The 53,958-nt window shown below is 38.5% G+C and overlaps 4 protein-coding genes, 1 long non-coding RNA gene and 1 pseudogene across 6 annotated transcripts; 3 read left to right on the forward strand and 3 right to left on the reverse strand.

Moving 5' to 3' along the window:
• The first annotated feature begins 527 nt into the window (after nt 1-527).
• On the forward strand, nt 528-3,393 carry LOC100376464 (hydroxysteroid dehydrogenase-like protein 2). The gene is made up of 3 exons (XM_002732957.4): nt 528-1,126; nt 2,755-2,896; nt 3,022-3,393. The coding sequence occupies exons 1-3, from the start codon at nt 592-594 to the stop codon at nt 3,206-3,208; spliced, it is 864 nt and encodes a 287-aa protein (XP_002733003.1). The 5' UTR covers nt 528-591; the 3' UTR covers nt 3,209-3,393.
• Nucleotides 3,394-10,347: 6,954 nt separating this feature from the next.
• On the forward strand, nt 10,348-11,390 carry LOC144344499 (uncharacterized; annotated as a pseudogene).
• A 3,453-nt stretch (nt 11,391-14,843) lies between these two features.
• Nucleotides 14,844-28,197, reverse strand: LOC146742161 (uncharacterized). Its single transcript, XR_014929695.1, has 2 exons — nt 28,145-28,197; nt 14,844-14,982 (listed from the first exon to the last, which is right to left on the reverse strand). It is a non-coding gene; the product is annotated as an uncharacterized LOC146742161 (long non-coding RNA).
• Nucleotides 27,574-30,543, forward strand: LOC100377966 (UDP-glucuronosyltransferase 2B15-like). Its single transcript, XM_002732967.4, has 4 exons — nt 27,574-28,468; nt 28,610-28,832; nt 29,377-29,596; nt 29,842-30,543. Exons 1-4 carry the CDS (start codon nt 27,623-27,625, stop codon nt 30,119-30,121), a joined length of 1,569 nt encoding a protein of 522 aa, XP_002733013.2. The 5' UTR covers nt 27,574-27,622; the 3' UTR covers nt 30,122-30,543.
• Nucleotides 30,544-30,614: 71 nt separating this feature from the next.
• LOC100377819 (uncharacterized) lies at nt 30,615-44,535 on the reverse strand. Of its 2 annotated transcripts, XM_085500205.1 has the most exons (11): nt 44,205-44,535; nt 40,058-40,234; nt 39,169-39,360; nt 38,102-38,269; nt 36,174-36,584; nt 35,630-35,797; nt 35,136-35,546; nt 34,275-34,625; nt 33,635-33,898; nt 33,247-33,501; nt 30,615-33,037 (listed from the first exon to the last, which is right to left on the reverse strand). In XM_085500205.1, the coding sequence occupies exons 1-11, from the start codon at nt 44,284-44,286 to the stop codon at nt 32,760-32,762; spliced, it is 2,757 nt and encodes a 918-aa protein (XP_085356331.1). In that variant the 5' UTR covers nt 44,287-44,535; the 3' UTR covers nt 30,615-32,759. The 2 variants fall into 2 exon arrangements, with proteins under 2 accessions (XP_085356331.1, XP_085356332.1); XM_085500206.1 differs by lacking the exon at nt 36,174-36,584.
• A 3,531-nt stretch (nt 44,536-48,066) lies between these two features.
• On the reverse strand, nt 48,067-53,758 carry LOC144348365 (uncharacterized). Its single transcript, XM_085500208.1, has 3 exons — nt 53,139-53,758; nt 49,834-50,653; nt 48,067-49,556 (listed from the first exon to the last, which is right to left on the reverse strand). The coding sequence occupies exons 1-3, from the start codon at nt 53,239-53,241 to the stop codon at nt 49,280-49,282; spliced, it is 1,200 nt and encodes a 399-aa protein (XP_085356334.1). The 5' UTR covers nt 53,242-53,758; the 3' UTR covers nt 48,067-49,279.
• Nucleotides 53,759-53,958: the final 200 nt, after the last annotated feature.

Here is a 53,958-nt window from a genome sequence, read left to right on the forward strand (position 1 = left end):
TTTGAAATTATGAGTAGGCTTCTACCTTAAGAATGTGTCATATCATGTTTTTTCCAAAAAAAGTGGACGATTGACTTACTTGCCCACTGCACTATATACGTACATAGTGTCAGTGCGTTTTTATATAAAACCACGTCCTCTAAAGAGGGTTCGTGACGTCAAAATAGAGCAGATTGCTGAAAGTGGCGTGTTTAGTTAGTACAATTAAAACCATATTTTTTTATAATCATAGAAATAAAATTTCAGCCTGGAGGGAGTGTTAAATATTGTGGTCTATGAACCATTGAAATGATGAACTGTTCTATTAGTCTAGCAAGGCAATTCCGAGTTGTATTGAAACAAGTAGACAATTATTTGCCCACATTTCGCACTTTTGAAAATTGATACATATATTGACAATAATAATTATTGAAACTAGCATACTGGACTTTTCACAAATAAACTTTATTAACCAACTAAACCCTTACAATCCGTAATCTTTGATCCCGGAAATAATTGTTCTCTGTACTACAGCGTTTGTATGTCTGTTTACATGTATGAGCACTCACTTGTGTATGTTTCACTCAGGTCAGGTTAGTTTAGGCGGAAGTCATGTTGAACGCGCTTGTAGTAGGGGCAAGTCGTGGAATTGGCCGACAGATCGCCATCACACTAGCAAAGAATGGCTATCAAGTCGGGGTGGCCGCAAAAACAACAGAAGAGTCTGCCAAACTGCCGGGAACAATACACAGCGTCGTGAATGAGATCCAGGCAACTGGTGGGCATGCAATACCGATAGTTTGCAATGTAAGACACGAGCAAGACATCAAAGAGGCCGTCGACACGTGTATCAAACAATTCGGCAAACTGGATTACGTCATTTACAATGCCGGTGCCATAACATGGAAGAAAGTGATGGACACACCGTTGAAGAAATTCGATCTGATGCACCAGGTCAACCCAAGGGGAGCGTACTGTTTAGTGCAAGAGTTACTGCCGTTATTTTTAAAGCAGGGGTCCGGCAAAATCCTATTGGTGGCCCCTCCAATATATTCTAGATTTTTCAAAGGAAAAACTCCTTATTCCATGGGTAAAGTGGGTATGACTGTGTTGGTACATGGGTTAGCAAACGAACTTAAAGGCACAGGTATGTTCAACCCCTTATTACTCTGTTGGTACATGGGTTAACAAAAAAACTCAAACGCACAGGTGCGTCAAAATCCATATTCCAGGGATAAAGTTGGCAATGCAATGTGAATACATGGGTTGGAAAACAAAGTGAAAGGCACAGGGGCGTCAAATCTCTTATTTCATGGGTACAGTGGGCATAACTGTGTTGGTATAAATGTAATAGAAAACAACTCGAAAGACATAGAAGCGCCAAGCCCCTTATTCCACGGATAAAGAGTGGGTATGACTTAGCCCTGCGTACAGTGCTGTGTGTATGGGGACGCGTTCGGTTGATAGATGTCCCCACCACAGCCCTGCGAACTTCCATAGACAAAGTCCGGGACTTTGAAAAATATAACTTTTTTTAATGAAATAATATGCCCAGGTACCAAAAATGATGATCGATTACCAGATATATTCAGAACTCCCAGTTCGGAGTCCAATTGTGGATGAAATCGGCTACTTTGCCCTAAAAACAAACGCATTCTCTCGCGTGAATGAAATTAAAAATGGCGGCGTTTGGTGGATAATTCCTCCGGTACCTACGCGTTTACAATTTGTCCGTCTTTACTAGTCGTTTTTTTTAAAGACATTTCAGTTTCAGATAACTTTATAATGGTTGTTACGGATAACTATCGTCATTTCAACCTGTCTATGGAGGTACGCAGGGCTGTGGTGGGGACATCTATCAACCGAACGCGTCCCCTTACACACAGCACTGTACGCAGGGCTAGGTATGACTATGCTGGTGTTAGAAAAGATGGGCAGGGCAATATAAGGTCATGGATTATCAAACAAACTGAAAGGCACAAACCCCTTATTTCATGAGTAAAGTGGGTACTGAACTGTTGGTGCATGAGTTAGAAAACGAGCCGAAAGGCGTAGGTGCATCAAACCCCTCATTTCATGGGTAAAAGTGCATATGATTGTGTTGGTAAGTTGGTTAGAAAACAAAATGAAAAGCACAGTAGCGTCAAACCCATTATTCCATGGATAAAATGAGCATGAATGTTTGTACATGGGCTAAATGAACGAAAGACACAGGTGCCTCAAGCCCCTTACTACATTTTCATATTATCGCAGGTAGATGATGTTACTGTTTTAATTAAATTATGATGACCACGCTTAGAAGCTGTTTGAAGGCCTTTTCGGTATGGTGATGTAGAGATTGATTCCAACTAATGGCGTTGTTTGTAGTACCATAGCACTAGTATTGCATGTAAACATGATAACAATCATGACTTGTATCTGGATGGCTCGGCGGAAAACAATATCCAGATAATGTCCCACTCTGGGACAATTTGTCAGAGAATATCCCACAAGAACAAAATGTTATATAACCCTATGACCCCGCTTGTTTGCACTCATGATTTAAGTTGATTGTGTTTCTACGGTCGTCCAAATTCGCAACTTGAATTAGTTTGTCATGAATTCACTAGTTTAAAATAATTACCGTCACCATGGCAATGTTTATAGCCCAACTCCAAGCAGAATGCTGAATTTCTCCGTCATTGGAGGCATTGAAGAAGACCTCTGACATTATGTCATGATATTGTATGATGTAGACACATTTCCGAAGCCCAATAATTTCTGTTTTCTCGTCAGGTGTGTCGATCACGGCACTATGGCCGGCAACAGTGATAGAAAGCCAAGTCACAGTCATGCAAGGCGTGCCTAGCAGTGTTATGAGAAAGGCTGATATATTTGCCGACGCGTGCCTTCATATCGGCAATGAAAAGACCGACAGGTGACAGGTTCTTTGATTATTAGATGGATAGAACGATTGATTGATTGATTGATTGAAATATGAACTAAAACTGAACCACCGTACCTAAGCTTGTAGCGACATTGAGCCCATCTTCTTATCCACAGGTTGAATGGCCAGGCGCTTATAGATGAAGATTACTTACGAAGTATAGGTGTTACTGACTTCACTCCGTATAGATGCGATCTCGCCGTTGAACCGCCGCGCATGATGCCACGAGCATTCCCCTCACTCAAGGTGACAGAAGAAAACGAACAATTGCATATAATACATGATCCTAAATCCAAGCTGTGATCACGCCCTTCTCGCTCATCGGCTTATGATGAATGTGGTGATTCAATTACAACTGTTGAGTTATTACTGGTGTTCGAGTCAATCGCGGTGCACGCATTCTGAAAGTTATATACATTTCTTGTCGGATTAACAACGTAGCGTTACCTATATAACCATGTCCGATGGGAATAATATCAATTTAATACATACCAAAATCGAACTTGATCTAGATCCCAAGCTGGTTAATAATATTTAGTTATTGCAACAACAAGAAACTGATTTCACCACGGAGACAGACATTTTTCCAACGAATACCTCTCTTGTCTTATGTTTTTATTGCACAAAGTTGTTTTCGGATAAAGGACTTGTTTAATACCGGTCTTATAATGTGCCATTATTTTTCAGTTTTCAATGCAAACAATACTAGCAGTGGCGGATCCAGCAAAATTTATTGGGGGGGGGGGGTCCAAGCTACGCTTAAGATATACGGACCGTAAATCGCAGAGAAGCTATGCGTAATCCAGATGATACGAATCGTCATGCGTTTTGGGGGGGGCCCTGCCCCCCCTCTGGATCCGCCACTGAATACTAGTAACATAGAAGCTGAAATGATTGTTGTGCAGGTTATGACGTCATATCGTATGATGTACGCTATGAGAACACCTACAATTGCATGTCATAATTTTTGGAATAAGTAAACTGTATACAGTTCAATCTTTCGCCAAAAACTTAAATGTTGTTTAACATTTTAATAACAATCTCTTGTCCGTTTCATTTCTGCACCAGACTTTTTATTTGTCCATTTTTTTTGCTTACTTATGAATATTTCTGGAAAATGAACTCTGAATTTGGAGTCAACAGACAAAATTTATACTAAAAAAATTGGTTATTTTTGTCTCAATCTTCTGAAGGAAAGTGCAGACTATAAACGGAACTATTTTGTGAATTTGTGATAAAAGAGGGAACTTGTGATATTAATTTGTCCGTTCAGCTTTCTAATTGGTTGAAACAATTTAACACTACCACCTTGCAGTTCCCAATAATATCGACATTCTCCCTCCCAATCTCCGAAATATTTTGATATATCTCTTCACAATTCACACAACCCCGTTACAAAAGTGTTTAAGATTCCAATCTCGGTAACCATGGAACGTACATCAATCTAGCATGGACTTGTTTTATCATCGGTGGCATAATTCAAAAAATCTTATCTTCGTTTTATAGATATCACTTCTTTGTGGGATGAGAGACTAAATGGTTTGTGATTAGTCAAGTGATAAGAGATAAAATAACCACTAATTAAACCAATTGTATATCGGAAAAACAAAGGATAATATACTATGTTAAAGGGCGGTGGTCGTCGCGCAACGCATGCGCAAGATAAAGATCTCGTATGAACAAAGATGGCGATTTTGATTGTTGCCCAGACCTAGGAGCACAAATTGAGACGTTACCATCTCGTTGGCTAACTTAAATGGCGGTGGTCGTCGCGCAGCGCATGTTCATTATTTCATTTTAACAAACAATGTATTTTACACGTGTTGCTGTATACGTCGCCATGAGTCCCATATCTAAAAAGACGTGGCGCGACAACCACCGCCCTTTAAGAACGGTGTAGTTGAATAAGTGAGAAAAAGGAAAACTAGTGTCGACTTTATACTTATAATCCCTTATTGTGACGTGTCTTTGATTGTATTGAAGAACACAGAAACTCTAAATTTATTATAATATTACTTATGCACACATCTCAGAACTTGGAGCAATTAAATGGTTTATTTGCTACGATTTAGCAATTTAGTCAGAAGGTTACTTATTCCCGGTACGGTGATATAACTTAGAATTGTAATAACGTTTTTATTTTAGTGGGTTTATGCAGTCATACACGGGAATGAACGTTTCGTTTTCGACAATGATAAATACTGCCAAGCCTGTATTGTACTGATTTCAACATGATGACCTCTAGCATTAACGACCCCGTGACTTACGTGTAAGTGTTATTCTTGTCAGGGTGTTAAAGCGAGAGGGTCGTCACCTGCGCATGCGTCAGATACCTATGAGCGTTTTTAGCGCGTGTTGTTGTCGTCGCTTGGGACTCAATTCCCGCGCGTGCGTAGGTGATGACCCTCCCGCTTTAATGTTGTAGCTTTTCAGTAAATATGTGTCGTTTAGAATAGCATTAATTTTGCATCAGTCATGATTGAAACACACGTAGAACGTGTATTTGTTTAAAATTATTTGTCTGCTCATTTCCACAGTATAGGCAACTATACTATCAACCCACTGTTCATTCTGAACGCACGGTAGTCGGTACGCATTCAAACTACCCACCTGTTATGCAAAAGTTTACACGACAGTGGGTCAAATTGGGTCACACCTTACCTCCATTTTGAAATAAATCACACACACCCGGCCATTTTTCTCCATTTTCCTCCATTGCTGTCAGCTAAGATACACGGTAGTAGAACGAATATAGGGTATAGTGTCGATCGTGTCAGTCACTGTTTCGTTTCGTTTTGTTTCGTTTCTTCGAATACAGTTAAATATGCCTTTTGTAATCAACCCGGGGTGGATTGCTGACCCTTCTTGGCTATGCCAATGCGTCTTGTGCGTACCATATAATTAAAATGTTAACACATATACTTCTTGACAACTTTGCAATTGTCCTTTGCCTGATTAGAAAGTTTGGCAACTTAATTCAACAATAACTTAGTCATAATATGTTCAAGGTAGTATAAATGTATTGTTCGTAACTCCACAAACTTTACACAGTCGGTTTAGGAAGCTTTTCCACATGGTCCATGGCCTGCTGTTGTTACATTCGTTTCCGACACATTCAAACAAATTTGACTCGAGGCCAAAACTTATTGTGCAATGATAAACTACGTACAAGATGTATTCACGATATCGGTAGTAACGTGACATAACTCAATGTTATAATAAAACACATTTAAGATTGCGAAAGCAGGATAAATAGAATACTTCCTGTTTCTCTTAAAACCAGCGAATGGGTTTAATATTACATACTAGAAGCCAAAATTAAGATCAGTCTGGTTAGTGGTTCTGTAGATTTTTAAGCATGTTTTCGGTAACATAATAATAACGCAAAAGTCACGTTACGTGCTACAAAGACTTCAACTCGCCGAGACTATATCAAGATAATGCTTTGAGGGAGATTCTATTATATTCCATATGATTACACAGCCCAAAACAGGAGTAGATTTGAAGGACATTGTCTTTAATTTATACGTCATTTTGACGTCACAGAAGCATTCCGCCACTGGAGGGCGCGATTTATAAAAATGGTGTTTTGAAATGTTGAAAAATTACAGTCAATCAAAAAATATTAAATGAATATGATGACAAAAAATATATTTAATGTGATATGTAATTTTTTCAATTTTGTTGGTATATATATATTCAAATATATTCAAATAATAAAAAACACGAATGCGTTGCTTAGTAGCAAATGATTACGGTAGCCTGAGCGCAATCCGGTAATGCTGCGTTTCACAAGTGAATAAATAACTCACTTGTTTTTTTGAAGTGATGCAATTATTGATTATTACTCAGTAGTGACTAACGTACAAAAAATAAATTCGTTGAATTATTATGAAATACAAGTAAAATCCAAATTATTTTCATCGTAAGCGAATGTTTTCGAGCGTATGTAAATGCTCGACGCGAATCTTGAATTCTCAATTGGCAGATTGCGCTATTCTGAAATTTGTTGGTGTATACAACACATGCAAATCTCGAACATACACAAGCAACATGCGAGATTTGCAACTGTGGGCAGATGCGCACTCGAAATAGCGTTTAATGAATGTGGACCTGTAGTCACTGGATGGGCTTACCAACAACGAACTCTGATGTCATAAAACAACCGTATATACATATAAAGCCTTATATTATTGCTATATAATGTAAAACATGATGAAAAAGCGGCATGCAATTTTAGCGAATTGTGGTAAAATGACGTAATAGCGAAATGTTGATTTAGCGATTCTCTCTTGTCATTGCTGATTTCTTTGGCGGCCATTTTGAAATGATAATTAGCGACATCTTGAATTAACGAATTAGTTCTCTCGCTAAATTTGCGAAAAAGACATGCTCGCGAAAAAGACATGTTTTACAGTATATTATTGTCTTATTGCTATATAATTATAATCCATATGCACGTGAAGGTTAAATTTCACTTGTATTACCAATGTTGTTGTACCTAGCGTAACCCATAGATATATAGAAAAACTGTCAAGATGAGTTCGACATCTGATGAAGAAGATTGTGATGGACCTGAGGTCGTAAATCAATGTAGTATATCGTGATGATAGGTGCCGAAATAAACAAGCGTAAGGTCAGATATTGAGATAAAGACGGATGCATATATTTTTAGTTCACTAAATTTGGTACATGCATTGGGACCATGATACACGTCACTTTTGTTGTGCACATCGGATATAATATGGCCGACTAATGGTCATTTCAGTAATAAAAATCATCAAAACCGATCTTGCTCATTTCTGTCATTCTAGAATCAGATTTCAGACGTCTATGAGAAGATTTCTTTCAAACTTAGTAGCGGCCGGAATCAAAATAGCAGACTGTCTTGTGTCTACCATCAGCACCAGCAAGAACGGTAACACTACTATACTTCACTGAAAGTAATCTAACATCACACACACCCACAAACCTGAAATTGACACATTTAAATAGGTCGTTACTTTCACCTGCAATTTCATGGAAGTGTTTCTTTTCACACACCACCCTTGTCTTTAGAATGTCTATCTTAGTTCATTGAAGATGACTTTCAAAATACACCAACGGGGACTGTGTCAATTACTTTTCTTTCTTATTTTCGCAGCTGTCTTCCGTGCCCTGAAACGCCTTTCCCGTGATAAACTATCTGCGAGCAAACTCGAATCCCTCACTGACCCTGCAGATTTAATCGTTGCACTGGTGAACGCAAATGTGATATCGGAAAACAATTTGATGTACTTGGCCAACATTCTTAAAGTGGCAGAAGAAGATAAGCTTGCAGAACGAATGTCAAAATATCACAGGGAATATTGTAAAGGTGATTGAGGATACATTATAGCTTGGCATTTACAAGACGCAATTACATATACCGTTCACATATTTTGCAAATGATTTAAATCATGATGGTTTGATGATTGATTTTGACTATTATGGGATATCTCGTATCTAGTTTATGGGGTATTTAAATTACATTAGTCATTCATAACCATGTTTATTCGTTATTCTTCATTAACGACTCCCTGGATAAACATAGCATATCTATAACAACCTTGCCTCTTGGAAATCTTGATATCAATTAACAAACTTGAATTCAATTAAATAGATACAGACTAAAGATACTGCCTGATACGATAATTATACTGATGATAAAATCTGAATCAACGTAGTAATATATTTTGCACGGATTTTACTGGCTAAAATTCTGAAAAAAATTAACAAAAACAATTAGGTCATTATAATACATTATTTAATTAATTCGTATTCCTCAATTATTATTACTGTGACAAACATTTGACCAATTAATTATTTGGGGGATTTTCGTAATTTATTGGCTACTGACAGAATTGTACTGTTTTGGCTCCATGTACTTGTCATATATCATTCTGAGCCATAATTAAGTGGTTCGATATGAAACCTGATGTCTACATCAAACAAATGACATTGATGCCATCTAAGATCATCTTTGTAACAGTTTTATTGTATTTAACTACAAGCTCATAATATCAGTCCAAACAGTTAAAGCCAGTAATTTTCTGTTCTACAAAACCTTTGGTTTAATAGTTTTGAGAAAAAAAGCAATGGGGCTTTTCGACAGCAGGAAATGACTATTTTATTCTACATGTGGTAGGAATTTATTCACAAGACCCCCTAGCCTCCCAGGAAGAAGTCGTTCTGAATTAAACCTATAATTTTTTTTCACGAACGTGCCTTCAAATATATGTTACATGTTTCTAAGCCTTTAGACCTCTAAGATTTCCAATTACTTTTAGGCGGGAAAAGCACTTTTTTGGGGATGGAAAGCATGATTTACACTGCACAAGGGAGATGCAATATCACATATTACACATGACACTCAATGTGTACTAGATTTATGTTTGACCAAACTTTAAACTCATATTTTCAAGGTCAAACAGATTTACATTCTGATTTTCTCACATCCTCAAGGAAAAAACGTGTTTGGGGCCTTAGAAAACTCGAGAGGGGGTAAATTAACAACAAAAAAACAACAACTTTTCCATGCATATTCTTACTTATATATTTGTCTGTTACTGTTACTTGGACTTGACTACAGTCGCTTGTTTATTTGTGTGTGTTTTTTTCTGTAAAATATAATATTATAGGATTGTATAAATGGCGGGAGCTGGGTTACCGCGGAATAAACCTGTTTATTTAACCTGGATTTCATCAACAAGACAACAAGAGATTGTATGCAAGTATAACAGTTAGTGGAAATGTGACCGATACTGAAAAGTGTCTCCATTGCCACCAACGATGTCCCCGTGTTCTATACCGGATTATTATCAATGGTTATGCAGGCATTATATAAGTTTATTCCACGCTATTACTAAATACGATGGATTTAAAGGGCAGTGGTCGTCGCGCCGCGTTCTTTTCGATGTGGGACTCATAGCGACGTATACAACGCGTGTAAAATACATTGTTTATTTACATGAAAATCGTGTTCCGATTTCCACCGAAAATGTTCCGAGTTTTATACAGAATTATTATGAATGGTTATGCAGATAATATTGGAAACTGGGTATGAACAATTTAATATTTGCTATATAGTATATCCTTGTGAAATACTATAAGTGTTCCCATTAGCAGTTGTCCCGTTTTCTACACCGGACTTACATGGCTTTCCAACGCAGAGGGCGTTTTCTACCATCATGCATACCGCTGACTCCCTAGAGTAATATTTTTTCCCTCCGTTCGATAGTATAGAGGGAAAATACTGTCTTCAATGTTACGGTGACAGTAATTGATGAGATGGGTGGGGCAATCAGATAGGGAATAGCGGGAAGCAGTAGGGAGTTAGTCTAGTCAGCAACTCAGCAGCTCACAGACGTTCAAGTTCAATTACATCAAATATTTCAAAGTTCACTTTGTCTTCATAATTCTTCATGGAGTCGCATAAGCAAACTGCAAGTAGACCGGCAGGGTCTAGTGCCACCGCCGGGAAAACACCAGCTACTACTACTATAATCGCTATGCCAGAAGAACAGATTAACAAGAAAATAGCTGATTCTGTGAAACAGATTTCCAGCCAGTTATTGAAAGATCTGGACCAACTTGTTACATCACGGGTTACAACGATGACTAATCAGCTGCAAGAGGCACAGAGTGCTACTTCATCTGCTGAAATTGAAACAATGAAGTCGATGAGATGGTCCGAAAAACCTACCTTTCGAAAGAAAGGAAACGAACTACAATACAAGCATAATGAACGTGTATTGGAGCACATGGAAGAGGCTGTTTCTTCTATCAACGAGGAAAAGACAGGGAAGGCAAAAGAGAAGATAATAGACGGTATTGCCATGGTTAAAAGGCGTCAAAACTGATCAAGTTGGCGGACATGTCAAAAAGCGGATGGGCTACTGTTGAGGAATATACTGCTCACGATTTAGCATCTGATGATGAAGATGACAAGAGAATACAAAAGGCAGAATATCGAGCATCACAAAAGCTAAAAGAGCGGAGACGTACAAGTACAAAAGCGGTAAAAGACTACCGAGATAGCGGGAAAGTGCTACAGGTTGCATACAGTGAGAAAAGCGGCATATCTAAGAGAGTTGACATTTGCTACGGTTGTGGTAAACCAGGCCATTGGCGATCAGAATGTAAAGATAGTCACGCATCTGGTGCAAGTTCAATGCAGCCAAAGATAAGTTCATTTAATTCATATTTGAATGACAAAGTTGTGTGTTTACACGTATGTGATGAGAGTGCCTGTTCTAGTCACCATGTCTTAAGGAGGGAAAATCAGTTGGATGTGACGATACCCAGTAAAGTGGGTGTGGTGGAATGTGTTAACGGCGATATCATCTCCCATGGTGTGTGCAGTAAGGAAAACACATTAGAAAGTGATGATGTTTGTTTTGATATGATGAGTCAGGCATGGCAAGAGATTGAATGTTGTGGATCAAAATCCCATTCAATTGAGTGAATGTAAACTACATTTTGGTTATGACAAGTGTGACAGTGTTGTGAGTCCACGAGGCAGATTGAAAGCTGCTCGTGATATGTGGAAAACAGCTGGTGTTAATGGCTTTGTACTTGAAGTAATTGATCAGGGATACAAACTCCCACTAAAAGAATTGCCATCTAACAAAGAATTGAGAAATAACGCATCAGCGTTGAAACACAATGATTTTGTGACATCTGAAATACGTAAGTTACTGAACAAAGAATGCATTTCATATGATGAGATTAAACCACATGTTATAAACACTTTGAGTGTGGCAGTTAATCGGCAAGGTAAGTGTCGACTTGTGCTCGACTGTAGAGCAATTAATTGGTTTCTTCACAAGTTCAAATTTCGATGCGAAGATATGAAAGTAGCTCAACAAATATTTTACCAGGGGGATTACTTAATCACGTTTGACATAAAATCGGCATTTTATCATATTGAAATATTCCCAAGTCATCGCACATACTTGGGGTTTTGCTGGGATCTCGGGGAAGGTACGCGTTATTTCGTATTTAATGTACTACCTTTTGGGGTTTCAACTGTCCCGTATATTTTCACAAAAGTAACCAGAACCATGGTTAGTTATTGGCAAGGACAAGGTAAGAAAATAGTTTTGTTTTATGACGATGGCATTGCTGGTATATCGACATACAAGGAGGCAGCAGTATTGGCACAACAGATTGAAAGAGATTTAAGCCGATTTGGATTCCTTATCGCTCAGGATAAGTGTGTTTGGAACCCACGGCAATTAGTACCGTGGCTGGGATATGATATCGATTTGAAAGACGGGAGAGTATATGGGCAAAAATTACAAGTCAAACGAGCTCTGACGGCTATTCTTGAGGCCATTCAAATAATTTCCACAGAGGGAAATAGTGTGAAAGTGAAAATGTTTGCGTCCATTGTGGGACAGTTAATTTCATTGTATCAGGCTGTGGGGCCGATAGTGAGGCTCCGAACCAGATACTTGTTTCTCCGAACGAGATACTTTGTATCAATAGTCGCACAAGTTGGTGGGGAAAAGTCTTAGTGTGCTTAGAATCACTGAACGAGTTGTGTTTCTGGTTGAATAATTTGGAACGTCTAAATGGACTTAATTGGCATAGGACGCCAAGATACATACAGGTTGTATATTCCGATGCCTCGGGCGTCGGTTACGGAGGCTTCTCCGTGAGATATGATAATGTGAATAGTGTTGGTACATGGTCAGCCACCGAGGCTGTACAAAGCTCCACCTGGCGAGAGCTTGAAGCAGTACACCGAGTACTGCATGACTTAGGCATGACCATTGAGGGTCAAGTAGTACAATGGCGTACTAATAATCAGAATGTTGTACGTATAATTGAAGTGGGCAGTAGAAAGCCCAATTTGCATATTATTGCATTACGTATATATGATTTTTGTGAGATCATGAATATTCAGTTGCAAATGCAATGGATACCTCGTACCGTAAATGAGAAAGCTGATTATTTCAGTCGATGTGTGGATAATGATGATTGGTCGATAAATGTGAAGGTGTATGATATATTAAATGTTCTTTGGGGACCACATACGGTCGACAGATTTGCTACGCACTACAATAGTCAGTGTGCATGTTTCAATTCAAAATGTTGGTGTCCAGAGACCTGGGGAATTGATGCATTTTTTCAAAACTGGTCAGGGGAAAACAACTGGCTTGTGCCTCCACCTACAATAGTACCAGCAACATTGCGTAAATTGGCAACGGACAGGGCGAGGGGAACACTAATTGTACCACAATGGCGATCTGCGCCGTTTTGGTCATATTTATGTTCCAAAGAAGGGAAATTGATGCCGAATATCGTAGATTGGCGTTATTTGCCGTCGACAGAAATAATACAAAAAGGAATGGGAAGAAATGGCATATTTAGTGGTCAGTATATGGCATTTCATATGCTAGCACTGCGTATTGATTATACGAGTACTTAATGTAATATTATTATGTTGCAGGTCTAAATTTGCAAGAAAGAGTGCAAAGTGAGTTGGAAAGCGAGACGATTGATGAGGAGATTATCAACATAGCAAGTCAGATGACCAGTAGACTGTTAGATGCTAGAAGTTCGCATACAAATATTAAGTACTTTAGTGCGTTTAGAAAATGGAAGGTTTGGGCAACAGCAAAAAATGTAGAGGTGTTGCCCGCTAATCCTATTTTTGTAGCATTATATATTACAAAGCTGATTGAAGAAAAGCATAGTGTTAGTGTTATTAATAGCATAGTGTATGGTATTAAGTGGGCTCACGAAATTTCTGGTTTTGAAAGCCCTACCCATTTATTACGAATTTACTAGAATCGGCTAAACGATGTCGCGGAAGACCAGTGCAGCGGAAAGACCCGGTGACACCAGAAATGTTGGTAGCGTTGTGTTCGAAGTATAAAGACACTGGTGACGTTGCAGTAATTAGAGATATTGCCATGATTACGTTATCTTTTTCAGCATTTCTACGTTTTGATGAGTTGAGTAGAATAAAATGTAACAACGTGCATTTCCATGGGGAGCATATGACGCTCAGTATTGAGTCTAGTAAAACCGATCAGTATAGGAAAGGAAATGAAATAGTTTTAGCAAAATTGACATCAATTGCATGCCCGTATTTTAATCTTCAAAGATATGTTAATGTATGTAAAATTGATTTGGAGAGTGATTTCTACTTGTTTCAGCCTTTAGTTTTTACAAAGGATTCTGTAAAATGTATTTCAAAAAACAAACCTTTAAGTTATACCAGGGCGCGGGAAACCCTTGTCGCAAGATTGAAAGAGATTGCCGACGATAAACTTAATATTGGGTTACACTCATTACGGTGCGGGGGAGCGACAACGACGGCTAATGCCAATGTCAATGAAAGATGTTTTAAACGTCATGGTAGATGGAAATCCGAAACTGCAAAGGACGGATACGTTGATGATTCACTGGAATCCAGAGTTAGCAGGACCAGCGCAATACAAATGTGACCTTGATAATAGCATTGTGTTCAAATAACAGAAGCTGACATTTTTGGACTAACATTATGTAATTGAAACACAAAATGTAAGTATTAGAGGGATTACAAAAGAGGATATAGTTAATATGGGCAGATGATTTGCTGGAGCTGTTGGTAAATTTATGTAATTGATTTTGCTGTGATAATGTATACATGTATGAACAATTTTGTGAATATGGTGTTGTGTGTTATAGGAAGTAGGTGATGTCTTAAGTCTTTTGGTTATGTCATTTGAATCAAAAGGGGGAGGTTAAAGTAGTTGATCGGAAAGAATGATTATATTTGTTCTTTGGCAGTGAACGGCTTATTTGTACTTGACTGTAACCCACCCACCACTCGATTGTAATTTGGCCAGCTGCTATTAGACATCACTCAGCATGACTAGTTGGAAGACAACCATGTAAAAATAGTGTGAATAGAATAAACGTCTGTAATGAACAAGGAAAAAATAAAGTTTTTATTTGTTATCTTAACCATCAATATACAACAATTTACAAACAAATTCGAGTAAGAATAAAGTAAAAAGTTGAAACAATAGGAGATACAGGTGGTGGTTGAATTATCTCGCCTGGAAGAAAATAAAAAAAAAAACAAGTGGTAAGGATTATATATTGTAATGAATGATTTGAGTAAGGTGTTGAGTAGAGGAATGTTCAATAGGAAGAACATTGTTGAAATGCTTTGGAAATGATTGGACTTTCCATAAATTAAATCTTGAGGCACATTGTAAATAACTAGTGAGAGGATGCTGAAAGCACTACCGTGCATTCAAGTATCCTCTCAATGAAAACACAGGTTATGCACATTTACATTATAATGAGTGTCATGATTAAATCTGGTATGATGTGCATGGAACGACTCGTGGTGAAAAAGCAGATAAGTGTCGACGGAAGACCCAAATGATAGGTATCACCACCGACCAATTTGGTATTAGTCATAATGCTGAAAATACTATATCTTGTTGTTTTCAATAAGTATTTGTGCAGCAACAATAAACTGTACAAAACCAGTAGTTAACTGTTTACAACATTGTACAAGACAGTATTATAGACCCATATCATGCAAAGTTACAGGGTGTTGTACAAATATACCCCCTTACTTTTAGGCTATTATATGTTCATCCAACTGTCCATTCAGAATGAATAAGAAATAAAGTAGGTGCAAAGAGACTGTATGGAATGTAATTGTAATTCATAGAGTTATCAATGATGATATCAATTCCATCAGACTGATAGAACCGGTAAAAGTAATGAATTTATCGCATGGCAATGGTAATGTGTCATCTGACATATAACCGGAGTGAATTGACCATGTGCAAAAACAGCATTGTTGGTTTGCATAAGACAGCCCACACATGCTATAAGGAGTAAACTGACAGGGCTGTAAATGAGTCAACATCAAACCAGAAACATAGAATGTAAATGCATGGACCTGTTTGTACAGAATCCCAGTTCATCCCTCATTATTTATGTGGATCATGTTAAAAAGATCTCAAACCATTATGAGGCCAATGAAAAACAAATTTGGTGTTTCCAGTATTAGAGTAACAAATATTGGGTAGTTAGGCAGGGATTTTATTATTTTAGATTTATTTTTTCCCCAACATGTTCAGTCTATATCAAATACAACCATTTTAAACAATTTTTTTTTACATGATGATATTACTATCAAATTTTGTTTATTTTCGAACAAGGTAACTCATTTCCATAAAAATAAAATTAATAACAAATGACAACACATGTCATTGTTTAAGGTTGAGGTGAGTGGCATGAACTGTTGATCGGTGGCACCATTTCAAAAATGGCAGCTGGCAACAGAAAAACCTTCACTGATGTACATGTGTATGTAGTGAGCACAAGGAATTGGCCCCTATCAGTTTCTGCCTAATAAATGACAGTTATGTACATTCCTGCTGTGGCCATTTACCTACAATAGCAACATCACAAGCATGATAAAAGCCCCCTGATTTACACATTGCAGCTCTTGCTGTTTCTTGCATGTGACAAAAATCCGCCTAAATCACAAGAAACTTGTAGTGAGTTAAACAATGATCATGAAAGCCTATGCCAAATAATCAATGGTGTGGTCACAAATGATCATGAAGATTAATCATGATCACATACTTCATATACATTATAACATTACATTAATGGGCAAGGACTATAAATCATATCCATGCCCCTAGACATGGCTACATCCGAGGTCATCATTTTGCCAATGCCATTCTTGCATATCATTATTGCTGGTTGCATAGACTAGACTATTAATGTACAAGTATTTACACATATCGGCCTTAATTGGTTTTAGATGCTATTTTATTGAGATGCATCGCGACAACTGTGGCCGTGAAGGACCGGTAGGTTAGGTAATTGTTACTAGTCGCACCGTGCACACACATCATACGAGTTCACAGGCCATAGGCCTAGTAAATCGCTGTCATCATTTATATACGATGCAATATTTATTTTTGGTCATTAGTTTCTCTGATTCATGACATGTGCCAATAAATCCTGAAAATTAGCTTTGCTATGCGATGAGTTGTTTAGTACAAAACACTGAATGATAGCATGGTGCGAATTTTTACGGTGGCCCACAAGTGTCACATTAATTTCAATGTCCAACAACACAAATTTAATTTTCACAACACAACTTTAATTTTCACAACACAAATTTAATTTCTCACAACACAACTTTAATTTCTCAAAACACAACTTTAATTTACACCACACAATTTTATTTTCTCGCAACACAATTTTAATTTCTCGCAACACAATTTTAATTTCTCGCAACACAATTTTAATTTTCACAACACAACTTTAATTTCTCACAACACAACTTTAATTTTTCACAACACAACTTTAATTTTTGACAACACACTTTTAAATTTTCACAACAAAACTGTAATTCTTGACAACATAGTTTTAAATGTTCACAACACAACTTTAATTTACACCACACAATTTTAATTTCTCGCAACACACTTTTAAATTTTCACAACACAACTTTAATTTTCACAACACAACTGTAATTCTTTACAACACAATTTTATTTTACCACCAAGAAATGATTAATTTGTTTTGACATATCCTTAATGTCTCATATTACATCTTTAGTTTATCAAAACCAAACGTTTATTTAACACAACGCACTTTTATATTTCACAACAAAAGTTTGGTTTCTCGCAACACAACTTAAATTTCCCACAACAAAACTTTCTTTTACCACAACGGAAGTTGGCAAGGTATCCCAGAATTCCTCGTTCGAATCTGTCGCCATGTTGCTTGTCGGCTGCTAGTAATGTCTGTCTTTATAAGGGTTTCGGATCGCGAAAATGGTGAAGCTGTGGAACTCCCTGTAGAACGTAATGGAACTCTGCTACTCAGTACATTACAGGCACAGTTTCCAGGTGCAGCTGGTTTACGTTATAGGCCTAGATCGTCGTCGAACCCAAACCGGGGATGCTTCCGTGGGATTAGACTGGATGGCGGAGTTCTGTTTCCGCCAGTAAACGGGTGGGACGATACAAACCCACTACTCGTAGTGTACAGTGACAACAAATACAAGGGTACGTGTCTATTTTAATGTTGTTGGTAATTGTGTCTATGTTTAATCTAGCCCTGCGTACAGTGCTGTGTGTACGGGGACGCGTTCGGTTGATAGATGTCCCCACCACAGCCCTCCATAGACAAAGTCCGGGACTTTGAAAAATATAATTTTTTTAATGAAATAACATGCCCAGGTACCAAAAATGATGATTGATCACCAGATATATCCAGAACTCCCAGTTCGGAGTCCAATTGTGGATGAAATCGGCTACTTTGCCCTAAAAACAAACACATTCTCTTGCGTGATTGAAATTAAAAATGGCGGCGCTTGGTGGATAATTTCTCCGGTACCTACGCGTTTACATTTTGTCCGTCTTTACTAGTCGCTTTTTAAAGACATTTCAGTTTCAGATAACTATGTTAATGGTTGTTACGGATAACTATCGTCATTTCAACCGATTTCGGCTGGGAAACTACTTATTTTTAACTTTCGCACCAATTACGGTGCACTCCCGGACTTTGTCTATGGAGGTACGCAGGGCTGTGGTGGGGACATCTACGCAGGGCTGTGGTGGGGACATCTATCAACCGAACGCGTCCCCGTACACACAGCACTGTACGCAGGGCTATGTTTAATCAACATATCAGTCGATTATATACGAGTGTGTGTGGCTCGTACATGAAGAGGTTCACTCACAAATTTAAATGCGTGATGCTTTTCTCATCTGGTGTAAGTTGTGTCTGGGAGCGACTGTGTCATATTTGCCCTGCCCTACACAGTAAACGTGAACAAACGTTCAGATGCTAGTGTGATATATGTTATTTATACATTTTACCCGTAACGATAAGTTTTCTGTGTTAGAGTTTTATTTATGATTTTTTGAAAGTGCAGCTCAGCAGTTTCCCTCATAAATTGTTGTTCATGTCCATCGGTAGCTGTAGATCCCGGGTGTGGATCACATTCCTCTTGGTTGCCTCTTGGACTTTAGTTTACTTGACAATACCCCCCCCCCCCACATAAAAAGTGAAAAGATGACGTCCAAATATAAATAAAGGCATACGAATCAGTTGCCAGTCGTACAAACGAGCTACGGACACGTAGCTAGTCCATTGGTTGCTTCTCTTCCCTTGAAAATGTTGCAGTGGTTATATGTGTTATAGTGATATGTCGTCTGTCCTTTCACCTTTAGATTTAGTGTGGATGTATTTTAGATTTTATCTAAAGCATATTTTTCAGATTAATTTCAGATCAAAGTACCAACTTCAGAAATATCTCTTTGAAATACAAATCTTATTTAAAATTCGGTGTTCTGTGTTCGGTGTGACTGGATTTGAATAGCTTTGTCAGCTGTTAAATTTCTAAATTGTTAATCATGTCCAATAAATCGAGCTGGTGTTTGCAAGATTATTGCCGATACAGGGATTGCATGGCATTCTCATTGATTGGGCATATCTGGTTTATTTTAAGATTTGTGTTTCCAGTATTGTATGTTCCAACAGTGTATCCCACTATGCAGCTTGTAAATATTGTCACCACTGTTTTGCCAACTATGGGACAATATGTATCCTATTTTTAGCATAATACTTGATTAAAACTGGCCATAGTAAGTTAAAACATAACAGTAACAGTACATTTATGTCAGGCCATTTCAGTGTTTTTCCTTGGGGAAAAAATGTTTAACCCAACTGGTCATTGAACCACCTTTTCCAATCATATTTAATAGAACATAATTTATGATTAATTGAGCCATCAATGAATTTTTTGTGAAGGAAAGTGAGTGCTCTCATATTTGTATACATTGTATTGAAAGTGTTATTTACATAGTAACTGTTTTAGCAGTAAGTCACAAGTATATAATTAATTAATTTGTCTACTGGAATGTGATGAATGGGATGAACTTTTTTAGGTCCCATGTACTCAGCACAAACTGGAAGTTGTGTCTGCCTGTCTGTCTGTCTGTATGCCTATCTGCTGTATGTCTGTCTCTGTTTATATGTGTATATTTCTGTGTATATGTCTATCTAGGAATATGTTGGTCTATCTGGGAATATTGTACAGTAACACTGAAAATATACTTATTATACTACAGTACACATACTACAGTATAGTATGTTCAGTAAAACACAGAAAAATATGTTGCATATGAAACTGAATCATGGCAAATAATAGTGTGCAAATTCTTTTACAGTTTCAGGTGACCAAACACAAGAAAAGTCGCTCTTGGCAAAAGTCCAGTCATTTGAAACGTTCAAACGAGAGAAAACATCAACTGCTTTCCGGAAAATATCATCCAAAAGCAAGAAGAAGAAATATGATGATGAAAAAGAACAAGTCAGTATTAATGTTGGTATCATGTATTTTGTTCAGAAAAAGTGTGAGCTGAGACCAAAGTGGGGAAAACGGTTACCACTGAAGATAGAGAGTAATGCATCTTATCATTCAGTTCTGGAACATGGGCTGAATAAATGGAAAGCCTTCAGAAAAAGTGACATACAGGAAGATGGTGTGTATTTACTATTATTAAAAGATGGGTCACAGGCTACCTTCATACCAAGTCATGAAGGGAAGGAATTCTTTACTCTTTGTCGTTACAGGGAGGAGCTTGGGAAGAGTTATCAGAGAATTTGCTTGTATCTTTGCACAGAAGAAAATTACAATGTTTCCGTGGGATTGTATGATATTGCTGAGAAAAATAGTGAAAGTGAATCAGAAGACCAACAGATGCCACAAGTGGTATGAAAAACGGAAGGCCACACTTTATTAGAACTGAAGAAGAAACCAGTTGCCATACACTTGAGTCTGAAAATATTCCTAAACCAATAACGTCAGAAAGTGAAAGGGGTAACAAGTCATTATGTGTGGAATATGCAAATGCAAATGATCCTAGGCCCTCTGGCACCAGTGCTGAACAGAATGCTGATGGTGTATATGCTGCCTTATTCGATGATCAAATTGCTTGTTGCTTATCTGATACTGAAGAAGATTTCCCACGGTCTCCAAAATTGGTTGAAGACATACCCCTTGAGGATATATTGAGTAATTTAGCCGAGCAAATCAAACATGATGCAATATCCAAGTTTAACATTTCCAGAAACCAGCTCTTTGAATGTGTTAAAATAGGTCTTAAGCGGAAATCGTTCAATCCACTCAACAAAATTTCTGTAAAATTCACAGATGATGAAGGTTGTTCTGAAGGTGCCGTTGATGAAGGTGGGCCAATGCTAGAAATGTTGACTTTAGCAATAGATCATATCATTGGTTCTCATCTGGTTGACGGTGATACAAATGCCAGGTTTCTTTCCTGTATAAGCAATGCTGTGGATGAAAATGAATACTATTTTTCTGGTCAACTTGTTGCATTGTCCATGGTTCACGGGGGTCCATCACCCCACTGTTTTGCAGACCATTTTTTATAATGTGCTGGTGTCTGGAACAGAGTCAGTGAGGCCAACTTTAGAGGATCTTCCTGAGAGTTGTTCTGTAAAACAGGATTTGATTAAATTGAAGAGCGCTAAAGTAGAAGAAGCCAATGGTGTTGTTACTGGCAGTCTTGAAAATCTTGTGGAACTTGCTGGTACTTGGAAATACATTCAAAATGAGGATGACAAAGCGAAAATGATTCAAGACACTATTAAATGTTTTTTTGTGGAAGAACCAAAACAGCTCTAGATCAATTTAAGACTGGCCTTGTTCTATCAGCAATGCAAGATTATCCTTCTGTCTTCAAACCAGCATTCTGTCATAAAGTCAAACCTCTCACAGCTGAGATGTTCACAGAGAAGGTTACAGTTACAAGAAGTGAAAAAGGCTCGAATGCATACAACCTAGAAAGTAAAGTATTGGCCCATTGGGCAGATCTTTTACAAGATGTGGAAGAAGGTGATTCTCAGTTGACCCTGGCACAGATTCTTATGTTCAGCACAGGGTGCAGTGAGTTTGTCTTTGGTGTCCAATTGCAATTGCAGTTTCTCCATGAGAAGGAAGAAGATAACAAGCAGTCATCATTTCCAAAGGCCAATACTTGTGCAGGTATTCTCAGCTTACCTGTAGTTCACCATACATATGCTGAATTCAAACATGCTATGGAGTTTGGTATTGCAAATGCTAAGGGTTTTGGCTTTGCATAATATGTTTGAATTACATGATACTTTTATTCATTGTTGGTATTGATATTCAGTATTTAAATATAATCTCAAGATATTTTCTATTGGTTTTATGCCAGCAGACACAAGTGATTACCACAGAGTTTGTATCAATCCATGCTGCAGAAGAGGGTTTATGCTACTCTAGCGGTAATCATGAGTGTCTGCTGACATCAAACAAAGAAAAAATATCAAGAGATTATATATTTATTACATGCATTTTCCTACAATCAGAAAAAATGAAACAATTGTTTGTTAAATTGTGATCTATTGCCGAAATAACTTTGGATACAAAGGTATCACTCCAAGACATTTGTATGTGTTCCATTCCATGTGATCGCCCAGTTGAAGTGTGTCATTTCTGCTTGGTCGATAAATTAATATTCCACAAAATAAATGCATTAATACATTTGTTTGTTGATAGTGACAATTAGTGTGTTGCATTTTGTGGTTGTTCGGCAATAGTCAAACCTGGAAGCTAGACAAAACTTTTTAGTGTCACTACCAGTAAAAAACGTTTGACCTCTGATGTGGAACAGGTTGGATAAAAAAAGCTGTATTACCCCTACGTCACAGCTAGGGGATACACACGTTATGCCTGTGATAATGTTGCCTGCATATCCATGAGTATATTAATTCCATGCTAAGTCAGCATTGATGGTCTAAAACTAGGCTCTGCAACAACGATGAAATAAGGAAACACTTAACAGTGTTAGCTCAGCTTGCAATGGACTACCATGATGAGTTTTTCTGGATGGAGGATGGCAAACAGGTCAATTGTTAGAACTTTTTAGGTTGCATAAATAGGAACAATAAGCTTGGCTATGCTTAATAGTGAAATTGATCTGAATATGGGCGAGGCACTGTCAAGGCTGTTATTCTATTGTTGATAAGCAATAGTTGTACATTTTGCTGTTCTTTTGTTAAAAGATGTTAAAAGTTTGAGTTAAGTATACCTCCTGGATTGTAATTGAACCTTTGTCTTTATCATCAGTGTACCTGAGCATATCCCTAGCTATTGGTCCGCTTGTCTGATTAGATTTTTGTGGAAGACCATGGATGATTTACATAATAATTAATGTCTGCATAATCTTTATGTATGGACTAAAATCAGTTTGCAGCTGTACTGCATCATTGACTAGTGCTTATCTGTCTGAACCTCTATCTCAAAACCTAGTTTTATTGCAATAACTATGTACCATGTCTTCATAAGTAATACAAAATGCACTTCACAAAATGCAACTTTCAAGCATTCAAATCACGTGGTGATAATGTTTACATATTTCAGCAACACACAGGAGCACATTAAGTGTGTCGTGTTACGACTGTATGAAGAATATTTGTCATACTATTATCTTTTGTTATGTAATAGTAATTGTGGTTACATCATTCGTAAATTTTGGAACACATGTTTTTCCAGCAATGTCGTAAAGCATGTGTGACTCGTAAGTCTCATTTGAACAGTCATACATTATGAAAAACGAAGTACAAACGCATATATGATACTTGGGTATTTTTTATTGAGTCAGGTAATATAATCTGTGAAAACAAACGTACTTCAAGATTATTTTCGTTTTTCATACATCACATTCATATACAGTTTATGTGGTATTGTTTAAAATAGTGTTCCACTTGCTTTTGAATGAGAGTGAGATAACATTAAACATATGCATTGCACAGAGTGGCTTAATGTTTAAACCCAGCTCGGCAACTTCTACTTAAATATATAGTTTTAAGCTGAAAATGTGAGATTGTATATTAAAACTCTACATACAGGAAGACTAGGTGACGTTACGTAATTGTTAATACAAATTCAGATTACTCAGGAGTGATTGTTCAGTAGAAGTGGGATTTTGTTTCTTAACTTAATTTGTTCACAGAACTGCTATATTCATATGTCACAAGTTGAAGTAGTTAGGAACAAATTCTGAAATAAAGGTTGTACGATTTTAACTTGGTATTGTCTCTTACTAATAGGGCAGTTATTATTCTCATGTCTGTCAGAACTGGCAATAAAGCTGACAAAGTTAAATCGGTGTAAATATCAATTTCAAAACAACATGAATTATATTTGACAATCATAAATATTCGGTATACTGAACAGAATGCATAAACAAATTTTGTATCAGCAACTCGTAATAACGACTTGGAACTTGAAATGAGGACTATTAAACTCGTAACAACGACTATTAAACTCGCAATGACTTTCAAACGACTATTGAGACTCGTTATTACGACTTTAAAACTAGTAATAACGACTTTATTTCGAGTTTGAAAGTCGTTATTACGAGTCACAAATTTGCGAGATTTATAGTCGTTATTATGAGTTTGAAAGTCGTTATTACGAGTTTGAAAGACGTAATAACGAGTTTCATAGTCGTAATAACGAGTTTCACATAAATTTGTATGAATATCCCTAACAAGCCTTTGTAGTATACCTAGGTCGATACTTGCAGTAGCAATACTGCTGAAGCGAATATATTTCTGACCGTGTATGTTTTAAATACGTGACACTACACTCCGTTGTTTGCACTGTGAATTAAATTGTCATACAATTCCAGTGCTCCTTTCCAGTCATTAGGTTTTTCTAGATTACACTCGTTTACCACATACTGGAAATATTCCTGGTATTCATTGCTGTCCTCTACGTCAATTATTTGGGTATTTGCAAATTCAATCTCATTATCAGGAACAGGTAGTGACAAATGTTCTACTCCCAAATGATACTCTGGCAAATAATATAGTGAATCAGGTCGGCCGCACACAGTATCATGCCTGGATCTTCTGATGTAGTGAGTGTTCCAGTGATGTAATACATGATCTAAATCAGTTTGTAACAATCCTGCAAAGCAAAACCACAAACATTCTTTATGCAACGTGCTACTTGTTTCTAAACGTCGCTGGGCCTCCATGTCCTTAAATAAATTGATCCACCACGTAGACCGATTGCGTCTGAGGAATGACCACCACCCCTCAATTCTTTGATTTCGTTGTGATGTGACGTACCTATGTGAATCTATGTCATCACGGAAGAAACAATGAATTGCTGCCATTGTGCCATTTTCGGTGCCAAGATCACTGTCTAGTTGTATGGGACACCCACCAAACTTCTGAACGGCATTTACATAATACCTGGCAATATTGTCTGGGGAATTATTGGAACGTGTTACATGCAACCATAAAATCTTTCTACTGAACCCGTCTATGCATCCATGTATAGGGAAACCAAATGGCTTCAATTTATCGTAACCATCGACGTGCCAAGAATAGTTGGGTCCAGGCGAAATGTATACTCTTCTTTTCAGACGGTGTGCTTTTCGCATCTCAGTCCCTTCTGGGTCCAACTCACGTAACAGTTCCTGTACAACGATTCTAGGAACTCGGATACCCTGCAATTGAAGCGTATGCCAAATAGTTCGGTATCCTCCTATACAGCCAGGATCATCTAACAGTTGTATAATGGTTTCCCTTATAAGATTAATATCATAATCCGGGGTTCTCCTCTTCAATCCGTATTGTCGGAGTCTTCTCAGCAGTGTACTTCTACTTATATGGACGTTATAATATTTAGAGAGAAATCGAAGGATTTCGTCATATTGGTAACCACTGAAGAAGAAGCATCTTATCAAGCTCTCCTCGTCAATCTCATCACAACTCTCGTCACCAGTGGGACTCGTGTTACCTGTGTTTGCTACAGCCATAACGATACTATGTTTGAGATGTACTTGCTAGAAAATGGCTGCCCGATCAAGGAATCATGGGATACATTGATTGCTTCCGTTGTGTTTTTAAGAAAATTAAGTTTTGTTGTGAGAAATTAAATTTGTGTTCTGATGATTTAAAAAAGTTGTTGCGAGAAATAAAAGTTGTGTTGTGAGAAATTAAATTTGTGTTGTGAGCAATTAAAGTTGTGTTGTGAGAAATTAAATTTGTGTTGTGAGAAATTAAAGTTGTGTTGTGAGAAATTAAAGTTGTGTTGTGAAAAATTAAAGTTGTGTTGTGAAAATTAAAATTGTGTTGCGAGAAATTAAAATTGTGTTGCGAGAAAATAAAATTGTGTGGTGTAAATTAAAGTTGTGTTTTGAGAAATTAAAGTTGTGTTGTGAGAAATTAAATTTGTGTTGTGAAAATTAAAGTTGTGTTGTGAAAATTAAATTTGTGTTGTTGGACATTGAAATTAATGTGACACTTGTGGGCCACCGTACAAAATTGATTCTCGACTCAGTCCTAATTACGCGTTTAGGAATGACCTGGTGATCCAAAATTGACCTGGAATGAAAATACTGCCGCCTACGGCGGGTCCCGGGATCATTGCGACTGCTTGTATCCAAAAACCTTGGTCTGTAATCAGATATTTTCACTTCCCCTTTCTTTAGTGGAGTCTAAAGCTGCCGCATCTCTGGCTCATCCATCATTATTGAATGAATGAAGTGTAATGGAATTTATTCAATGGTATAAGAGTATAGTAAAGACATATTTTTTCCCTCGGTTCGATAGTATAGAGGGAAAATACTGTCTTCAATGTTACGGTGACAGTAATTGATGAGATGGGTGGGGCAATCAGATAGGGAATAGCTGGAAGCAGTAGGAAGTTAGTCAGTCTAGTCAGCAACTCAGCAGCTCACAGATGTTCAAGTTCAATTACATCAAATATTAATTTTAAAAGTTCACTTAGCTTTGCCCTTATGTGATAACAGTGCAGTCTGACACTGTCCCTGTTCTATGTGCTGCATTGCTTTCGGACACAGGTTTCCAGAGAATATCCCGCAATATAAAGTATAGGGTTTTTATCTCTGGTTTTTCCTGGGTGGCGGACATAGGATAACGGGGAGATCACAACAAGTAACAGCCCACCCTGGTATAACGTGTCATGTAATAATTTCTTTTTCTATCCACGTCTGTAAATAAAGCTGCCGCATCTCTGGCTCATCAATCATTATTGAATGAATGAAGTATAATAGAATTTATTAAATGGTATAAGAGTATAGTGAAGACCGGCGTTTGTCTATAAGGACACTTATGGTAGCAGAAAAATGTGAAGTGGCCCTACAGACGTGCTACGTCCGTGAAAGCCCTTACTGAAACTATTATTAATTTAACATTGATTTAGTAGGTGCAGCCAGATACAAAACGGAATTGTCAGGTCAGGGCAATCTGCGGTCAAAGATCATATGCATAGTTTATCGACATTTCAACTTGTTAGTGGTTATAGGTGACTGAATAGTTCGAATAGCTCACTTTCGAGATAAACGGCCGCTTGCGGCGTCACCCCATCACGTAATCAGAAATTTTCCCACGGTGGGGCCATATTGAAGTCAGCCTCGCCTGTGTATATTTACGTTACGACCTCGCCAATCTATCCAACGTGCAGTACTCATCTCGCCCAATCTTTTTTTCGCTCGTTTTTGCGACTGTTTGGTGAACGCCGCCACACGGTGTGATTATTTGCATATAGACAGGTCGTAGGTCGCCCGTGATTAGCAAGGTGTATATCATATACTGACATATACATATGTAGTTATGGCAGTTCGAATGTGTTTCGCTTTATTGGCCCTGTTTGTAACCAACATCTCAGCCTACAATATACTGACTGTTTTAGCTATGTCAGTCGGTAGCCATTTCCTGTATCTGTCGAAAATAGGCGAGCATCTGACGAGAAAAGGTCATTCGGTGACCCTGCTTGTCGCGGAGAACCACAACGATTTGAATAAGACATTTGGGCATGGAAACGTCTTCACAGTTGAGAAGTACCACAGTGCGATGGACGAAGATATGTTTTTAAGGGTTTGGGACGCCATGAACGAATTGCTGCAGGGAAACATGTATTTTCAACGTGCCACGTCGTTACTTAACGACGCAATGTTTACAGATTGTAGAACCGTACTACTAGACGCTGATTTGATGCAACGCCTGGAGCAATCTAAATTCGACATAGTGATAGGGGATAATGTGACACCCTGTCGCGCTCTCATCGCTGATAAACTCTCCCTACCGTTCATAACGGTGTCTACCAATCGCCCACTCCCGTCATTCGACACTTACCTGCTGAACATGCCGACGCCTCTGTCGTACGTTCCTGGTTTTGTTTCCGGGTTAACAGACAGAATGACCCTCTGGGAGAGACTAACGAACGTTGTCAACCACGCTGTCGTGCATCTTGCTGTTAACTTATTATTGCTGCCACCGTATAATAGATTAAAACAGGAATGTGACATCGACCGCGATGTGAGCATCGTGGAATCGCTCAGTAAATCTCAACTAACCATCTTCGGAATGGACTGGGACGTGGATTTCCCTTGCCCTATGATGCCGAACACCGTACGTATTGGTGGTTTGTTGGCCAAACCAGCAACACCATTAGCTGAAGTAAGTAGTGTGATTATTATTATTATGACTTGGTACATGTAGGTTAATATTTCCTGTACGACGAAACACTAGGAGTTAGGTGTGTTATGATATTAGGGAAGTAACAATATATAACAGTAATCACATTTATTGTTCTTCCAGGAATGGGAGGAATTCGTTAGATCAGCTGCTGATATTGGATTGGTTGTCTTCTCTTTCGGTTCGTTGATTGATCTGTCTCATAATAGCGTAAAATCAGAGATCGTTTTCAGCGCTCTTGCCAGGCTGTCTCAAAAAGTTGCCATAAAATACGACGGAACACCGCCATCAACGTTGGGAAATAACACCAAGCTGTCTAAATGGATACCGCAGAATGATTTACTAGGTACGTTGCACAGTTATGCGGATTGATAATTTAAACCGGACACAGGATTCACTTTGACAATTTTTAAATACAGTTTTATCGAAAACCAACTGTTATGAAATGGCGGACTGGTATATTTAGAGTGAGTAGTCGGCTGGGACAATTGTCTAATATTACTAATACAAGTGTGTTGAGTTGGCTTCATTTTGCGACGTTCATTATCGATGACTCACTTACATTGGCTGTATGTATACGTAAAATTACCCTGTTTTTTTCAAAGTTTTTCTATTGTCTTTTATTTTAATTGTAGTGTGAGACCTGGGATAGTGTTTAGCTGTATCTGGTCTCTCGATAGGTTGTCTAATACAATTTGATTAGTTTGGAGAACGCCCTCTAGTGCTATAGTAATGAAACTCTGTAGTTTATCGGTATCTGGCGTCATTCTCAAAGTTAAATTATTCCTCATAAACCTCATGTTTGGCATATACATAATAGATAGATGAATTACTAGTAAATAAACTTGGTTGAACTAGAAAATTCAAACTGTATCTCACTTTTCTCGCAGGTCATCCCAATACGAAGGTGTTCGTCGCCCATGGTGGGTTGAACGGTATCTACGAGGCGGTCTATCACGGGGTGCCCATGGTGGGAATACCTATCTATGACGATCATTTTGATAACTTTGCCAGACTACGAAGTAAAGGCATGGTTGAGACGGTTGAGATTGGGACATTAACATCTGATGGACTTTTTGATGCTATCATTAAAGTTATCACGAACACAAGGTACAGAAACAGATTTTGTTGCCGAATTTTCCTTCGGAGATATTTTCAGTAAAATTTGTCACGACACATCCATTAACCATACAGTTTGAGGTTTGAAATTGTAGCAAACAGACCTCCACCAAACCTTCCAGGAGCGAGTGACAACATAATGGCTACTGCCCGTAACTACGCGAAAAAAGTGGACGAATTTTGTATTACTGGCGATTCATGTTAGTTTTATCCGTAATTGTTCTCTTCATTTCTAGATACAAAGCGAACGCTGAGAAGATATCCCGCATACACAGAGATAAACCAATGTCTGCCAGCGATACGGCCGTATTCTGGATCGAACATGTGATCAAACATGGCGGACAACATCTCAGGGCAGAAGCATTCAATTTAAATTTCTCCCAGTATTTCTTGATGGATGTTTTCGCTTTTTTATTCATTGCACTTATCACGGTGTTTATTCTGGTTAAAATGTTTTTCTTTTTGATGTGTATACTATGTTGTAAACGCAATTCACAAAAACAAAAATCAGATTAACCTATAGACAATAGATCGTATATTGCAAATTAATTTGATATTGTGCGCATTCACAAGAAGTACTTTCGATGTCACTCAAAATAATACCCGCAATGAATTCCAAAAGTCCCATTCGAAACTTTCACAAATCCCGAGGCCGGGCAACCCCATGTCAAGAAATTTACACGAATACTGGGCCACGGGCATCGTTTTTCGATACATAAGTTGCGACGCCATCAAAGCGGATGAGAAAATCGGATGACGTCACAAACGTAGATGTGTGGGTAACTAGGCAACATCTACTTCTACGTTTTCGTTTCTATTTTAGAGGTCATTTTAATATATGCTACCGATCTGCCTCGTTGAAAGAGTTTGCGACTGAGACATCATTCAGTGACGCTATTTGCATTTTTGACATGAAATATATTGCTTGTGTAACTGTTTCTCTTTTAGTAGTTTTGTTCACTCAAATCACCCCCCCCCCCCACACACACACACACAACAAACAAATAAATGACTTTAAACGAAATCAACATAACCTTTATTTAACAGCTGTAGCAATATTTCCCAAAGTAAACAAGAGAACATATAGGGGAATATATTTATAGATACATGTACATGAATATTTATGTTCTCATTACCCATCATGCATTCACAATGACGTAATTTCACAGTGATAACAATGATGATATTTGATATAATCATAAACAGAATATAAAATGGTCCATTATAATATTATTAAGTAGATAATGAATACATGTACACTGGCACATCCACAGTATATGATATGTACAATTTATAAGTTTACAAAAATTATAAAATAGTTTGTTGTTAATATTTGTCATAAGAGGTAACCCATCTGAAATCTGGGATGAAGGATGTGGGGGAAAATTGATTGGACTGAAATCAAGGAAAAACAACCCAGACTCAATAGTAAAAAAAGGCTCTCTCAACAGAATTTCGAAAAAAAACCTCTTACATGAAAAAAATAATCCCTGCTATAGTAGTGTGATAAAAAGCATGCAATTGACCAATTATCTCCACCGTCAAATGGGTCACCAATGTCTAAATATTATATATGAATTACCAGGGCGAAACAATGTATTTGAACTGTAGTCAGACATTGTGTTTCATCAGTTTAATCCTATTTAGACATAAAATTGGCATAAAATTGAAGTTTAAATAAAATTTAAATAAATCTCAATAAGGGTATATTTTCCGATGATTGGCCATGTATACGCACTACAACCGTTTGCCTAAAACACTTTCTGAGATAACTCAAAACCAACTAAATATGCACTGGGCTCTTAACAAGCTCGTAAATGTTATTTTAATCAGTATAAGGCCAAAAAATTGTTTTGTTGCCCTCAGCGACCGACCAAAAAATATGAAATATTGGGTCGCGTTTTTTTTTTTAATAGGCCCAAATATTGAAAACTCACCATTGGAACAGTAAAAAAATGTTTCCTCTAAAAATTAAGGATCCCGGACCGTTGTTTGATCCCCAGAGTCCCCGTAAGTGGCGATTTTGAACCTCGGGTTGATCTGTATTTCTCAGACATGTTCCGAATACTATGAAGTCCATATACCTTGGCTATTTACGATACTCTTAGTTTTCACAAATTTAAAAAAAAAATCCGACCGACAGACCTAATTTATCAATTTTTCGACTTGAGGGCAACATAAGGTTTTTTTTGGCCTAATGGTGATTGAAATCAAGAACATGCAAAAAGTTCTACTATTATGAGAGCTAGTAAACAAATTACACACATTTTCCGAAACTTAAAATAATACAAACGTAAGTATTGCAATAAATATCGAAAATTATGTATGTGACAATATATCTTATATTTCACTCTTTAACCATGGGAGCCAATATAAAAATTGTAAAAAAAAATGACTTTCGGATTATAATTTTGCCAAAAACTGAATGTTTCATTTGCGGATTCCGATGCGCGCGATATTATGTCCGATTATGTTAGCAACTTGTAGCTTCTTTCCAAGTCACCAACAATTAGGCTCATTCGAAGTTTATTTCCAAGAAGAATGGTCGTCAGCTCATATCTACCCACATTTTCTGAATTTCAAGGTGCTTCAACATTTACCTGCCAAGTCATGGCGAGGAGATCGATAGCTGGATATGGATGTGCGGAAATGGCGGTTGGTGACGTACGCGGACAAAATAACTCGTGGCATAAAATATGCAAATAGACATTACTTTGATTTCCGATAATCCAGCTGATAGGGCAATTACAATTGTATCTTTTTGTCACCGTCTTTTAAAAGCGATGATACAATTGCCGATTAGTAACTGTGTCCCCCCCCCCCCGCCGTCGTTAGTTTTGAAGCCAGGCGCCGACAGAGAGAAGAAGTGTATTATATAGATGTGTCTATTTCTTAGTGCTGGCCATAACTGTGTCATGCAGTAATTTATGCACATACATTACCTGTATGTAAAGAAATGATTGGTTGTTAACGTCACGTGATGTTAATTAACATTTGTTTCTTGCATAATGATATTCGGAACCGAAATCCCGGATGTATTTTTTTTTTGTACATCAGGCACGATCTTGATATGAAATAGTGCATGATATACGATATCATTAGATCTATGCAGACCACCGATGCTAAATGACGTAGAACCAGTTTATTCGTGTCCTCACCGGTGAATGTCAATTGTTGGGTTGTCGAATGTGCCATTGTGAGAAGTCTGTTGTTGTCCCTGACCGTAATAATTACTTCTGTTTTGTGCCTTCATGTCAATCTGGTCCTGAAAATGGCGAGATCTGTCATGCATATACGCCTTGCTGTCATCGTGAGCTGTTCTACGATGGCATATCAAGACACTGATAAAAACAACGATTATAATGAGGGCGACAATGCCGAGAATGCTGCCTGCTATGATGGCTGTTAGTGGCGATGTTTTCGGCGGTTCTTCTGAAAAAAAAGGAAGAAATGAAGAGTGGTGTGGTGTTTGCTGTTTTGTGATTGGTTGATATAGTTTGCAGGAATCACTGGTTAGCTCAACTGGAAGTTTGTTGTTGGCAATGTACATTGCATGGTGATTCTTCATCTGACTCGTTTTTGTATATGTTAAATTAAGAAAGAAATCAAAGTAAAATCTGCCGCTAAGATTATTTGCTCACCTGTTTTCCTCAAACTGACCGTGAAATTACAAGAGGCTGTGTTCTCAGAAGAATCCGTCGCAGTTGCCGTCACATGGTGGCGCTGTTCACCAGCAAACAACTCGGATCCATTCTGTCTGTTGTACGTGATTGGTTTTATGGGATGGAGCCCGATGTTGTCGTGAGCTGTTGCCAGAGGCCAAACTGCCGCATCGCTTGTTCTGGTCGTCGTCAGGAAGACGTTGACCGGGCATGTGATATCTGGGGGCTCGGCATCTGTAAAAAAACAGTCAAAACATCTTAATCCGGTTAAAACGAAAGTTCATTGTGTCATGAGGGAGGTTATGACTCACGGACAACCCGTTAGAAGTAGATTTTATGAACGCAACGATATCGAAATTCGACTCACCAATTAGTTGTAGCATAAACACACAGTAGGCGATATTTCTATTTTCATCAGTTGCTCGGAACCAGACTTCTCTCCCGTGCCGAAAATCCATCGAAAACTCAACTGTTCCAGGAAGAGTTACGTCGTGGCCAACGCTTTCGACTGTCAAGTTTCTCTGTAGCCAGTCTTCAGCAGCGAGGGTGATATTGACGTACGCGTGTGTCGAATTGGCCTCCAGGGTGTACACCCGAGTTTCCCCTTCTGGACATACGGTGAAGTAAGGCACTAAGAATGAGTAATATATTATTTACTGTAACAATTTATATACGTCCTCAGTCAGAAGAAATTCCAATGTTACTCGCAGAAAAATATGTTGTTTCGACTATCTTTTACAATAAATGACATTTTAGTGCAGTTTAAAGCGGGAGGGTCGTCACCTGCGCAGGCGCGGGAATTGAGTCCCAAGCGACGATAACAACACACGCTAAAAACACAAAGGCTCATGGGTAGACACTTGCATATAAACAATGAGACGCTATGGACACCTGGCGCATGCGCAGGTGACCACTCCCCCGTTTTAATCCATTTTTTTTTTTTAAAAAGTCGCTGGAATTTGTTTTACTATTTTTTCACCAGTCCTTTCCAAAATTAATGGTCTTACCTGTCTCGTTGCAAACATCTCCTTCGAAACCCAAACGGCACTCACATTTGTAACCAAATGTCGAATTCTTGCAGATGGAGGCGTTCTGGCAAGGATTGGGGTCGCAATAATCAATTTCCTCACCGCAGTCAATTCCTCCGAACCCAGAGGCGCATTGACACTGGTATGAATTCAGTGATGACGTACAGTTGCCCTCGTTCTGGCATGGGTTTACCGGCACACAGTTATCGGTGACGTGGCAGTCTTCACCACTGTATCCTCCCGCGCATCGGCAATAGAAAGTGCCGGGTACATTTTCGCAGACGTGGTTTGGTGGCGGACAGATGTCTGGGTCCTGACACTCGTCGACATCTGTAATGTTTACAAGTAGCCATACATGTAATTGACATTCGTTGAAACTGTCGTCTGCCGCCAAGCAAAAGATGTTAGCTCAGATAGGGAGAGTTGTTTGTTTGTACTTACGTAAGCATCGTCATACGTAACAAGGTGGAAACTTGTTGAGAAACTTGAAATTTATAAAAATCTCTTTCGTTTATTTATCAGAATTTTAATGTAGTCACTTTTCTTCGCACAGGGTCACCCTAATCTATGGACAGAACTTCTGGTCAACTGAACCTTATTTTCAAATTGAATGACGGATAATGTTCAGTCAAATTTGGTGAAAGATCCTGTTTTTTTGAATATTTATATTTTATTGTGGAAATAACTTTTTGTATAAATTAAATAATTCAGTACAGAATTTGGAGATCCGAATTTCCGGTGGGCGTCTCATTTTGTGAATTGTCAAGAAAAATTTCTGTTTGGTTTGTAGAACTTGGTTAAACAACAATACTTATTACACAAAACACAACAGTTACTCACCGCAGGACATAGATTGACACCCGGTGAGTGCCTCATCGTCGGGATCACCGCTGAGCACAAAATTCGGACTCGGTGAATTTCCCTTTTTCAGAGTTACGCAAACTTCTAAGGTTTCGTCACATGGTATCTGGCTACCATCAACTGTATACTGAATGCCATTAAACAGTATCTGGTCCCCGGGGGAAAGCCTCTGGCCGGCCTCCTCTGACGTCAGTTGTGGTACAAACGGCACGTTCATGTCACCTTCGGTGTTTTGTAGAAACACTTCAAGCCCCCAGAGATCAGTACCTGTGACGTCAGACCCAAGAATGCTTGACGTCGCAGCAATATTGAGAAACACGTCATTGATGCCATTTCCGTTGAGTTCATTACTTGATGTGACTGTGACCATGACGTTATTAATTATAACGACTGAAATACAAAATATGTGAATGAATTACGCATTAAAAGACACCGATTAAGATCATTTCTGGATTCTTTCTTTTTTAACTTACTTGCACATGAAGGAATGACGTCATTCCACTCGCCGTCGTAACAAGTGATTTGATTGGTTCCCACCAGTATACCAAGATCACATACAAATTCTACGACACCCCCGTTCACAAAGCTAGCGCCTGTTTCCTGTCGTCCGTTCACCGGCGAACCGGGATCCTGACAAGTGCCTGTCGATAGAATACCGCTGTTTACAACACAAGATACTTTTGTATGACTTATTTCGACGGTGTGTGATAATAATACCGGTAACTATACGAGTTAACTACTGAAGTACCAGAAGAGAAATGCGCCATTACATACAGCAACAGTATCTTCTGTTAGTAGTTGAGAAATTCAGAATTGCACAGTGGGTACGGGTCCGAGTAAATTTACCTTTTTTTGGCGAATTTGAATGGTGAAAAGCTTCTACTCCTATTACCGCGTCATGGCACCGCAATATAGATATTTAAAATTAACACGTTTGTTACTTGCACCGGCTTGTTGTGTGGGTACACACATATGAATGATGGAGACGCACTTTTACAACCGTGCCCCCTAACTTACCACAGGTTACAGACTGGCATCCCGTTAAGCTTATTTCATTCTGAACACCACTCAGTTCAAAATCGGGATTCGGTGAGATTCCCTTTCGCAGAATGACGCACACTTCTAAACTATCCGAGCATGGTATTTCACTCCCGTTAACCGAAAACTCTATATCGTTGAACCTTATTTCACCGCCGCTTAGGAGTGTCTGATTACTTTCGTCTGAACTCAGCGTCGGCGAGTCAACGGTGTAGTTGTCGCCGTTGGAGTCTTGTAGGTAGATTTCAATATCCCACAACCCACTGCCGCTGATATCAGTCCCAAGAGAGCTTGACGTCACGATTGCGTCAACGGTGATGTTATTAACGTCATCGCTTTTCAAGTCTCCTCCCGATGTTACCATGACCACAACGCTGTGGATAATTACGGCTAAGGAGTGAAAACAAACATTCCTACTAGTATACAAACTACTAGTATAATCTACAGTACACGTGGTGATTCCTTCTGATAACTTTTTAAATGGTAAAACAGATCAAAGTAGACAAAAAATAATGTTTTTTTCAACCTCTAGTCAGTGAATCTGTTTTTGAGCCAACGTTCTTAATGTAATAGACTATAATGTCCGTGCTGCACGGTTTACAATAAATTGCGCCTCTTTGCGACTACACGGTATCGTTGTCCAAGACCGTTATTAGAAGTACAATTTTACTATATTCTTATAAATGATTAACTACACAACCATGAACGGAATTGTCTTCGTTCAGTTATCGCAGGTCAGAATGTATATAGATGAACTAAAAGATGGTTAGTGGAAGTTTGGATGAGATTTCGATATTGCTATAACAGTTTTAGACGAACGAAAACACATTAGTCAGATGGTCAGTTCAAACTGCTTTCAGACTACATGGTGAGAATATTTAACAGAACCATCTATGCACATGCAAGCAATGGTGGGATTTCCCCCATTTTAAAAACGGCGGCCATATTAGTAAAACTTTAGAGAGAATGGTGACTCTAAAATAGTTGTTGAGTTATTGAAACGGACGGTTGTCAAGGCAACACACAAAACATTTCAAAACATTCTGGACCCGTTTTCTGTGTTCGCTATCATCGGAAGCAGATTTAGAACGTGCAATATGTGACGCTATGTACGTTGTCAAAACAACAATTACTTGTCGCAGTAGGTATTAGAAAGAATTCATTTGAGGTGTTTTTGGAATCATCCTCTCCTGGTGTAGCTGCTTTAGGAGAATGTGACAGCTTTCCTGTTTCCCTATCTACAACTGGTAGATGCATCAGCTACAGGTTAAAGTTATTGAAAAAAGTTCTAAATAAAGGTGAAAAGCGAGTTACCAAATTGAAATCAGCAGAAATAATAACAAATTAGTCGTCGACCGTTGATTTTGTTGGGTGTGGTTCAGGGGTCAAAGGCTAGATACGCAGATATTTAATTAACGTTGGAAACAACTGATTAAATGCTCGAGTCATGGGTTAGCAGCCGAGGAGGGCAGAACACAGGGTTTGGATGCTGAAACATGCATTTTGTAATTCGTTAGTAACACAGAAGGAATTTCACTTTATACTCGCTTGCCCTCTTCATGAAACCCATGAAGAACAATATATATATATACCAAATTGGTTATACACCACCCAATTCCACAATGGATAACGTGGTTGTAAAATTGTGTCAAGTAATACTAATACTCTCACGTATAACCTTGCTATTTTTGCTCATAATTTATTTAACTTGATACAAGCTTAAATTTGACCTTTGACCCAACGAATGTAATTTTATTATTTATTTATATACTTATTTATATACTTGCATGTGATATACTTAAAATTGAAAGGACTTTCAACAAAATTTTGCCGACAACACTTAGATAGTAGGTATACAAAATACGTGCCAACGCATTCCATGGAAAACAAAATAATAGTGTACTTACTTCCGCATGAGGGCGTGACATGGCTCCATACGCCGTTATTACACGTGGTTGAAGAATAACCTACCAATATACCAGCATCACATGCAAATTGTACAATGCCGTTATGTAGATAACTGCCGCCCTCTAGTTGGTGTCCGTTAACTGGGGTACCAGGGTCACCACAATCAGCTGTTGAAAAGTAAATAGCACGTTAAACATAATACAACTGTTCTATCACAGTCCCTCTATAGAGGGATAGAGGGACTGTGGTTCTATAAATAGCGACCTATGTAGACGAAGCGACTCTGTGACGTAAACAAGGAAAGGAAGACGCCATTTTGACGTCACATAGTTACTTAGCCGCTAGAGGGCGCAGTTTATACTGCACGACGAGATGTAATAAAGGGGGTAAACGTGCACGTGGTCTACTGTTAAATGCATGTGGGGTGAGGTAGTATCCATGTTGGTATTGTCTAGGCCAGTATTGCCAGAGCAGTTTGTCAAGCACCAGTACAAGATATTTTTCGATATTCCCCCAGTAGAAATGACGGTATAGCTATAAGAAACGCATCCCTATGCTGAAATCAAGAAATGGTTAGCGTTTGAAATGCACAGCTACGGTGAATACACGATAGATTATCTCTATATATATATATATATATAAGTGTAGTTTCTTTTCTAAGTTGTTGATTGTGAATATTTACTAATAATACGTGTAAGCCATCATCACAACCGCAAACAGGCAGTATTTGTAGGCCAGTCTCTGTGTAGTGTCCGACCGACTATACCTGATCATAATAACGCGTAGGTACGATGGCGGTAATATCTCGATGCCTGTTTAGAGGCATACATACGTTACGAGTGTTCTCAGGAAAATATAATGCTCGTTGGTCATTGGTTCGATTGAAAGCACGGTTGCACACGTGATCACGTGAACTTCTGTGATTGGTTTTACGGCCAAAGGCTGGCCGCAATTAAAGGTTACATGCATCTGGGCGTTACTAGAGAGAGCTATAGCGAGTGGAACGGCGCAAAGAATCGACAACACAGTATGCGTAAAAGATGATATTACAAATGAGTTTTCCTACCTTGACAAGGAGGGGGTACGTTTACAGGGTTCCATTCTCCGTCCGTGCATGTGGAAGAGGGCGCCCCCTGCTGACTGGATCCTCTGTCGCATTGAAAATCAATGACGTCACCATGTCTATACAAATTGTGTGGCTGGGTAGGGTCAGGAGAACGACTGCCGGCTTCAGGTGCGCCAGGATCTGCGCAGTTGGCTGAAAAAGAATGAATACGGGATCAGCAGTCTAAACTCGAGCGTAATTCTTTGGTAACTTGGACCTGATATCACCACCAGAGGGCACCACCACGCTGACTAATCGATTGATTGATTGATTGATTGGAATAGTCACCTTTTTAGACCATCGTCTGTCGCGAGTACATGAGTATATTGTTATTCAGATCAAATAGAAATTGAGCCAATCACAGATTAATAAGCCATAATTATGTAAAGGATGGCGTAAGAGAAATAACATTTTGTTATAAGGGAGTCTTGGTTGATTAAAGCGTTATAGTTGGCGCGGCGTGAAATGCGCGTTCGATTTACAAACACATAATCAATACAACACGGGTATATTTATACTTACAATCGAATGTGTTTATAAAAAATATACAAACTCCACTGAAATATGTTTTATCCAAAGCATAGACAATATGGTTTATGTTCAAAATAAACGAGACGATTGGCTCGGTCGGTCAGTACGAACCTTCATTATATGAAATAGAACGCGTTACAAAAGCCAACGTCAGTGCACGGGCTCGTACTTATTTCGATTTATAAATAAAATATGACGTACATGCCTTAGTTGACTTCAGTGTATGACATTGCATGGAATCCATATCAAACACGGCCCGGCGCGAGAAGCGTATTATTTGATTTAAAGGCAGCCCAAAATAAACAAAAAATACCCTTACCAACACAGTCTGGCAAGTTCAGTGAGAGAAAGAAACTGCCCATACAAAAGAGCGATGACTGTCCTGACAACGTGTAGTTCTGGTCACACTCGATAAACAGCACACCGTAGGTGTCGACTGACGTAGGGTTGTTCCTAAAAGAACCATGCTCCGGTGGGTCAAAGTTCACGTCACATGCTGTAAAAAAACAAAATCCACTTCCTTATGTTACCAGAATTGTACCTGAACAGATGGGGAGATTATTTTTAAGATGAAAAAAAAGAATGTTAGTGAACCAGCTGTTAGCAAGCAAGCAAGTAATCTCTTTCTGGCGGACCACAGGTGTAGACATATATTACATCCCATCCCTGAAATTATACCGGCATCGAAGGCGGATACTAGAGAAGGGCTTACATCGACCATATCTATACATGGTCACTGTAATCACGCGAGATTTCACGTGCACGGAAACATACGCTAAGTACAATATAAGTAAACCACCTGTTGCTAATCGTATACTAAACCATTCCCCTCACAGTTTATTTTGCTTTTCGCGACTTCTCGCGAGACTTCAAGGTGATATTTATCGCATGTCACCCTAGGTCATCCTAGTTGTATCTATCATTTGCCAAAATTTACTCTAAATACAGTCACCCGATTTTGTGTATAAATCACTTGATGTTTTAAGCGGGAGGTTCGTCACCTGCGCACGCGCGGGAATTGAGTCTCAAGCGACGATAACAAAACACGCTAAAGACGCAAGAGGCTCATGGGTAGACGCTTGTTTGTAAATAATGACACGCTATGGCCATCTGATGCATGCGCAGGTGACGACTCCCCCGCTTTAACGTCCATATTATGTTCTTTTCTTACTGATTTGACTAAGTACTGCGGCGTATTTGTTTTTTTTTATTTCTTTCTCTCTTGAAGTATATTAGTTGTTTGCTTTGAATCATTGTGGCATAACTTGTGAAATGTTTGTCAGCCATTTGTCATTTGGACTTATAAATTTACGACATCATTTGGTTATACATATTTTTCGATGAGGAGGGCTTGTCACAACCAGCATAGTAATAAAGGGCGGTGGTCGTCGCGCAGCGCGTGTTCGAATTTCATGTAAATAAACAATGTATTTTACACGCGCTGTGTACGTCGCTATGCGTCCCATATCAAACAAGACGTGGCGCAACGAACACCGCGCTTTACAAATATGGCGTACTCAGGCTCATGCAATCGTGTAGATAATAATATGCAGCATGTGATATGAATAACGTTATGATTAATAAAAGAGCATACAGACAGTATAATTATATCAAATTAATTTCGGCTGATGAATAATTTTCTTCTCACAGTATAACGCAATTTCAATCTTACAATTCGCCGAATACGTAACCATAACAACGGACACCGTCTGGGGATATCATTGGTTTCATTACTTTAGATGTTTCTACGGTTTTTGCTGTACACATAAGTGATTCTACACATTGCAACCAATAATAACACATTTTCGCACGCTACGAGTAGTAATCGATTTCATTGCCATCCTGTAAGACACTGGTGAATTATTGGAGCGTGTGACACCAGTGTCGATACGATAATAGCTTTTTAAGTGATCATTTTTTTTAATAAATGCATCGATACCATGCAAGTGAAAAAATCTCCGTTACCATTAATCTGGATGAATTGGTTGGCTGTTGACATTTAGGTCCGTCCCTAAGATTACGTCACAGTACAGTAAATGTTGCCTACTGAAATCCACGTAAATTACTTGGTAATTCCGTTTTGTAATCTAGTAAATTCCTAAAAATGCATATTGTGTAATAAAAAAATGAGGATGAAACAATTGTGCTTTGACATATCAATGATGTTTTATAAACTGCCTTCCTTTGCAAATTATCTTTTATCCCATGTCACGGGTAATGTAGATAAAAATAATTATAAATTATCCATAGTGCATTTCAAAAAGAACATTCTTTCACACGTTTGTTTTAAACTTCTGAAAACAAAATCTCGAAATCGAGGCGTATTTATATCATATTTACGTGATTAGTGCGGCATTACTAAAAGTTGATCAAATGCCAAGTATTAAATAAAATAGTTGGTCGCATCAATACTTAACAAACGCCTATGAAGGAAGTAATTAATTATAAAATAATATGAGTTATTATAACTGTCGGTACTCATTATCTCTGCATTACAATTTTATATATTTTAATTTCCACAACAATACGAATACATCTATATATATTCACAATAGTAATCAATACAGACAGGTGATATAAAACATTAAATTATAAGTAACGTTTTCATTACTGAGATTCGTCAAATATAGATAGTGAAATATTCGTTCAGTGCTAACTACTGAAAGTAAACTGGCGAATACGCGCAATATAGAGTACTGTAACAACGTAATTGATTTCTCTGATGTTCAAACTTTTTCATTTGTTATAATTGTAACACGCAATTTCAAATTAAATCTGAATCCAACTATACTGCACACAAACAAAGATCTATATGACATGTATTGATAATTCCAATCTAGTAATTTCCTAAAAATGCATATTGTATATAAAAAAAAATAACAATACAACGATTGTGCTTTGACTGCCTTCCTTTACAATTTTTTTCAAAACATGATATTATTCTTGGCAACAAGGATTTTCCCAAAATTGACAATCCACGATATCTCTCTTATCCATCCTTGCATGGATGTTTTAATCTCATTGAACAAGTACATAACTAAGAAAAAGACGTAATTACAGTTTAATGTTTTATATCATCTGTATTGATTACAATGACGGAGTTGGTAAAGGTAGCAAAATGGGAGATACTAGCCCCACTGTTTCGAAATGAAGCAATACTCTCCCTACTTACCATTCAAAATTGTCAGAATGGATCTTTTCCCCGTATTTGAGTGATGTAAATTTATATATTTTCATTATAAATAATTATAAATTATCCATGTTACATTTCAAAAGATTTTCTTTCATACGTTTTTTTAAAACTTCTGAGAAATCAAAATATCGGAATCAAGACGTATTGATATCACATTTATGTGATTAGTGCGGCGTTATTAAAGTCGATCAAATGACAAGTCAATAAATAAACTAGTTGCTCGCATCAATACTTAACAAACGCCTATGAAAGAAGTAATTAATTATAAAATAATATGAGTTATTATAACTGTCGGTACTCATTATCTCTGCATTACAATTTTATATGTTTTTAATTTCCACAACAATACGAATACATTATACATTATATTCACAATAGTAATCAATACAGGTGATATAAAACATTAAATTATAAGTGGTGTTTCCTTAACAACAATCATTATAGTAGTTGACTTCAGAAATTTGAACAATAAAACCGCGCGGTTTGTTTGATTCCGACGCCGAGAGTGTGTGGCGTAGTTTACCGTGAGAAATCATCGTCACAGTCGCACGCCCAGCATTGTGGAACTGTTTTCTCTATAAATCATACATCCTGTCCATCAATGCACCATGCCCAAAAGACAGGCTGGCGTGTGTCGTTGAGTATATCAATACTTTCATTGTTGCTCACGTCGCTGTTTTCCTCGACATAACAAACCCCATACGGTCCCACTTTACCTAACATTTCCTGTATCGCAACAATTCGGAAGATCCATTGCCCCGTGCACGTCATCATCCTAATTTACACTTTTATAGCTGTATTTATCATATATGACGTACATTGTACATTCGACATTTGCTTTTGACGTAAATATGATTAGCCGGTAATTGCGATTGTTGGCGTGCTGTGACAGACCACACCCGTATTGACACTTTCACTCGATAGTACAGCAGATAAGTAAACATGAAGTACGATTGATAATCAATGTGACGTATCCACAGTACCAAACTCAATATATACGACACTGGGCAGTAATTTATCACCACGCAACCGTTTATTTGTATGGGAGAAATTATCATTTAAATTGAAAAAAAAAAATATTGCATGGTATTTATAGCTTTGTTATATTTTCATCGCATCGTATATCTTTAAAATAAATATACATACATAAAGTGGTGGTTGAATTTCTAATATTTAGTTATAACGATTGCTGTTATTATATGAAAATAATTTCTCATTCAGCCCCCGTGTTAGTAGCAATGCGTTGGATATATCAAATCTCGTGTTAACTTACCTGCTTGTGTGAGATGTTGTGGTATTAAATACAAATACAGTACCGGGATCAAGTTCAAGTGTCGTCCCACAGAGCTGCGCATGCTGTAAACGCAATTACATTGTATATCGGTCGTGTCGGAGAGCTCTGAGCATTGTACTGCGATCACACGGAAATAGGACACGGTCTACTGGTATCTTTACTCGAATCAAGCACTGTGAAACAAGCGATATTTTCAGGTCACACACGCATCTGATTTGCATATCCCAGGGAGTGTTATCGCGATGTGTAACTTGACAACTACCTGTAGACGCTGGAATAATAACACCGTTTCATCGCGGCTTCTTCGTATAAAGCATTGAATTCCGGGATCGAAACTCGTCTTCGCCATTGGTCACAATTAACCACGTGATTAGAATATGTAATTTCTAAATCACGTGACTTACCGTTATTTTTACAGCTTGCCGAAAACAAGTTCATAACGAAAATAACTATTTCCGTATAATGTCATCTGACACACCGTAATGACCTAGCGATATTTATAAGTTGCACGCTATTTGTGTCATTAGACAATGCTTCGATTATAGGCAAAGCACGCGGTACCTACCCGCTGTAAAAAGACTGACGGTATTTATATGTATATCCGCAGACTGGTAATGGTGTGCCGTCCTAGATAGAATGAGGACAGAGAATTACCGCGATGCTATAGTAGTTAATAAGTTCCATAGGTTGATGAATAAATTTACTCATATTTGAGCGTGTCACACGTAGATACAAGCGTTCACGAATGAAACATGAAAACTAGTATGCAAATCATTTTCTCGCTACCTTATTATTTGTTATTATAAAATATTATATATTTTTTTCTCTTTTATTTTGAATACCAATATTTAAAAAAAAATGGCCGCAGTTGCGCAGCTGGTTACCGTGGTTACTAAAGACTGCACAAAAGCAATAGCGTTTGCTGTTATAAAACCATTCATTGATATTCAATGCATGTATACGATGAATACATACTCATCGGTTACAGCATTTTTAAATGTTGCACGCATTGCTCATTTAGTCTCATCGGGGACAGCACGGCGCTGGATTACGAGATAAATCATTGAAATCTATAGCATCAAATATGTCGGCACTGTAACAAGTGTCAGTGGTCTGTGTTGATATATTAACTAAAATCCCGAAAATGTGCCCCCCGAAAATTATGTGTAAATTATTCGTTGGCTTGTCAACGTTTTGCCCCGCGTTTTGCGCTTGGCGTCTGTCATGAAGTTATGAAGCGGTCCGTTATCTATTTCATGTGAAATGTATATTTGTGTCAAAATAACAACTTTCATAAAATTTATCACCTTACGGGACAGCTCACTTAACCTCGCTGTATTTGTATCATGGGCAGACCACCGTATATACGAATGGAATCAGCCCAGTCCACTGTAATTCACGGCAATTATCACTGGGTACCCCGATGCGGAAAGTGTGACCCGCTATTTGCAAGCCGCAGACAAGGAATCATTGAGCTGACGGACTAGATATGGTGATGATATTAATCGTATACGTGTTTATTATTGTCTAGTGTTGGGGGTTTACATGGGTGTGTCTTAATACCACCAAGCATATTATACGGTGAGTATGAACGATAGTGACAAGCTAGGTGACCGGGAAATCATCATACCGCTGTATGCTGCCATATTTTTACCACCACTGGCTGCGAAATCATTCGTTTCACCTCTGACTGCGGTGTCGATTCAATAAACGAGTGACACAATCACTATTATTCAAACAATAACAGGAACAATGCGAATCCATTACATTACACGTAGATATTTTACGAAAGTGGTGGGGTGAATTGCGCCCTCTATTTTCATATACAAATGTACTACCATATGTGAAAGTTAATGAAAATAATACATCGTCCGATATATAATACATCGTCCGAATCGCGCGGCTTCGTGAGCTCGATATAAACATACTCGATGATCGAATAAATGAACCATGGCTGGCGAAGATGTAAATACGTGAATATCACGTTCGTGAGAAAGTTGAAGCTTCCATGCCACTAATTAAATTTCCATAGACAACATTCTTAGCGTTTGGGTTAATTAGGTTTCAAAGATTAAATAAAGTATTGATTATTTTTTGAAACCACGTGTGACAGTGGCGACGGCATGGGGTGGGGGCAATCAACCTGAAACCCTTGTATGTCAGCAAAATTTGCCTCTCAAAATACAGGAAATAGCATTTCAGCTGGTCGAGATTTCAAAATTGAGCAGATTCTAAACAAACCCCCCACCCCCATGCCGCCGCCCCTGTTCACAGTAACAACATTTTCTCCAAAAACAGACACACACATGGTAAACTCCTACACAATGGCTCAGGAAAACAGTCACTTTTATCGTGCCTAATAGACAATTGCCCAGATCCACAGTAACCGGTTCTTGTCAATAAACTTTCACGCACTAGTCCGACATTGAAGTGAAGTGCGCCCTCGAACAGAAAAAAACCTACATTTTAACAACTTAGGTTAACCTCAACCATATGTACTGAGGCTAATTGCGAGACTTGAAAAGGAGATGCCCGGTCGATTACTTCGATGGTCTGAATGAACAGTTGAGTAATATAGGTCTACTTGGGGCGCCCCCTACGTCCCACGGATTTGCTCAGCGGTGGGCCAACATTTTAGATGGGGTCGCAAGATAAACAATCCAAAGAAAAACATTTGACCCGGAGGTTATGCGCCGCTGTTTTGACCCTCATTTTAACGACAGAGCCGAATTTTTGGGCCTTTTTTTAAACATGTTTGACTAACTTAGCAAAATGTTGGCAATTTTTTAACGAAAATGCCAATTTTAGAGCCAAAAAAAAACCCCCAACGTTTGTGTGTGCGTGTGTGTTCAATTTTCAACCACAGTCCCTCCACAAGGAGGAATTGAGTCCCAAGCGACGATGTTATAATACGCTAAAAACACAAAGGCTCATGGGTTTGTAAACAATGACACGCTATGGCCATCTGACGCATGCGCAGATGACGACTCTCGCGCTTTAAAATTTTCGAACGTAAGCATGTCTACTACAATGGCGTGCTTTTTAAATACACCCGTCGCGTGGGCTTTATGTTACTGTCATATATTTGAATAGAATCGTGTACTGTAATTTCATTTCATTCGTCATCAAACCAACAATACTCTGTGAATGCTAGTACATGTATCGGATCTTTACCTTTCGAGATTTCATTGTATAGCTAGTACTAGTACTAGTATTACCCAATAATGCTGCCCTCAACGTCCTAGATGTCGAATCGGGATAGTTGTGAGGGGAGTATGCAAATCAAGAGAAACAGTTTTTTTTTTTGCCGATAGAAAAACATAGTATGTACACCTAATATAGACCGTTATGTTCAAACACGTGCACACAAGAGTTACTGTAACTATAATACGTTGCTGACACTACATATAATTGAAAACAATGAGAGCACGTTGTGATATGGTAAGATATAGTAACCATGGTATTTATAAGGACTAAATTGTTTTATGGTAATATCTACCTTGCATAAAACCTACGATCACGTTCACAGAGGGCGGCACATAAAGAAGCACCTCAACAACTTAAACCCAGGCGTGCCTTGAGACTTATTTTGTTCTGTTTCAGTTCCAAATTCAAGGACCATAAAAAGTAAAGCCAGTACGTATCAGACAATTTAATACACTGATACCGTCGAGCTCGATTTTATTGCTGGCGTGGGGTGTTTTTTTTTCTTGGGGGGGGGGGATTGAACAAGATGGACCCCATGCAGTTCATCTAACTACACGTACTAGTATATCTATTCGCACACACACGCACACTATTATAAGTATGCATCGAAAACACCAATCACATGACCCACTGATTATGACGCACATTAAATACGAGAATGTTTAATTTACATAATATAAATAATTACAACAGTGGCAATTTTAGAAACAACGTCGACAACCACTTAGAAGCAAGCTCTTTGTCGAATGACCGGAGGTATTAGGTCCTCGCTAATAAGCCAATTAAGCCGGGCTCCACGTACAATAACATTCCACATCACAGATGGTTAGCGCTACCCTGGTTTCAAGTAAACTCCGATAGCATGACAAAAACGTCTCCATTCCGTTACTTAGAGGCGACACGAGAAATTGTCTACGCAGTAGATGGTTTCATACCTCGTTGGTATCACTCGCCAACAAAAAAAACTTATGGTTCCTCGAGGGATAGGGACTACATGTACATGTGTATATACAATGTCGAGTCTGCTCTCGTGAAGTGAATTCAGAGGGATGGTGGAACAATAATAATAACAAAACAAACAAAAAACACCATAACGCTTGAATTTACGTATTATATCATTGGGCGGTAAATACTATAATATTATTAGTATATTGACTTAATACTTGGTAAAATACGAAAAAATATACCTTTTGTACAAAATGGCGCATATCAAGCCAGGCGACGCGAAGAACGGTGATCATTATGATAACAAGTCAATACATTGTGTACAAGGTTATGTTTTGCTTCGTATTGGTCCCATTAGAATGCAATTTTCGTTACTTGGACGGCCAATTTAATTAGACAAAATACAATCTAAAATTTGGCTTTTAATTGGAAAATGGGCTAAGCAATTCCCCCTTCTTCTGCTTCCTAGCCTGGTTTGTACATCCCTATTATTTCTTTGGTCTGTGGTTGTGGACAAATTGTCTGTACTGTATAGTGAAACCATTTACTAGTATCACCTAGACAAATGACTGTAGGGGCGGACATCCGGGCATTTTCACCGCCTGGCAACCATCACGGCGAAAACAAAGGCCGAAAACTCTCAGAAAACGGTACTTTGGGCTCTTCGACCGGCGTTCTACAGCCACCGTCCCGGAGGGTAGGATATTTATTTAATACGTTCGAAGTTGAAATTGGGTTTTGTTTTATTGGGGTGAGCTGGTTTTGTGCGGCGATTGTTTTCTATATGTGTTTGTTGTTACTTTCCTCCGCATAAATGATCCATGTCTTGTTAAAGTATTTCTTGCATATTGTCACAATGCTACATTATAATATAAATAATTCATGCCATAGCGTGTTCATGTTTACATGGAGTCATCACGGCTACATGATGATTCCTCATGCTTGTACAGGTAGCTCTTCAGCGCGAACGCCTTGTTGCAGCGCTTACAGACGTACGGCTTGAGATTACTGTGTGTCTGGATGTGCGCCCTCAAGTTAGATTTGTCGGCAAACGCTTTGCCACAATCTTTGCAGTTGAACGGCTTTTCCCCGGTGTGTGTCCGGATATGTCCCTGTAACAGCCACGGGCGGCTGAAACACTTCCCGCAAATGTCACATTTACAGCCAAGCTTATGAGTTCTGTGTGAATAGAAGAAATAAGATTTTTATCATTTACATGTGTGATTTGGCAAGCTGAAATGTCGGTCTTACAGAAAAGTTACTCAAATGTGTAGACATCATTGGTTTTCGTCATTCTCTCCTAAACACTTATATCCTTATTGTATTCTAATCTAGATCCCAGAGGGGATACGATATCAATAAAGGTTGTTATTATCATTACACGTTGTGTCCCCACGCGCAATCCACGCAAGGAGGCCGACGGCCTTCTGGTCATACACCTGTAATTCTAACTTACCTAATGTGCATGCTCAAAGCTGGCATGGAGACGTATATCTTTTCACAGTGAGGGCACTTCTTCGCTTTCTTGTCATTCACACTTCGGTGGGTCTGTCGATGCCTTGCCAAGTTGCTGGAAGTACTGTACTGTTTTCCACACTCCGGACACTTGTGGCCGTTGTGGGCGCTAACTTCTTTGACCTTCTCAGATTTTTCGTTGATAAACATTTCAACTGTATCGATGACGGGCTTATTTGTTACCGTGGCAACCAATTGTTCCAAGTCTGATACAGTGTGCTGCTCCGTATCGGAAAAACTATCTTCACTGTTTTCGACATTGCCCAACATAATGTTTTCTAGAATCTGTTCCGGCTCTGATTTTAAGTTGTTGTTGTTGTTGTTATTATGCTCTTCCATTTTATTCGAATCGACAAACAAGGATTCCTCTGCATCTTCCGTTTCTCCGGCAACGAACGACTCATCATCATCCTTTTCAAGGGCCTCGGGTTCGTTCTCGGTGTTCGACGAGCGTCGATAAATGGACGTGGATCTTCGTGTCTGAACTCGGGTTGGTTTTTGACTGTTGTCGTCACATTCTTTTCTTTTTCTCTGTTTTCGGGGTCGTACCATCTTCATACCGGACAGAAACTCGTCAACGGTAAGCGACGAGCGTGAAATAAACCGCGGGATCCGCGGGCGCCCCCTGTATCGCTTGCGGCGTGATGGCGCTTTACTGGGAAAACTATCAATTGCCTGGGCTTCAGGGGTGGGTAACAGGAGCAGGTCTTCCATGTCTCTCTCCAAGTTTACATTCTTGAGTTCTGAACATGGATAACACTCTGTTTTAATGAAAAAAAGGTCAATTAGTAGGTACTCTCTGTTGCGGTATAAGATTGGTGAGAGTATCGCGTTACCGTTAAACTTTTACCCATAGCGGGTCACACGATAACCGCAACTTAGAGACCTTACTCTCTGTTGTTGTAAAGGTTACCTCTGTGCCCCCACTGTCTCAGTGTTCCCTTATTAATCGGTTATCTTTCAGGGCATTATTCATTGTAACTTTTCAAACACCATGTTGTCAAACATAATTTGCTGTGAACAACGTGGAACAATCAACTCCTTAAGAGGCGACGCGAGAAAATAAACGAAGAAGCCATTTACTTGAAAGCTTGCATTGTTGTCTGATTTTTTTTTCTCAAAACGGGGACACCCTTACTTATACGCGCTGAAGTTTAACAAATCCAAGAGCAGTTAATTTATCCCAATGTTACAATTACCAATCATTGTGAATTCTTTACGCCGGTAATTGTGGCTAATTTAGGCATGATCAAGCCGATTTTGCCATGGGCCGAAACAATGGATGATTTCTTTTTCGGGTTATTTGAAATAAGCCAGTTTTGATATAAACGGAGAATAAATAGTACTAGTTAGGGTTAACACACATGAAGGATTCATTCACCAGACCACCGTGAAAATGACAGCCACGGCCATGCACATCCGCGGATTTATTTTAATACTCCGGTTTCATTATTAAAACAAACCACAACAAAAGTAGACTTAATTCTGAACCAAGTTTGACTATACCCACACTGCTATTATTAGTGTTTTTTTTAAGGACCCCATCTGGAAATCTAAAAAGATTTATTTTAAGTTGTTTCCACATAAATATAGACTGTTTTTTTCAGATAAGACTAAGTCTCTAAATAACAAGAGAATTGTAAGCGTCCAGTTGTTATCATAACCGACTATACGTATCACGTGTACATGTCGTGGGCCCTCCCTGGGTATCGTCATCTGTGCTTTTTACCAAGATCACCAACGAGCATGTTCTAGAACGGCGTCAATTTCACTTCGCAAGTGGAAACTGCGCCGCTGGTGCTATTCTTTCAAGTGAAATAACAGACACATTCTACTCGAAATAGAAAACTGGGCGAAAGGAAAAGTCACGTAAAAGGGTTATCAGCTATAAGCGGATGAGACGTAATTCAACACCCAGAATTGGACTCCTTTTTTTAGAGAGTGAGAGAGATGCCAATCAAAGAAATCAGGAACTTTTTTTTTTCAATAAACGAATTGTACACTTTTTTTATTTCAAGCTATAATGAAAATGTCTGTGTTGCATTTGAAATACTTGCATTATGGCGGTTTCAACTGATTTTTTAAAGAGGTCATCGATGTATTAGGGTATGTCAGCGATTTGTTGGCGATTGATGGCAGGCAGTTAGCGAGATAAACATAGATCTCAATAACAAGGCCATCTACGATGATTTTTAAGTCAAACTCAAGTTATATATCCGTCGAAAGTTTGTGAAAATATGCCGATGGACCACGGTGACTGGAAACGTGGTTTATTTATTGTTTTCATTCCGTGTGTTTTGACGTCGAACAACATTCCTGAAAGTATAGTATCAAATAAAACAGTTTCTCAAGCGAAGGCCAGAAAACTGCATGCCGCCTTGCTCGAGTACACACGCAGTTTCGAGACAATCTGTTTACAATTAAAAATGATGTATTATAGAAACGATATTTTATACGGCAGACTGGAATGCGTTCAGTAAAGGCCATTGCTGTGCCCTGTTCCAGTTTATGTCTATTAAAAAAGTTTATTTGGGTGTGTAGAGTGGGCGACGCAAACGTGAAACCCGAGTTAAATCCAACAAGTTGTCCGCAGACTTAAAAATCTACCCAAGCCTTTGAGCAATGTTGTGTCTCGTCACCCAAGACCGGATCTGAGCTGGCAAACAGGTTGTTGTAACTGGAAATGTACTGAGTAGTGTACAGTAATAAAAGTCCTACAAAATGGAGGCCTGTGCTTATAATCTAAATCGGTGATACAGTATGCTTTACATCCTGTGCGTATAACGGGGATTATTGTTTATGCGAACCAGAACTACGTCACATCTCAATACGTCTACATAACCACGGAAAAGTCAATGAGAAAAAACAACTGAAAGCGGAAACGGTGACGTAATATACAACTAAAAATGCCAAGGGATATGAGTTACCGAAAGAATACATATGTAATTGTCATTGAGCGTTTTTTTTCTGTCTTGTCATGGATTGTTAATACCGCCCAGATTGATTCGACATACCAATATTTAAACGGAGAACCACTGACACAGTCAGTGTGTTGAGAACAATCGTAGAAAAGATGTCTACATCGTTATGTCTGCTATTAAATGTTTTGTTTTTTTAAATATCACTTTAGAATAACGGAACTGTTTCATATACTATACATAAGCTTCGCGTCAGTGTGCAATACAGGGGGATGAATGATGACACAGTCGGCCATCATGGATTTGTTGAAAAAAAAAAAAAACTCACCCTGGAATTCGTTATGTTTTTCAAGTCTGTCTCGCCTCTCTTCCTCCATAAGGACGATGGCATGAGCCTGCTTGTATCTTCTCACAAGAAATGAACGCGGCATCTCGATAGCACCTCGGTCCAAGCAATGGGTTAAATAAGACTTTGCAGAACTTCGATGTGCGAGCTGCCCGCCTGGTATTGCTCCCTGTCAAACCGATGGCTAAGTTAGACGATAGAGAGCCAGCAACAAGTGTCAACTGATATCCACGGTGTCCTGCTGAGTTGCTTATATGGCGGAATTTCAACAATTTACCGTGCTCCAAAATTGTCCTTTTCGTTTTTTCCTCTCAGAATTTGTAGATATATCTGATAAATTTACGGAAAGACGCGTATTATCAGTTCACTTTCTAAACGATGAGATGAGCCTCGTACCAACGATGGTGATGATGATGATATATGTGTGACGCCTTTGTAAACAATCTCCTGTTGCGCAGGGGAGCTACTTTATATTTGTGAAAGCGATCGGTGCCTAATTTGCATATAGTTAAGTAGGTTTCAAATCGGAAACGTATGTACTGGCGAGAAATTGAGAAAACCGCGGAGGGCGAACAGTTTCTAAAACATTTCTGTCGTTTTCATCGTAGACGAACACAAATTGGTCGAGTGCCAACTCGATATCGTCACTGATATGAAAATATATTATCATAATGGTGAGGACGTCATAGTTCCATCAAGCGAAACATTGTGAAACAACAACAGACGAGCTATTTCCTCTTCTTGAAATTGTGAATAAGTTCACACGTTTATGAATAGACGTTGCATTTAATTGTTCTAGTTT

The sequence above is a fragment of the Saccoglossus kowalevskii genome, chromosome 6 (genome assembly GCF_978046115.1).
Source record: "Saccoglossus kowalevskii chromosome 6, keSacKowa6.1, whole genome shotgun sequence".
NCBI classification, from domain to species: domain Eukaryota; kingdom Metazoa; phylum Hemichordata; class Enteropneusta; family Harrimaniidae; genus Saccoglossus; species Saccoglossus kowalevskii.

Excerpts from the sequence above, each read along its gene's own strand:
- LOC100377819 (XM_085500205.1), bottom strand. The coding sequence starts at position 44,286 with ATGCGCAGCTCTGTGGGACGACACTTGAACTTGATCCCGGTACTGTAT. Across the intron at positions 39,361-40,057 it reads GAACTTGCCAGACTGTGTTG|CCAACTGCGCAGATCCTGGC; the intron begins GTAAGGGTATTT and ends ATTCTTTTTCAG. Across the intron at positions 36,585-38,101 it reads TGTCACGCCCTCATGCGGAA|CCGTAATTATCCACAGCGTT; the intron begins GTAAGTACACTA and ends TTCACTCCTTAG.
- LOC144348365 (XM_085500208.1), bottom strand. The coding sequence starts at position 53,241 with ATGCCGCGTTCATTTCTTGTGAGAAGATACAAGCAGGCTCATGCCATC. Across the intron at positions 50,654-53,138 it reads AAAACATAACGAATTCCAGG|AGTGTTATCCATGTTCAGAA; the intron begins GTGAGTTTTTTT and ends TCATTAAAACAG. Across the intron at positions 49,557-49,833 it reads GCTTTGAGCATGCACATTAG|AACTCATAAGCTTGGCTGTA; the intron begins GTAAGTTAGAAT and ends CTATTCACACAG.
- LOC100376464 (XM_002732957.4), top strand. The coding sequence starts at position 592 with ATGTTGAACGCGCTTGTAGTAGGGGCAAGTCGTGGAATTGGCCGACAG. Across the intron at positions 1,127-2,754 it reads AAACGAACTTAAAGGCACAG|GTGTGTCGATCACGGCACTA; the intron begins GTATGTTCAACC and ends TTTTCTCGTCAG. Across the intron at positions 2,897-3,021 it reads GGCAATGAAAAGACCGACAG|GTTGAATGGCCAGGCGCTTA; the intron begins GTGACAGGTTCT and ends TCTTATCCACAG.
- LOC100377966 (XM_002732967.4), top strand. The coding sequence starts at position 27,623 with ATGGCAGTTCGAATGTGTTTCGCTTTATTGGCCCTGTTTGTAACCAAC. Across the intron at positions 28,469-28,609 it reads CAGCAACACCATTAGCTGAA|GAATGGGAGGAATTCGTTAG; the intron begins GTAAGTAGTGTG and ends TTGTTCTTCCAG. Across the intron at positions 29,597-29,841 it reads AAAGTTATCACGAACACAAG|ATACAAAGCGAACGCTGAGA; the intron begins GTACAGAAACAG and ends CTTCATTTCTAG.